This window comes from Eriocheir sinensis, chromosome 11, assembly GCF_024679095.1.
Source record: "Eriocheir sinensis breed Jianghai 21 chromosome 11, ASM2467909v1, whole genome shotgun sequence".
Taxonomy (NCBI): Eukaryota; Metazoa; Arthropoda; class Malacostraca; order Decapoda; family Varunidae; genus Eriocheir; species Eriocheir sinensis.
In genome coordinates, this window is record NC_066519.1 from 24,103,857 (window position 1) to 24,175,163 (window position 71,307).

Below are 71,307 nucleotides of genomic sequence, written 5' to 3' on the forward strand. Positions count from 1 at the left end.
TTCTTCATTGATCGTCAGCGCCTATCTTTATTTATTCTCAACTTGCACACCTAGTCTACCTTATTCTTTACCTTTACTTTCCCTTTTAGTTCATTATTCTTCTGAGTCTTCATTGACCGTCATTGCTTACCTGCATTTTATCATCATCTCCTACCTCTCATTAACATTCCATGGTGTACCTTCCGACCTTTACCTTGTTTTCCCCTGATTACCTTTATTTTTTCCTTATTCTGTACTTTAATTTCATCCCCAGCTTGTACCTTTATTTTCCCTTTTTATGACCTTTACTTCAGCTCATTATTTTTCTCATTCTTCTTTGATCCTCAGCGTGTACCTTCCCACTTTCACTCTTCCTTCCGTGATTTCCTTTATTTTATCCCTACCTGTACCGTCATTTCATCCCCATCCTGTACTTTTTTTATTCCCTAACCTGTATGTACATTTATGTCATCATTCTCTCCTACCTCTCATTGACCCCCATCGCTTACCTTTCCTCCTTTACCTTCCCTTCAACTCATCACCTTTATTTTATCCCCTTCCTGCACCTTCATTTCATCCCCAGCCTGTACCTTTTTTTTTTTATCCTCGGTCTGTACCTTCATATTATCATCCCCTCATACCTCATTGATCCCCATCGTGTACCTTCCCACCTTTACCTTCCCCTCCACTGATTGCCTTTCCTGTCACGTCCCTTCGAGAATGTCCTTTGATCCTCTGCGTCACGTCGGTGCAGTGTCCTCGTCCATCAGGGCCGCGGCACCCACAGGACTCGTACGTAAGAAACCCTCCTCGGAAGACTAAGATAAGACGCCTTGAAGTAGAGCCCCTAAAGGTGACGGTTGCGTGTGGGTCTCGAGTAATGGGTGATAAGTAATGCAGTAAGTAATCGTGTTTTTTGGTAAGGGGGATGAAGCACCGTCGTTCGTCTTTTGATAATAACCGTTACTTGTTGGTCCATCTTCTGTGATTTTTTTGTTCCCGTGTTTTTACTTTCTACTGAGGAGCGGAAAGTGGAGGTCGTGATGGGTGTAAGGTTTTTGTATTGAGGCGAAAAAAACATCGTCATTCCTTTTTTGTTATTAACCATTGCTTGTTAGTCCACCTTCACTGATTTTTTTACCTGTATTTTTATTTTTTACCATTTACTGAGGAGCGGAAAGTGGAGGTCGTGATGGGTGTCAGGAGGTTTTTGTATCGAGGAGAAAAAAAAACCCATCGTCATTCCTCTTTTGATATTAACCGTTGCTTGTTAGTCCACCTTCACTGATTTTTTTTACCTGTATTTATATTTTTTACCTTTTATTGTACCTGTGTTTTTACCTCTTACTGAGGAGCGGAAAGTGGAGGTCGATATGTGTGTAAGGAGGTTTTTGTATTGAGGCGAAAAAAAAAAAAACATCATACCTCCTCTGATATTAACCATTGCTTGTTAGTCCACCTGCACAGATTTTTTTTACATGTTTTTTTTTTATTTCTTTATCTTTTATGGAGGAGCCGAAAGTGCATGCCGTGATGGTTGAATGAAGACTGATCTGCCTTTATTCCCTTTTTTATCAATGACGTAACCATTTTTGTGTACCTCTCTGGATGCTTTCAATTATTTTTCAACTGGGCTCAATCATCTTTTACGAAGGCTGGACGTAGAGGTCGTGATGACTGTAGTGAGACTGACCTGCATTTATTTCCCTCTTGATCAGCGACCTTACCATTTTCTTTTACCCGTTCGGATGCCTTCAATTATTTTTCAGCTGGGCTATTATTATGTTGTACGAAGGAGCGAAACAGAGAAAATTATAGAGTACTGAAAAGAGGGGAGAACGGAGTCGTGGGGGTCGAAAAAGTAGCTGGAAAAGTGAAGTGAGGAGAGTCATGGAGGTCGAAAGGGTAGGGGAGAGTGAAGTGAAGAGAGTTATGGTCGAAAGAGTAGAGGAGAGTGAAGTGAGTACAGTCATTATGGTCGAAAAAGTAAGTAAAGTGAAGTGAAGGGAGACATCATGGTCGAAAAAATAGCAGAGTGAAGTCATCATGGTCGAAAGAGAAGTGGAAAGTGAAGAGAGACATCATGGTCGAAAAAGTAGAAGAGTGAAGTGAGTAGTCATTATGGTCGAACGAGAAAGGAAAGTGAAGTGAAGAGACATCATGGTCGAAAAAGTAGGAGAGTGAAGTGAGTAGTCATTATGGTCGAAAGAGAAAGGAAACTGAAGTGAAGGGAGACATCATGGTCGAAAAAGTAGCAGAGTGAAGTGAAGTCATTATGGTCGAAAGAGTAAGGAAAGTGAAGTGAAGAGAGACATCATGGTCGAAAAAGTAGCAGAGTGAAGTGAAGTCATTATGGTCGAAAGAGTAAGGAAAGTGAAGTGAAGAGAGACATCATGGTCGAAAAAGTAGCAGAGTGAAGTGAAGTCATTATGGTCGAAAGAGTAAGGAAAGTGAAGTGAAGAGAGACATCATGGTCGAAAAAGTAGCAGAGTGAAGTGAGTAGAGTCATTATGGTCGAAAGAGTAGAGAAAGTGAAGTGAAGAGAGACATCATGGTCGAAAAAGTAGCAGAGTAAAGTGAAGTCATCATGGTCGAAAGAGTAAGGAAAGTGAAGTGAAGAGAGACATCATGGTCGAAAAAGTAGCAGAGTAAAGTGAAGTCATCATGGTCGAAAGAGTAAGGAAAGTGAAGTGAAGAGAGACATCATGGTCGAAAAGAAGTGAAGAGAGACATCATGGTCGAAAAAGTAGCAGAGTAAAGTGAAGTCATCATGGTCGAAAGAGTAAGGAAAGTGAAGTGAAGAGAGACATCATGGTCGAAAAAGTAGCAGAGTGAAGTCATCATGGTCGAAAGAGTAGAGAAAGTGAAGTGAAGAGAGACATCATGGTCGAAAAAGTAGCTGAGTGAAGTCATCATGTGGAAAGAGTAGTTGAAAAAGTGGAGCAGTCATGATCGAGGAAAGTAAAGTAAGTAGATTCATGGTCGCAAGAGTAGTTGGAAAAGTGTAGCAGACTCATGGTCGAGGGAGTAGCAGAAAGTGTAGCGAACGGAGACGGTGCGGTACTCAGATGATGAATAATACTAACACTCAGCAGCTGGAAGTAGAAGGAACGAGAGTGACATTAGTCGTAAGGAGGATAAATGTTGCCAGTAAAGTCAGATTCAACCTTCCTTCTTCTCTCTTTCCTCTCTCTCTCTCCCGGCACATAATACTCTCTCAGGAGGGGAGGGGAGGATCAAATCACCTCGGGAACTCAACTCCATCATTGTCTATTTTGGTATCTTCCTCTGCGTTCTTTCTCTTTTATGAAGCTGCGTGTTCCCGGTCCTTTGTTATCGTGTTTTTTCTTTCTACCGTAAAGAAAATGATCACCGGGGTAGCGCAAGAGAGAAGCAGAAGAGAGCAATTGTGAGTGTTAAGCTTTGAATAGTAGAAACAAAATAAGGAAAGGCTTTAAGCGGAGAAATATTAGTTCATATTAGAATGCATAATAGAAAACTGGATTAAGGAAAGTCGTGGGAGTCATTCAGGAGGAAAAATGATAAAAAAGATTGAATGAAGGGAGCAGAGGTGACCTTAAAGGGGATATATAATAGAAAATTGGATAAGGAGGGTAACGAATGCTTTTTTAGGAGAATAACTAATGGAAAACGGGAATGAGCAGACTCGTGGTGGCTTTCAAGAGAATTAACTAAAGAAAAGAAAAATGAGGATAGTCGAGGTTGAGGATACATAATAGAAAATGGAATAAGGAGAACTACGAATATTTTTTTCTTTAGAGGAGTAACTAATGGAAAACGGGAATGAGCAGACTCGCGGTGGCTTTTAAGAGGATGAACTAAAGAAAACAAAAATAGAGAAGAGACGAGACGGTCTTAAAGATGATACATAACTGAAAACAGAGTATAGTTGGGAATTCATTTTGTAGGGAGGAATAACTAGTGGAAAACGGGAATGAGCAGACTCGTGGTGGCCTTCAAGAGGAGGAACTAAAGAAAACAAAGACGGGGGGAGTCGCGGCGGCTTTCAGGAAGATAAACAACGGAAAATGGAATGAGGAGCGTCGCGAGGGTGCTTCAGGAGGATAAATAACACTCAGAGTAGCGAAAAGTGGAATGAACGTTGTTATTGGAGGTGGAGGAGGAACAGGGGGCGCCGGTGGAGGTACAGAGGAGGGGGTCGAGGGCAGTTTCCTGGAGAGAGAGGGGGGGGGCGGCGCTCTCTTGGGGGAGGTAGAGAACTTGCAGGGGGACTCCACTCTCCGCCCCCTGCACCGACGGGTGGATCTGGGAGGCCAAGCGGGAGAGCGTTCCACCTCCTCCACCTGCGCATCCACCTCGGGGCAGCGTGGTGGCGGCGGTGGTATAATGGTGGTGGTGGTGTGGGGGGAGGGTGGTGGTGTAGAGCTCAGTGGAGGTGGGTGTGGGTGTGGCATTCTGCGGGAAGTGCTAGCGAGTGGTGATGACGTGTGGAAGGGACGTGGAGGTGGTGGCAATGGTGTTGTGTCGTGGTGGTGGTGGTGGCGGTGTAGTGGTGATGGCGCAAGGCCCTCCTGGGTGCTGGGGGATGCCTGCTGGGGTGTACGTGCCGTGGGGGATGGTGATGGTGTACTGGGGCGTCGTGCGGAGGAGCAGTGTGGAGGTGTGAAGCTGGGGGTAGAGGTGAGGGGGGACTGCGGGGGGGGCTCAACCACGGGGATCGGGGCCATATGGGGGAGGGCGGCGGGGTACATTACCTGGGGGAGCGAGACTGTGTGTATCTGCGGGTGGAGGGGCTGTGGCGGGGGGTGGTGGAGGGGGTGCGAGGTGGGGTGCGGGGAGAGGTGATGCTGGGAGACCTGGGGGGAGAGAGCCAGCTGCTGGGGTAATGGTGCAGGGGAGACATGCCCAGGGGGAGGTGTCAGGTGGACGTAGGGAGCTGTGAGGGGAGGGAGGACAGCCTGGGGTTCTGGGGGCAGTGCTACATCAGGCTGGGGCTCGAGGACTGGCTGCGGGGGCTGGAGAGTATCAAAACCTATCTGCTCCTCGGTCAGCCCCATCACACTCTGCTCCATCTGCACCTCACTCTGAGGCTGAGGCTGCACGTTGGAGGGGGTTAACGCTCCCTGGGTCCCTTCCACCTCCTGGGAATGCGGTAGGCTCAGCACGGACTGGGATTCCCGGTTCATGATAGGCTGGGATTCCCTTCGGCGTAGGTTCCGTAAGCTGAGCCTGGAGAGCCTTGACGGGGAGTGAATCTCGACCCGCGGTGTTGTGATGTCATCCGCCTCCACCTCAAGGACATGAACAGGACCACCGCGACATGAGGCAGCTCGGGGGCGCGTCCTCCTTGGGGAACTCCCGCCGGGTGCGCTGCGTGTGGAGGACTTGCGCATGAGGGGTGAGGAGCGGCGGGAGGAGCGGGCGGAGGTCACCTGGGTCACCACCACGGGGCCGGGCGAGAAGGTGGTCAGGAGCTCTGTGGGCGGGAGGAGACGTGAGAGAGAGGGAGAGGGAGAGGGAGTGAGGGAGAGGAAGGAGAGAGAGAGGAAGGAGAGAGAGAGAGAGAGAGAGAGAGAGAGAGAGAGAGAGAGAGAGAGAGAGAGAGAGAGAGAGAGAGAGAGAGAGAGAGAGAGAGAGAGAGAGAAGGTGGTAAAGAGACCTGTGTATGGAGAAATGGAGGGATAGAGGGAGGAGGGTGGAGGAGAGATGAAGAGAGAAAGGGAGAGAGAAAGGAGGACGGTGGCAAAGAGACGTGAGGAAGGGAGAAGCAGAGAAGCAAGGCTTAGAATTAGGACACACACACACACACACACACACACACACACACACACACACACACACACACACACACACACACACATTATCCCACCTTCTGCTCTGTCACCCTTCCCTTCTTCCTCTCGGTTTACCACTTCTCTCTTCCCTCTCTCTCCCTCCTCCCCTCTTCCCTTTCCTCTCGTAAATTAACACCACCCACAGCGTAATAACCTTCTCGGTCTATCTGTCTTTGTCTGTGTGTCTCTCCCTTCTAGGCCTTTATTCTCATTCGCTTTCGGCCTCCACAACAACTATTTCCAAAGGCTACAAAGGACATTAGTGGAGTTCTCAGGAGTCTTCTTTTTCTTGTTGATGGTGTAGAAGCCTTGACATACTATCACTAGGCTCATAAAAGTAGCCATTGAAAAACCCATAACCTCTACGAAAGCCTTATCTATTGTGTGCGTGTAAGCTCTAAAATGTTTGAGTGTGTGGGCCATATACTAACCGAATGATGAATTTTACCACCATATGTAAGACCCTTCTCAGTCTGTCTTTATTTGTCTGTTCTCTCTCTCTCTCTCTCTCTCTCTCTCACATAGATTCATTATTTGCTCTTATTTTCACATTCATGGTGCAAAAGTCTTCTCAAACCATCACTAAGCTCAAAATTACCAATGGAACAACCCACAACCTCTACGAAAGCCTAATCATATGTGTGTGTGTGTGTGTGTGTGTGTGTGTGAATATGGTCAGTCGTATATGTAGACTGTATTTCTTTTTTCACTGCAACAATTTCTACTGCTGATGTTACTACTACTACTACCACTACTATTGATACTACTACTACTACTACTACTACTACTACTACTACTATTACGACAACGACGACTACCACTATTCCAACACCTACCACCAAGCTCCGAAATGCTCGAAAAGAATGGCCTCATACTCACCACACGAGGGATGGCTGCCCCCACTATAGGTCGGGAACATCACCCCCTGACTCGGCATCTCCAGCAACGATTCACCCGAGACGTTATGATGGTGGTGGTGAGCCTTCCCCGGGGAGCTGCCGTGGCCTCTGCGGGCGCGGCAGGTTACCACGCCCGCCACCACCACCGCCACGCCAACCACCACGCCCACGACCGCCCCAGACACCACCACACTTAGCGGGGTGCCTCCAGGGTCCCGCGGGGTGTCTGTGGGTGTGGGTGCGTCCTCCCCTGGGTTCTTGACTGTTAGGAAGGGATTGGGAGTGACATTATGGAAGGAAGGAGGATTTAGTGGCATAATAATGTAGGATTTAAGGATGGAGGAAGTAGATGAGGAAGGAGTGTGCAGTGGAGGGATGAATGGATGTTGAATGGTTTGGCAATATGAATCGATGTAGAATAAGGAAGAATAAGGGTTTGGAAATTTCTTGATGATTTATTATTAAAGTTTTGCGTGTATGAATAGGTGGGATGTGGAAATAGTTGTCTAATCGTGTATGAATACGTGTTTAATGTTTGAAAATATGAAAAGATACTGAAGAATAAGATTTTTGAAGTTCCAGGTGTTATACTGTTCATGTTTTGTGTGTCTGGATGGTAAAAAAGGGTAAGATGTGGAAATATATGTGTCTAGTTGTATAAGAATTGATACTGAACTGTTTGATAATATGTATAGATGTTGAATAATATGGTTTTTGAAGTCCAAGGTTGATACATTTAAAGCATTGCGTGTAGGGATGGACAAAAGGGTGAGATGTGAAATGATTTGTGTTTGATACTGAAATAATGGAAAACCGAGCGATGGAATAGAAAAATGTCGAAGGATAGAGTGTAGCGAGTAAGGGTGAAAGGATAAGTGGGCGCAGAAGAATTGATGGTGATCAAATGAAAAATATAGAAGAAGGATAGAGAGTGTAGGTGAAAGAAAAGATAGAGTGGGCGCAGAAGAATTGATGTAAATTGAGTGATGGAATAGAAAAATGTCGAAGGATAGAGTGTAGCGAGTAAGGGTGAAAGGATAAGTGGGCGCAGAAGAATTGATGTAAATTGAGTGATGGAATAGAAAAATGTCGAAGGATAGAGTGTAGCGAGTAAGGGTGAAAAGATAAGTGGGCGCAGAAGAATTGATGTAAATCGAGTGATGGAATAGAAAAATGTCGAAGGATAGAGTGTAGAGAGTAAGGAAAGACGAGGGGGTGAAGGATAAGTGGGCGCAGAAGAATTGATGTATCTGAAACGTGATGACGGTAGCGGTTCATTGGCGAGTAAGGAAATCAAAGGGATGCAGGTGTCAAAGAGAGAATGGTAAAGGCGAGATGAAGGTCAGGGAAGGGAGGCGTGAAACATGATTATTGCTGAAGGGAAAGTGAGTGCGTTGGGCGAGGGTGAGAGTGGGAAGGGGAAAGTGAGAGTGCTTGAAAAGAATGTGTAAAATTTGTCTGTATTTCCTCCTGCCTGCGACTTGGAACCTTTCAAGAGGAGAGAATCAAGGCAACTCTCCACCCCAAAAATGACGTCTCTTCTGGCCTATTGTTTTATTATCTTTTGTTTGGAGTAGCGTCTAGCGTTTTTTTTGTTTTGTTTTTTGCTGTTTTTTTATTTTTATTTTACCCCTGAGCTGTCTCCCTTGCTGCGGAAAATAAGAGTGTGAACGGGATTTTCTGAGGGTAACGTAAACGAAAAAAAGAAAAGAAAAAAGAAAACGTGATGTAGAGGAGGTATAACCATGACAAACTATGCCCGTAGAATTCGCGAAGAGTAACGAAAAGGACAAGAAAAGAAGGGGAAATATATGTGTTTGGCGGTAAATAAATAATAATAACTATAAAATTAATCAAAATGGACGCCAACAGCCGCTCATAAAACTGCCGAAAGTAGCCCAAAAGAATCACTGACTCAGCAACAGAGAGAGAGAGAGAGAGAGAGAGAGAGAGAGAGAGAGAGAGAGAGAGAGAGAGAGAGAGAGAGAGAGAGAGAGAGAGAGAGAGAGAGAGAGAGAGAGAGAGAGAGAGAGAGAGACAGATAGATAAACAGACAAAAGAACAGAAGAACAAACAGAAAGATCGATACACAGAAAAAATTGATACAATAATGGACAAAATTCATGAGACAGCCCCCCCCCCCAAAAAAAAAGTCAGAACACCCTAAAACAAACAAACAAACAAACAAACAACATACAAACACTAAAGCGGCAATAAAATAAGGAAAACTAAACGAAAAATAACACTAATAACAAGCACCCAAACGACCCACTTAATCAACCCAATCAACGCAATCAATCCATCACTCCAACAGTCAATAACCCCATCACTTCAACAGTCAATAACCCCATCACCTCAACAATCAATAACCTCGTCACTTCAACAATCAATCAACCCAGCACGCAAGCACACTCCCCAATCCCCAATCCACAGGTGTCTGACTCACGTTCCACAGGTACTCTCTCCGGCGCCACCTGTTCGGCCTTAGGGGTGAGGGTGCGCAGCGTGAGGTAGGTGGGCGGGCTGCTCCCCTTGGCGTGGGCGGCGTGTAGCACCAGTGTGTAGTCGCGTCCGGGAGCCAGCGACGTCAGGTTGAAGCGAGGCAAAGAGTTGTTGTAGGTCGCTGCCACGTGGTTACCCTCCCTGACCTGTGGGTGGGTGGGAAGAGTGAGAGGGAAGAGTAGGGAAGGGAAGGAAAAAAGAGAAAGGGTAGGTGAGGAAAAGAAAGAAATGGTAGGGAAGGTAAGGAAAGCAAAGAAAGAGGGGGGACGGGAAGGAAAGAAAGGGTAGGGAGGAGAAGGAAAGAAAGAGTAGGAAAGGAATTGGAAGAGATGAGAGAGTAGGGAAGGGAAGGAAAGGAAAGGGTAGAGTAGGGAAGGGAAGGAGTAAATAGGGAAGGGTAGAAAAGAGTACGGAAGGGAAGAGAAGAAAAGAAAAAGAAGGGAAGGGAAGGAAATAAACGGTAGGTAAAGGAAGAAAAGAAAGAGTATGAAAGGGTAAGGAAAAGAAGAGAAGACAGAATAGGCAAGGGAATAGGAAGAAAGGATAGGTAATTGAAGGAAAGAAGCAGTAGGTAAGGGAAGAAAAGAAAGCAGAGAAGGGAAGGAAAGAAAGAATAGGAAGGGAAGGGAAGGGAAGAATGGGTAGGGAAGAGAAGGGAAGGGAAGAGAAGAGAAGAAAAAGTAGAGAAGGGAAGAAATGAAATAATAAGAAGGGAAATGAAGGAAGAAAAGAATAGGGAAGGGAAGGGAAGTAATTGTAGGGAAGAGAAGGGTTGTCATTGAACGTTAGGAAAGGGAAGAAAAGAGAAGAAAAGAAATGGAAGGGAAGGATGGTTGGGAAGGGAAGGGAAGGGAAGGAAATAACGGTAGGTAAGGGAAGGGTAGAAAGAGTAGAGAAGAGAAGAGAAATAAATAAGCAGTAGGTAAGGGAAGGAAAGGAAATGCAGGGAAGGGAAGAGAATAGAAGAAAGGGTTAGGAAGGGAAGGGAAGAAAGGGCAGGGAATGAGAGATGTAAATAAACCAAGAATAGGGAAGGGTAGTTAAGAAAAAGGGTAGGGAAGGGAAGGGCAGAAAGGGTAGGGAATTAAATAGATGTAAATAAACGGTAAGTAGGGGAGGAAAGAAAGAACAGGGAAGGAAAGGGCGGAAAAGGGCAGGGGAGGGAAGGAAAGAAAGTTGGTGGAATTATAATGTATGGAAGCGAGTGGAATTTCATGTTTGGGAGATGGAAAGAAAAGAGATAAAACGAAGTGAGAAGAGAGAATTTGTGTGTAGAGGATTTAAAGCGAAGAAAAATGATGGGAAAGGAGGGGAGAGGAGAGGAAAATAAAGTAAAAGAAAGGTTAAGAAAGAAAACGCAATTAGAGAGGAAAGAAGAAGTAAAAATAGTGGGAGAGGAGAGGAAAGGAGGAAAAAAAGAGGATGGGAAGGAAAATGAAAGAGTGAAGAGAGAGAGAGAGAGAGAGAGAGAGAGAGAGAGAGAGAGAGAGAGAGAGAGAGAGAGAGAGAGAGAGAGAGAGAGAGAGAGAGAGAGAGAGAGAGAGAGAGAGAGAGAGAGAGAGAGAGAGAGAGAGAGAGAGAGAGAGAAAGAAGAAAAAGATAGAATATTACTCAATTTTCACGGTAATGTCTTTTCTTCTAAAGGTCTCATTGTGTACTCGACCTAATTTTTTTTTTATCACTTTTTAGTCTATTTTGTCTCCGCCTCAACCCTTTCCTCCACCGTGGTCAGAGTGAGGAGGAAAGAGGCTGGAGGAGGAAAGAGGGGGGGGGGGGGGGGGAGGACAGTTTAGGTACTCTGAATTTCCTTAAGTTTATCCCTTATTAAACTTTTTTCTAGTAAGGTTTCTATCCAGTCCTTCCCACGTCTCTCCCTGCGTACCCTACCCTCACCCCCTGGAGAGAGAGAGAGAGAGAGGGAGGGAGAGGGAGGGAGAAGGTGGGGGGGAGGGGGAAAAGTTTGTTATCCCCTCATGGAAGTTTTCTTTTCGCTTGAAGTTTCCCTTTACCCTAATATTCCCTTCCCTCCCGACGCTCCCAAGACTCCTCCAGGTATTAAAGTTTCTGCCGAGTTTTTCTCCTTCAAGTGCCGGTCAATATTTCCTCTTCCTTTTCCCGGCTTGTTTATCCCCTTCGAGTGCCGCTCAGTATTTCCGCCCTTCCTCGGCCTGTCATATTTTTCTCCTTCACTCGCTGGTCAGTGTTTTCTTGTCTTCCTTTGCCTTGCCTTACTTTCCTTGCTAGTATGGATTCCTCTTATTTCTTTTTTCTCTACCTCTTCCTGCTACTCCTTCTCCTCTCTCTACTCATCCTCCTCGTCCTCATCGTTGGTCAGTGTTTTCTTGTCTTCCTTTGCCTTGCCTTGCCTTACTTTCCTTGCTAGTATGAACTCTTCTTATTTCTGTTCTTCTCTACCTCTTCCTTCTACTCCTCCTCTCTCTTGTCATCCTCCTCGTCCTCATCCTACTCTCCTTCTCCTCGTCCTTCTGCTACTTGTCTACGGCCCAGTTCTCGTCTTCGTCTTCCTCCTCCTCCTCCTCCTCTCTAACTAATCCCTCCGTCATCTGTTTCGTGAAGAGCATTATCTCACCACATAACTCACCTTTACTTCATTGCCAAGTGTGTGAGTGGGTGTGTGCGGGCAGGAAATGACGTCATGGTGCAGGTGTGTGTGGGCAGGTGTGTGTGACGGTGCGCTACTCACCTCCAAGTGGTAAGTGTGCGCCAGGTGCCCCGGAGAAACCACGTCCTCACAGGTGACGCTCGCCGAGTCCGTGGTGATGTCGTGTTGGTGGCAGCCGGTCAGTGGGCTCGGATCCCCTACAGGACAGATGTTGAGGGTTGGATTAGCTTCGTTTTGTATATTCTTTAGGCTTTATTGGGTTGGGAAGGAATAGAAGGGTTGATGAAATAAGAAAAAGGAAGCAGAAGTAGAATGGAAGGAAGGGAATAGAAGAGTCAGTGAAGAAAGGGAGGAATAGAATAGAAGGAAGGGAATAGAAGACTGGGGAGGCGGTAGCTGAGTCGACAGAGTGACGGCCCCGCGTTCAGGAGGACGCGAGTTCAATCCCCGCCCGGTGCCACCAAGCTGGGATTTTTCAGCCGCCGCCGAGTGGCTTAAAACTACCCACATGCTGTCCAGAAGGCCACCTCAACCCGGACTCTAGATTCTAAGATTAAAGATGAGCTCCGGGAGGGCAGCATGAGCCAATGCAAGATGGCGCCACTATACACACTCGCTTGCTCCAGAACGGGCTGGGCCGACCATCAGGCCCCACCGGGAAGAAGCCTACTGGCGCAATAGGCCGCGACGTAAAAAAAAAAAGAAGAAAAAAAAAGAATTAATGAAGAGGAAGAAACAGGAAGAAGAAAGGAAGGAAGGATTAAAATAGAAGGAAGGGAATAGAAGAGTTAATGAAGGGGGAGAAATAATAATAAGAAAGGAAGGAAGGATTAAAAGAGAAGGAACGAAATAGAAGATTTAATTAAGGGGAAGAAAAAAGGGAAAGAAAGGAAGGAAGGAATAGAATGCGAGGAAGTTAATAAAAGGGTTAAGAGTAAACGAAGGGAAATAAATAAGATAAATAAAGGAAGAAAAAAATAGAAGAATGGAAGAAAGGGAATAGAAGAGTTAATGAAGTGGAAGACTTGAGGAAGAAAGGAAGGAAAGAAAGGAAGGAGAGATAAGAGTAGAGACGGAGAGGGCTGAAAGGGAGCGAAGGAGGGGAGTGAAAGCAAATAAGATGAAGGAGGGAAGGAAGGAAGGAGGGAAGAAATGCAGGGAACCCAGAGCCAGATAATACGAAGAAGGAAAGGAGGAAAGATAGAGAGGTAAGAGGAAGGAAGAAGGATAATTGAAGGAGGAAGGGTAGTTGATGTCAATCTAAGTTAGGATGTCTTTGGTTAGAAGTTATGTTAGACGAGTTTCGATCCTCCCAACCCACTCCCTTCCCTTTTCTTTTTTTACAACAAAGGAGACAGCTCAAGGGCACAAAAAAGGAACAATAATAAAAAAAAAGCCCGTTACTCGCTGATCCTAAAAAGAATCCAAAGAGTTGGCCGAAAGAGGGGTCAATTTCGGGAGGAGAGGTGTCTTGATACCCTCCTCTCTGCCTTTCCTTCGTATCTACCAACCACTTCTTCCTTACCCTCGCTCATACGTCAGGTTTTATTGGGTTAGATCAGGGTAAGTTGGTTTAAGTTTAAGGAAGTTAGGATTAAGTCAAGTTAGTTTAGATTTGAGTAGGTTATGCCAAACTCCTCCTTTTTCTTTATTTCCCTTGTTTCATTCCCACCATTTATCCTTTTCCCTTTCTTATACTTTAGTTTTTATCGGGTAAGATTTGGTTAAGTTGATCAAGGTGAGATTACGATGGACTGGAAGGTAAGGCAGACTATATTAGATCGTTCCAAACCCTTCCCTCACCTTCCCCTTTATTCTGGATACGACTTCTCCTTTCCCCATTCTTAACCTCCTCCTTGATTCCCTCTCTCTTCAGTCCCTTCCTTAGGTTATCCTTGATTAGAATTGAAGTTAGACTAGACTAGATCAGATCATTTCAAACCTTTCCCCTCTCTTCCCTTTTACCCTTCCACCGTCTTCTCTATTTCCTTCTTCCTTCTTTATTTCCCTTTTTTCCCTTCCTTAGGTTAGATTTGATTAGAAATTAAGTTAGACTAGATTAGAACATCCCAAACCTTTCCCTTCCCTTCTGTTTTAGGCTACCATTCCTACTACTTCTCCCTTCCCATCCCTTCATTCCTTTTGTCTTTCTTTTCCTTCCCTCGCTTCCTCACCCACAATACGGATGGCGAAGACACACGGATGGTCAGCCTTCCCCAGGTCATTCCTCGGCTGGCACTCGGCCCGCATGGCTCCCTGGGTACTGCTGAGGTTGCCCTGCGCCGTGGCCCAGCCGGTCGAGGTGAGGCCAGAGTCGTCGTGCTGCAGTGCCGACCTCAGCTGTAGGGGAAGACGGAGAGATTGGGGTGATTATAAGTGGGTCGATAGGGGTGTGAGGGGAAGGGTGTGGGTTTATATAAAGGAGTAAAGAAGGGTGTGTGTGTTTTGGGTGGAGCAAGGGTGTGTGTTTTATTTGTTTGGTGGGGGGAAGATGTATGTGTTATGTGTTTGAGTTAGGAAGTGTGTGTGTGTGTGTGTGTGTGTGTTTGTGTGTGTTTTGGGGAACAAGATGGGAGTGTGTGTGTGTGTGTGTGTGTGTGTGTGTGTGTGTGTGTGTGCATCGGAAGGCGAGACAGAAGGGTGTGCGTGTGTATGTGTTTGTGTTGGGGGGGGGGAGGAAGGGAGGGGCTGTGTGGATGTGTGTTTAGGGAGATAAGGATGCTGAGGAAGATTGTGTGAGGATGAATGGAGATGATATGGGAAGATGCTTAATGGATTTGGGAGATTCAAGCGATGGGTAAGAGGCGGAACATTAATATTCAGTGACTGTGGGATTTGCAGGGACAGATAAGGACCACAAAATACGTACCCAGCATAAAACTATCCATTCTCTTATTATCGGCAAACTCAAGCCAGGACCAACTCACCTGCGTCATGTTAGCGGTGAAAGTGACCCTCTCCCAGGTGAACATGACGTCAGGGGGAGAAGCGAGCACTTTACACTCCATCCTCACCTTCTCCCCAACCACCGCCAGCATCTCCTTCACCCCCTCCCATGCGCACACAGGGGGGACTGGGGGAGGAAACGAAGTGGATGAAAAAAATAAATGAAGCGATAATAGGAAACAAGAGAGAATAGAGAAGTTAAGGAAGAGGAGAAATTAGATAAAGACTAGGAAGAAAAGGGAACTAAGGGAGAAAAATGAGAGTGTGAGAACATAGAACAGTAATAAGAGACACAGAAGAGAATAGAGGAGTTAAGGAAGGGGAGAAATTAGAGAAAGAAAGGAAGAAAATGGGGGAAAATGGAGAAAAAGGAGCAAGAAAAAAAACATAGAGCAGTTATAGGAGAGACAAGAGAGAATAGAAAGGTTGATAAAAAAGGCAAAATAAAGAAAGAAAGGAAGCAAGGAATATATGAAGGAAGGAAGACAGGAAGGAGATATAAGAGTAGATAGAAAGAGAAGGTTGAAAGGGAGCGGAGGAGGAGGAGGGCAGTGAGAGCAAATAAGACGAAGGAAGAAAGGAGGGAGGAGGGAAGCGAGGAAGGGAACACAGCGCCGGCTAGTAAAGGGAAGCAAAGGAGGAGAGATAGAGAGGTAGGAGGAAGGAAGAAGGGCCATTGAAGGAGGAAGCGAGGGAAGAAGTGCCGTGCGAAGAGGGAAGAGGAGGAGGGGGAGATAAAGATGGAGATTAAGGAAAGAATTAGAAGGAGAAAAGGAGGAGGGAAGGAGCGCGGGGAGCTTGGACGAGATTGATGCAAGTGGAGAAAGAAGGAAGAGGAGGAGGGGGAAGAGGAAGAGGAGGAAGGAGGAAGAGGAGAAAGAAAAGAAGGAGGAGGAGGAGGAAGAGGATAATAGAGTGGTGCAGAGCTAATAATGAAATTGGAGAAGAACGAAAGGAGGAGAGGGAATGGTGTGATAAGAGAGAGAGAGAGAGAGAGAGAGAGAGAGAGAGAGAGAGAGAGAGAGAGAGAGAGAGAGAGAGAGAGAGAGAGAGAGAGAGAGAGAGAGAGAGAGAGAGAGAGAGAGAGAGAGAGAGACTTAATTTAGAGTGGCAGAGGGAAAGAAAGAGAGAGGAGGAAGAGAAAAAAGCAGGCAGTAAAAATAGAAGGTTAAATAAAACGGCAGAAAAAAAAACAAGAACACAATGACTTAGGAGAGAGAAACGAGATCACACACACACTACCACTACTACTACTACTACTACTACTACTACTACTACTACTACTACTACTACTACTACTACTACTTCTACTACTACTTACAGTCTATATGGAGGGGTACGGCGTTGCTCTGTCCATCTCCCTCAGAATTCGACGCAACACATGTATAGAGTCCCGCGTCCTTGTGTGTTACCTCAAGTAGTGTTAGAGACTGTCCACTCTCTACCACGTTGGCTCGATGCAGCGGCCGCCCCTAGAGAGAGAGAGAGAGAGAGAGAGAGAGAGAGAGAGAGAGAGGGAGAGGGAGAGGGAGAGAGAGGATATATGTTCAGAAAGGGCGGTGGAGTGTGTGATGGAGATTGATGAATTGGGTTAAAATTGGTTGACCTGGCGATGGAATAGAGGATGATACGCTTGCTGTGTGTGTGTGTGTGTGTGTGTGCGTGTGTGTGTGTGTGTGTGTGTGTGTGTGTTTGCTCCTGCCTGTCCCTGATCAGATTATAAACACACACACACACACACACACACACACACACACACACACACACACACACACACACACACACACACACACACACACACACACACACACACACACACACACACACACACAGTTCCAATCCTCCACTCTTTTTTTTCTCTCCATTCCTCTCCCTCACCTTCGAAATGTCAACTGAGGAGATATGTATTTTTACCTCCTGTTCTCTCCCCTCCCCTCCTCTTCTTTCCTCCACTCTTCTCTTCCCTCTCCCCTCATTCTTTCCTCTCCACTACACTTCTCTGTCAATGGTGTAGAGTAAAAAAAAAAAAAGGTAAATATCTAGCCAATAACGTAACCTTACACCTGGATAGAGAACCTCGGGCATACCTGGGTTGTGATCGATAAGGGAGGAGGGAGCGAGGGAGGGAAGCAGGGAGGGGAAGGGTGGATGCAGGGGGAAGTGAAGGGATTGATCGGGGAAGGAGTAAGCAAGGGAGGAGCATCGGGGTGGTGTGTGGGAGGGAAAGGGAGGAATGAGTAATGGGATGGTGGGTTTGTGAGTGGGTGTCCGGGAGGGAGGGAGAGAGGGAGAGGTGGAGGAAGGCAAGTGAGAGCAGGAAGGGATGGAAAGGAAGGAAGCTAAGTGGATAGGTGTGTGAGTGAGTGGATGGAAGGGAAAGGAGAAGGGCGACGAGGGAAGGGAAGGAAGCTTGGGCATGTGTGTTTATGTAATTGTTTTTGTTTCGTTTTTTGGTGTATTTCTTTGCAAAGTTTAAGTGGAGGAAGGAAGAGAGAGAAGGAAAGGAAAGAAGGAATGGAGAAGGGAGAGAGGGAAAGGAAGAAAAAGAGGGAGAAAAGGAAGAAGTGGAATAAAGTAGTTTGTTGATAAGAAGGGAGAGATAAGAAGGAGAAGAAAAGGAAGGAAACGAGGGAAGGGAATAAGGTAAATTGTTGATAAGAAGGACGGTCAAGGAAGGGGGGGTGAAGAGAGAGAAGGAAAAGAAGGAAGAGAGGGATAAAAGGGAGAAGAAAATGAAGGAAGGGAATAAGTTGGTTTGTTGATAAGGAGAATCGAAAGAAGGGAGAAGGGTGGAAGGGTAAAAGGAGGGAGGGAAGGAAGTAAAGTTTGAAGGAAGACAGGAAGGGATAGAAGGAAAGAAAAAAAAGGAAGGAAGAAGGAAAGGAAGGTAGGGAAGGAGGTAGTTTGTTGATATGAAAGAAGGTCGAAAGAAGGGGAGAAAGTAGAAAGGGAAGAAGGGTGGAGGGAGAGAAGGAAGGAAAAGGAAGTAGTATGTGGGTGAATGAAAGGCATGGGAGGGGGATGAGGGGAGGTGAAGGGAGGGAGGGAGGGAGTTAAAAAAAAAACAAGGAAAGGTTGAGAAAGATTTATACACCCAGACAAATAGATTCTCTCTCTCTCTCTCTCTCCTATAATCAACCGACGCTGACTCATCTTCCTAAATATCACTCAAGGTCCTTAACATTACAATAGTCCCCCCTCATCAGCCAATCCCACGCCAATGACTCCTAATGACTGACTCAGCGTGACTTTAAATGACTCACGAAGGTATAAGATGACGCTTAGGATGAATGACTCCTCCTTAAGCGTGACGTGAGTGTGTGTGTGTGTGTGTGGGGGGGGGGGGGGGAGGTTATGTGTGCGTGCCTCGTGCGTGAAGGAGATAAAAGGTTAAGGCAATGAGTCAACAAGGAGAGACGATCTTTTATTGTTTCGTGGAATAAGATGACGAAATCGTGACCTATATTTGAGCTATTGACTAACTGTATAAGAGAATGAACGGTAGTCAGTGAGTCAAGAAGGCGAGACACAGATTTTTTAGTGAAAGGATTGGCAAAATTATGGCGTATTTTAGGGGTATTGATTAACCGACGGCTGGATGAGAGAATGAACGGTGGAGGCATCGAGTCAACAAGGAGAGACTTTTTGTAGTGAATGAGATACCGAAAGTGTGACGTATTTTTAGGCGATGGAGTGTCTGATGACTGACTGAAAGAGTGAATGATGAAGCCAATACGTCAATGATTAGACATACAACATTACAGTGCATGGCTTTTGGATTCTGCTCATGAGAGAATAACTATTTTTTTCATCATGGCGTATAGTGATTGAGTGACTGATGACTGAATGAGGGAATGATGAAACCAATACGTAATGATTAGACATACAACATTACAGTGCATGGCTTTTGGATTCTGCTCAGAGAGAATAACTATTTTTTTCATCATGGCGTGTAGTGATTGAGTGACTGATGACTGAATGAGGGAATGATGAAACCAATACGTAATGATTAGACATACAACATTACAGTGCATGGCTTTTGGATTCTGCTCAGAGAGAATAACTATTTTTTTCATCATGGCGTATAGTGATTGAGTGACTGATGACTGAATGAGGGAATGATGAAGCCAATACGACAATGACTAGACACACAACAGTAACCCAAAATAACCCAGCACGACACAACCCAACCCAACTCAACATAACCCAACCCAACCCAACATAAGCCAATCCCACCCAACCTAGCCCAACATAACCCAACCCAATCCAACATAACCCAACCCAATATAACCCAACATAACCCAACATAACCCAACCCAATACAACACACCACAACACAACATAACCCAACGCAACCCAACTCAACACAATATAACCCAACCCAACCCAAACCAACAGAACAAAAACACGACAAAACGCAACACACGGCAACTCAAGGCAACACTCACGTTCAGCAGGAAGGTAAAGTTGTAGGCGGGCGGGTTGGCGCGCGCTGCACAGGTGAGAATGGCCGACTCCCCTGCCTCCAGCCCCCCCTCGCCCCCCTCGATGCTGATGCTAGCCTGGGGCACGTCTGGGGGGGAGGGATAAGGGGGAGATTAAAGTGAGGGAGTGAGGTAGGTGGTAGTGTGTGTTAGTGTGTATGTGAGAGGTGGGAGGGAGATGTTAGTATGTGAGCGTTAGTCTTTATATGAGTGTTAGTGTTGTTGGGATGCGTCTATAGGGGGGGAGAAGAGGAGGGGGTTAACGTGGGGGTGGATTGAGGTTGGAAGGGAGGTGTTAGTGTGTTAGTGTCAGTCTTTATGTTAGTGTTTGTGTTAGTCTGCATTGTTTTTGTTATTGTTGTTAGGGACATGTCTGAGGATGGAGGGGAAGAGGAGGGGTTAAAGGAAGGGTGTTATGGAGGGAGGGAGGGAGGAAAGTAGTATGTGCTAGTGTTAGTGTGTCAGTGTTAGTGTGTCTTGTTAGTGTTGATATTGTTTGGGCACGTCTGAGGGAGGGGGGTTAAAGGAGTGAGTGAGAGAGGGCGTAGTGTTAGTGTCTATGTGTGTACTATTATTGTTACGTTTATTGTTATTATTATTGCCATTGCTGTCTGTTTCGTTCTGTCTTTGCCTGTCTAATCACCTTTCTCTCTCTCTCTCTCTCTCTCTCTCTCTCTCTCTCTCTCTCCATCGTTGTATAACATTCACTTCAATTCTCCGGCACAATTTTCTTTCAGCACCTTTTTCCTCTTGTCCTTTCCTCCGTCCCTCCCATTCTTCCCCTCTCTCAACGCACTCTTTCCTCCCCAATATTCTCAGCCTTTTCCTCCTTTCCTCCCTCCATTTCCTCCTTTCCTCCGCGTCCCCCAGCGCCGGAGGGAGGGTGGAGGGAACTATACCTTAGGATTTAGGAATATACCGATAATTTGGTTGCCTCGAGCCCAGAATATCCACGGTGAAGGAAGGAAGGAAAGGAGGAAGGAAGGGAGAGTGGGAGGGAGGAAGTGAGGAAGGGAGGGAGGGGGGTAAGGGGGTGGGTGAATTCACAGTGAGGGAGGGAGAAGGAAAGGAGAGGAAGAAAAACGTGAACGAAGAAAGGATGGAGAGAAGGGAGGAATAAAGCAAGGAAGGAAGCAAGGAAGGAGGGAGAAGGAGAGGAAGGGAGAAGGAAATAAAGAAGGAAAGTAAGAAGTGGGACGTGGTACAAAAGGAAGGAAGAGAGAGAGGGAGGGAGAAAGAAAGAAAGAAAGAAAGAAAGAAAGAAAGAAAGAAAGAAAGAAAAAGAAAGAAAGACAAAGAAAGAAAGAAAGAAAGAAAGAAAGAAAAAGAAAGAAAGAAAGAAAAAAGAAAGAAGACAAAGAAAGAAATTGAAAGAAAGAAAGAAAGAAAGAAAGGAAGGAAGGAAGGAAGGAAGGAAGAAAGCAAGAAAGAAAGAAAGACAGAAAGAAAGAAAGAAAGAGAAAGAAAGAAAAAGAAAGGAAGGAAGGAAGAAAGCAAGCAAGCAAGCAAGAAAGAAAGAAAGAAAGAAAAAAGAAAGGAAGGAAAAAAGCAAGCAAGAAAGAAAGAAAGAAAGAAAGAAAGAAAAGAAGAAAATAAATAAAGAAAGAAAGAAAAAAAGAAAGAAAGAAAAAAAGAGAATGTGGATAGAAGGAGGGAGGGAGGGAGGGAGTAGGAAAGGAAGAAAAGTGGACACGAGGTAAGTAGGGAAGCAAGAGAAAATGGAAGGAAGAAAGAGGGGAGGGGAGAGAAATATGGAAACAAATGAAAATGGCAACGAGGTATATAAGGAGGGAAGGAAGGGAGAGAGAAAAGAGGGAGGGAGGCAGGGAGAAGTAAAGGGATAAAGGTGAGAACGAAGTAAAGGAGGGAAGGAAGGGAGAGAGAAAGGGGAAAGGAGGGAGGAAGGCATGGAGAAGGAAAGGAAGAATAAGGATAACGAGGTATGAATGGAGGCAAGGGATAAAAATAGGAAGAAAGGAAAGAAAGAAGGAAGGGAGGAAGGACGGAAATCAAGAAGGAAGGAGGGAAGGAAGGAAGGAAGGAAGGAAGAAGAGACGGAGGCAGGAGAAGAAAATTAAAGGAAAGTGGGAATGAAGAAAGTGATGGAAGAAAGGGAGGAAAAGAAAGATGCAGGGAGATGGAGAGATGAGAAAGTGGGAAAGAGGTGAGGAAGAAAGGTTGAATGAATGAATGAAGGAAGGAAGGAAGGGGGGAAAGAAAATATATTGTGTGGAAAAAAAAGAAAAATAAATAGAAAAAGACAGAACGAAAGAGAGGGCGCGAACGAGAGAAAGTAAATGAAAAAAAAATAAAGAAAAATCGATAAAGGAGATAGAGGTAGAGATTAATAGAAGAAGAAACAAAAAATGAGAAAGAGAAAAATAGACAGTGAGAAAGAAAAGTAAAACGAGGAGATGGAAAAAATGTAAAAGGAAAAAAAGACTAAGAAAATGAGCAAAGGAATAAAAATAAAAAAAAAGGACGGAAGAAAGTTGAGGGAAAAGAGTTGCAGAGAAAAAAGGTAAAGGAAGAAGAATTGGTTGGAAAACTCGGCTTGAGAGGAGGAGGAGGAAGAGGAAGTGGTAGAGGAAGAGGAAGAAGAAGAAGAAGAAGAAGAAGAAGAAGAAGAAGAAGAAGAAAGAAGAGGAGAAGGAGGTGAAGGAGGAGGAGGAGGAGGACGACGACGAAGAGGAAGAGGAAGAAGAAAAGAAAGAGGAGGAGGAGAGATGTATTGACAAGAAATGAGAAGGTTGCGGAGAAAACGGAAGGAAGATAAAGAGACGGATCAAGGAGGAAAAATCACCAGAGAGAGAGAGAGAGAGAGAGAGAGAGAGAGAGAGAGAGAGAGAGAGACCGAGACCGATTAGCCCCGATCACCCGTTTCATCAGCTCCAGGCGAAAGTTCCCACTCCTCCCCGATGAGGGAGGGATCGATCCTGCGCCGCGAACCATAACATTATTTCACCTGTCCGTCTTAGATGAGAGGTGCTTAATTGGTGAAGCCAGGTGGTTTCTCTCTCTCTCTCTCTCTCTCTCTCTCTCTCTCTCTCTCTCTCGCTCTTCTCTGCAAACGTTATACCGTGAAACGGTTTATTTTATTTTATCACATTTTTATTTCCTTTCCTCCTGCTCTTCCTCCTCCTCCTCTTCCTCCTTCGTCATCTCCTCTTTCCTCCTCCTCCTCCTCCTCCTCTTTCATCTCCTTTGTATCTCTGTTCCCTCCCCTCCTCCTTCTCTTCCTATCTCCATATTTTTCTTTCTGTTCTGCTATTTTTCTTAACCCTCATGAATTATCGCCCTCTCTCTCTCTCCCACACACACACAAACACACACTATATATATTTTAGTCATATCTCATTTTTATCTGCGTCCTCCCTTCATCCCTTTCATGCAATTTATTTTCTCTCACATATATTATTATTCTCCTTTTCTGTTTTCTTTCCCTCCTTCTTTTCTCCCTCCTCCCCGCTTTGTAAATTCACACCTTATCTTTCTTCCTTCTTCCTCTCTCTCTCTCTCTCTCTCTCTCTCTCTCTCTCTCTCTCTCACTCCTTGGTTTCCTCCAGTCTACTAACTCTCTAAGTGTTTGCTCCATACACTCTTTCCTCCATCTCACTCTCTCCTTCCTTTTACCCCTCCACCTCCTCTCTCTCTTCCTTCTTTTTTTTTCTTTTTATCTTATTTATTTTCTTCATTCGGGTCTCCAAGTCTCCTTCTGCGGTCTTGTTGTCTGTGTTTGTATGCTTGTGTCTGTTACTGTCTCTCTCTCTCTCTCTCTATCTCTCTTTCTATCTGTCGATCTATCTATCTATGTCTCCCTCCAGTGAATCGTTACGTTTAGAGTAATGTTTCCTCTACTCCCCTTTCTCTCCCTCTCCCTTTCTCTTCCCTCACTCCCTCCTCCCCTCCTCTCCCTTTTCCCTCTCTGTCTCCCTTGCGATTCAATGGGGAGAGTCTGGTTTCCCTCTCCTTCCCTTCGTTCTCTCCCTCCTTCTCTCCCATCCCTTTTCTTCAGTCTGCTCCCTCCCTCCCTCCCTCTTCCTCTCTCCCTCCCTCTCATTAAGGAATTTCTGCTCATCATCTCCTGTTTCTCCCTCTCCCTCTCTGCCTTCCTCCCTCACTCATAATCTCTCCTTTCCTCCCTCCTCTGTCCATTTTTATCTCCCTTCCTCCCTTCTTCCCCTCTTATCTCTATTGGGACTGACATTGCATGGTGTCTTGTTACTTCCTCTCTCTCTCTCTCTCTCTCTCTCTCTCCCTTCTTCCCTCTTGTTTTACTTCGTTCCCAAAATCCTTACCTCTTTTCCTTGGTTTTTTGTTTTTCTCTTCTCTCTATCTCCTTTCTTTCCTCCATCCACCTTTATCTTTCTGAGTATCATTGTTTTCTGCCCCTCTCTTTATCCTCACTCAGGCCTGCTCTATTCTTGTCGTCCTCTTTCGTTTATTCTGTTCTCTTTCGTTTATTCTTCTTCCCTTTCTCTTCCTTAGCTTTCCTGATCCAGCTTCTTAATCTTTTATCTTAACATCACTTTCCTTTTTCTTTTCTAAATCATCGCTCACTCTTCCTCCAGTCTGTCTCTCTATTCTCCTTTCCTCTCTTCCCTAGTTTTCTCCTACAGCATCTTTACTATCTAAGCTTTTTTTTTACCCTATGTCATGCTATATATGTTTTTTTTCCTCTCTGCCTCTCACATTTTTCTTTCTCATCCTTAGATTCCTTCATACTGATTTTTCTTATTCCTATCTTAGCATCACAGTTTTCTATTTCGTTCTGTATCATCGCTCACTCTTGGTCCTCTGTTTCTTTCTCAACTCCTTTTTCTTCCTAATCTTTCTCTATCTGGCTTTTTCATCTCTTTGTTTAACCATCCCTATCATTTGTTCCTCTCTACCATTACTCACTTTTTCACGTCTATCTCTTTCGTCTACTTTTCTCTTGTTTCTTCCATCCGACACCTTCTTTATCAGTCATAGTAAACCTAACTTCTACTCTTTCTACTTTTCTTTCCTTCATCCAACATATTCTACATTAACATTAAGCCTAACATCTACTCTCTTCCTTAGTTTCATCCATCCAGCACCCTCTTCATCATTCATTCTAAACATAACTTCTATTCTTGCTACTCTTCTTTCCTCCATCCAGCATCTTCCACATTCACTTTAAGAATAATGTCAAGTCTTTAGTTTCCTCCCTCCAGCGTCTTCATCACTCATTCAAAGCACAACTCCACCCTGTTCCCTTCCCTCCGGTCACGACTCACAGTGCACGGTGAGCCTGGCGGAGTCCGTGGCGGTTAGGTGAGGCAGCGTCGGGGAGGTGGCCTGACACTCGAGCAGGCCGCCGTCATCCCCCACGCTCGCCCGCAGCTCGAACACCCCCTCCGTCAGGTCTCCGCCGGGGTGCCTCTGTGCGGGGGAAAAGGATGTGGCGTTAGGCGAAGAATGGATAGAGGAGGAGGTTACAGAGCACGTTAGTTGAGGAGGGAGAGAAGTGATTTTTAAAAAAAAATTTACAATAGGCAGCTCAAGGGTACAAAAAAGGAAACAATAATAAAAAAGCCCGCTACTCGCTGCTCCTAAACATATTACAGACATATTACAGTTAGATTAGAAGTTAGATAAGAAGAGTTAGATGAGAATTTAAATGAAGAGTAGGTGGATGAGGAGGTTAGTGAAGATGTGGGTTAAGAAGGAAGGAGAGAAATGGAGAAGGATAAGAGGAAAGCTAGATGGAGAAAAGGTCGAGAAGGAGGTTAGATAAGACGTTAGAGAGTGAGATAGATAAGAGGGAGAGAAGAAAGATGAAGAATAGGTAGAGAAAGAGGTTAGTAAATACGCTTGGTAAGGAAAGAGAAAAGTGGAGACAGATGAGAGAGGGAGAAAGAAAGAAGTTAAATAAAGAATAAGCAGAGGAGTGGGTTAGAGAAGACTTAAGTTAAGGAAGGAGAATAGGGGAGACATAAGTGAGAGAGAAGAAAATGAAGAATAGAGAGAAGAGGTTAGGGAAGACGTCTAATGAGGAGGGAGAGAAGTGGATCCGTCGAAAGGGTGAGAAGGGGATGTGTGTGTGTGGGAGAGAGAGAGAGAGAGAGAGAGAGAGAGAGAGAGAGAGAGAGAGAGGTCGATACATATCAGAGAAGGAGAAAAGGGAGTCAGGTGGAGAACAGGAAGACGCTTTCAAGACCCCAAGAAACCAGGACGGAATTAGGTCCCATAGAAGTCAGAGAGAGGAAAATTATAAGCCTTTGGAAGGGAGGAAAGTGTAATTAAATATATAAGGAGGCCGTGATTATTTTTCGCCCTCGCGTTTGTGATTGAAAGAAAATTTGGGAACGGCGAGACAAATAGTTGTTTTTTGGGGGGGGCGTGAGTAGAAGTGTCGAAAAAGATAAATTTGGAACGAAAACGGAGGTAGAAAAAACATAAAAATAAAAACATAGATAGATTGTTGATGTGTGTGTGTGTGTGTGTGTGTGTGTGTGTGTGTGTGTGTGTGTGTTTGTTTGTTTGTTTGTTTGTTCGTTTGTTCGTTTGTTTGTTTGTTTGTTTGTTTGTTTGTTTGTTTGTTTAATTGTTTGTTTGTTTGTTTGTTTGAGAGAGAGAGAGAGAGAGAGAGAGAGAGAGAGAGAGAGAGAGAGAGAGAGAGAGAGAGAGAGAGAGAGAGAGAGAGAGAGAGAAACCAGCAGCAGAACAAAGTGACAGAAGTGACCAAAATCCAATGTGGGATGAATGGTGAAAAGTCTATATTGAAACCGGTTGGGAGAGAGAGAGAGAGACAGAGCGAGAGCGAGAGAGAGTGAGAGAGAGAAGAGAGAGAGAGAGAGGAGGTGCTAACTAGGGCTGTGATGTTGACTCATTAGATCGGTCCCCTGAAAAAACCCGCGTGAAACAGATGGCCATTAACCTGTTCCATTTTTTCTTTACTCGGGGTAATAAAAAGAGAAAAAATTGAAAGTCAGGTACCAGCTAAAAAAATAATATAGTCCCTAACCAGCCTAAAATAGATATCAGGGGAAGGCGGTAATGAAGTAAATGGAATGGAAAAGATAGAGATAAATAGCCGTATAGGTAAGATATTAAAGAAAAGAGAGGAAGAAGTGGAATTATAGAAAGGGACATTGAGTCGAAACGGAGAGAGCAATAGATTGATAGAGAGAAATGTAAATATAAATAATGATAGTAAGTAGATTTATAGGAGATAAATTAAGGAAAAGGGAGAGAAAGATGTGGAATTATAATAAGGGACATTGAGTGGAAACGGAGAGAGCAATAGATTGATAGAGAAAATGTAAAGATAAATGATAATAGTAAGTAGATATATAGGGTATAAATTAAGGAAAAGGGGAGAGAAAGATGTGGAAATATGAAAAAAAAGAGAATGAAGAGTAGAGTGAAGACAGAGTGAGAATTAGAAATAGAAAATAGATTGATAAATACATAAAAAAAGCCAAATGAATAACGGATGACATAGACAAACGGTAAGGCAAAAAAATAAAGGAAAATGGAGAGAAAAACTGAGTGAAGACAAAGAGAGAAATAGATAGATCGAGAAAATTAGAAATAGAAAGTAATATATACGCAGATAAGCAAGTGAATAAGGGATGACATAGAGAAGCAGTAGTGCAAAAAATATAAAAGAAAAGGGGTAGAAGAATTGAGTGAAGACAGAGAGAAAGAAATAGATGGAGAGAAATATAAATATAAATAGAAAATAGATGAATGAATACGTAAATAAATAGGTGAATAACGGATGATGACATAGACAAACAGCAAGGTAAAAAATAACATAAAGAAGAGGGGGAACTGAACTGAATGAAATACAGAGAAACATATAAATATAGAAGCATAAATAGAAATAAAAATAAAAATAGATAAATACGTAAAATATATATATGAATAGTCGAGTCCTTAGATAAGCAATAAACAAACAAAAAAATATATAAACGTAAAAACTGAAATACATATAAAAACACTTACGTAAGAGGAAAGTAAATAAAACCTGTTACGATTCTATTAATATCAAAGGAAGAAAAGCGAGGTCAAACGCTTTATTTTTTCTCGAGGAGGGGGGAGGGAGAGGGAACAGAAATAGTGTAAGTTTTTATTGTAGAAGTGTTTTTATATATAGTTTTTTCGTGTTTTTCTTTTGTATTTTCTATGTCTGTTTTTACTTGCAACTCTCACCTTTTCATTGATGACGTGTGTTTGAAGGGGGTCGTGTTTGTGTGTGTGTTTGTTTGTTTCCTCGTTTGTTTGTAGTCGTGTGTGTGATTTTTCTTACTGATTGCTTGTTCAGTTTTTTTTTTTAATTTGCTTTATTTATTATTTATCAATCTACCGGTTTTCGTCTGTGTTTGTTTTCGCTTTTTGCTTCATTTTTTATTTCGTTTCACTTGTCTATCTGTTTTTATTTTTTATGTTCTTATCGTTTTCTTATTTATTTGTCCTCCTCCGCCTCCTCCTTCTCTCTCTCTCTCTCTCTCTCTCTCTCTCTCTCTCTCTCTCTCTCTCTCTCTCTCTCGTCTGATAAAAGGCCTGGGAAAGCGTACCCAGGTATCAATAAACAGTTGAAAAGAACAATACCTCCGGCACTCACTCCCCTCCTTTCCCTCCCCTGAACACACAAAGGCCGCCACTCGCCCCTTCCTCTCTTGCTGCTCCTCTACATCTCTTCACTGCTGAGTCCTTTGTTTTCATCATTCCTCTCCACCACCTCCCCTCTACTCTTCCTATCATATTTTTGTTATTATATTTATTTACCTTATATCATTGGCAGAAACTTTATTTTTATCTCCTCATTCCCTTGTTTTTATTCTCTCTCTCTCTCTCTCTCTCTCTCTCTCTCTCTCTCTCTCTCTCTCTCTCTCTCTCTCTTATTTTAACACATTTTTTACACTGGTGCACGGCAATATTATTTTTCCTCGTAGTTAAAGTTCCCCCGTCCGTTGGGGAACTATTTGAAAGCGTCTGCCGAGATGATATGTGTTGTTTAAGTACAATCACAATTATACACACTATATACATTTATGTCCTTATGGTGGGTTGTAGGTCTAGCCACCTGTGGGAAGCAACCTTCATCTGCAGAGTGGACAGTTGTGTCACGTCCACATCAGCAGTGAGAATGTTCCACCACACCACCGTTGCGATGGAGAAGGCACGTTGGTGGGTGCTGGAGCGGGCCCTTGGCACTTCCAGGAGGGAGGCGTTGCTCACCACCGTTCTCGTGCTGCGCTCAGGCCTCCTCCAGGTAGCCCTCAGGTCTGTCAGTTGGGGCACTTGGCCCACTTGTGCCTTGTGTAGCACCGTCAGGGCAGCGACTCTACGGCGGTGCTCCAGGCTGTTCAGCTGGTTCGTGGCTGCTTCTGTCCGTCGTTCGTGTGGTTGTTGTGGTTGTTGATATTGTTGTCGTCGTTGTCGTCGCTGCCTCTCCCACTGGCTCGGTCGGTGGTGCTGGGTGCCGCTGATGAGGCGTTCCGCCGTCCTCTGCACCTTGTCCAGCAGGTTGAGGTTGCAGCGAGAATTGGCCATCCAGGTGAGCGGCGCATTTTCCATCAGTGGTCGGACTTGTGCCTTGTAGAGGGTGTTCAGGCCTTCAGCGTCAAGGAGATTTTCCATGCGGCGCAGGAGGATCACCTTATGGGAGGCTTTATGGGCCACCCTTTCAAGGTGACGGTCGAAGCGCAGCTCACACACACACACACACACACTCTCTCTCTCTCTCTCTCTCTCTCTCTTTCTCGACTGCCTATTGCTGTTCATTTTTCTCCTTTTTTCCAGTTGTTAGCGTCCCTACCTACGCTGTGGGCCTGAGTTCGAATCCCGGTCTGGGCAGTCGGCGTGTTGCCTACCCAGCTGTTCATCCATAATTTCGGAATGGTCAATGAATGGGTACCTGGGGAAGCCTGGGGAAGGTTAACTGTGGTAACCCGGAATTTACACTGGCCTTGTGTCGGGTTAATGGGTCCTTGCCACCACAGGCTCTGAGGGCCAACTGGACGGAGATGAGCACCGCCGCCACGCGCAGTATGACGCATGCTCCTAACTTGACTTTTATCTTGTCTCTATTCCTAAATATATTTTTAACGTTTTATTTTCCTGCTTACATCATTCTCTCCCGATTGCTCATCACTTCCCCTCTTTCTTCTTTTATCATCCTTCCTAAAATTCTTCTTTTTTTCCTATTTTCCTTATCATCTTAACGCCATTCTTAACATATCATAACATTGCATAACATTCCCTAACCTATTCTATCCCTTTGAATGACTCTCCTTTTTCCCTCTTCATTAACCGTCTTTTCCTCTTTTTCCCATTTCTGTTTGACCTCAGTTGTTTCCTCGCTTTATGCTGAGGTTGGACTTTGAGTGTTTACCGTACCAGTGAAACCAGAGGAGCCTCGCCGTGTCATTAATTTCCAGCTCTGAAGGGAGGTTTTCTTCCCCGTCTCCTCTTTCCTCCCTGGGGTCTGTTTACAAAGCCTATCTGGGTTTGTTTTGGAGAGGAAGGCAGGGAGACTGGAAGAGGGAGGGAGGAGGAGGGAGGGGGATAAGGATGGTGGAAGAAAGAGGAAAAGGCAGGAAGGGAGGGAATGAGTGCGGGAGACAGGACGGGAGGGAGAAAGAACACAAAGGAACACACAGGAAGAACAAACAACAGCAGACCTGATGGTCCTTACGAGGCTGTTTGTGACAAGCTACACTAACTATCTAATTAAAGGTGGAAGATGAAGGACAGTAAAGGCGAAGGCTCCTCCCCACCCCCCATCCCTCCAGCCAAAGCTGGCAGGAAAGGAAAAAGAACCATGCAGCATGGAAAAACTGCGTGGAATTTATGTAGGAAAGAGGAAAGAACTACCATTACTGCTACCACTAACCGGGCGATATAAACGGAAAAGGACTCCAGTATTCGAAAGAACTTAACGTTATTATGACTATGAGTAATATCTTAGTTGCTGGTTGGATTCAAAATACTTGTCTAATCTATTCTTGAAGGCCGTAACTGTTGTACTATCAACGACATCACAGGGTAGAGAGTTCCAAACATTAACAACTCGATTGAAGAAGAAGGTTTTAGCTTCGTGCGACGAGAATCTTTTACCACTTATCTTCAAATTGTGATTTGTTTTTGTTATATTTGATCGATCAATTGTAAAGTAATCTTCCGCATTAATATCACTGAATCCTTTAAACATTTTAAACACTTCTATTAGATCGCCTTGTATTCTTCGTTTTGATAGGCTGAATAATTTTACTTCTTTAAGCCTTTGTTCATATGACAAATTTCTCAACCTAGGAATCATCTTTGTTACTCTTCGTTGAACCCGTTCCAACTTTTCTATGTCTTTTCTGTAGTAGGGAGACCAAAACTGTACACAGTACTCTAGACGGGGTCGAACCAATGAATTATACAGTTTTAATATTACTTTTTCCGATTTATTATTAAAGACTCGTCCGATGAAGCCAACCAATTTGTTTTCAGTTTTAACTACCTCTGAACAATGCTGACCGGGCTTTAAATCGCTTGATATAGTGATTCCAAGATCCCTTTCTTTACTTACTGCAGAAAGTTGTTGGCCATTCATTACGTACCGAACGCGATTGTTATTTTTTCCGATGTGCAACACTTTACATTTGTCAACGTTAAATTTCATTTGCCATTGATTGGCCCAACGTGCAAGTCGATCTAGATCTGATTGTAAAGCTTCTTCGTCGAGTGTCGTAGTTACTTTACTAGCAATTTTTTGTGTCATCAGCAAATTTTGATACTTTGCAAGTGAGCCCATCATCGAGGGCAAAGAAGGAGACACGAAGGGAGATTGCGGAAGGGAAGAGAAAGAGGTGGTGGAAGAAAAGGTGAAAGACAGGAAGGGAGGAAAGGAGTGTAGGAAACAGAAAAAGGGGAAGACGAGGGCAAGAAAGGAAAAAACGAAGGGACGATAGAGGGAAGTGGAGAGAATGTTAGCGGAAGGGATGGAAAGAGGAAAAGAGGGACAGATAGACAGAAAGATAGACAAACAAGTAACAAAAAAAAGATAGTGAAACAAAAGAATGTAAAGATAGCAGGCATCATGAAGCAGCTAAGGGAAAGTAAGGAAACAGGAGTGAGTGAAAATACAGCAAGCAAGATGGCTCAACTATAAACACTTGCCTGCGCCATAACGGGCGGCACTGACCACTAGGCCCCACCAAGAAAGCTTACTGCAGCCAAAGGCGAAACGTACAAAATAGATAAATACATAAATAAAAGGAGAAAGTGATGGTCACATAAAGAGCTGAAGATCGATGGAGAAAGGTGAGAAAGAGAAATGAAAGGAGAATAGACGAAAACTTACAAACACTAACAACAAAAGAGATGAAGAGAGTGAATTGAGAAAGCTGAAGAAGAGAAAGGAAAAGAGGGTAAACATAAGGAAAGTAACAACAAAAGAGATGAAGCTGAATGGAGAAAGATAAGGAGGAGAAACGAAAAGAGAATAGACTAAAGACAAACAAACATATAAAGAAAAAGAGATGAAGAAGCTGGATGGAGAAAGATAAGGAGGAGAAAGGAAAGGAGAGTAGAAGAAAGACAAACAAACATATAAACAAGAAGAGATGAAGAAGCTGAATGAAGAAAGATAAGGAAGAGAAACGAAAGGAGAATAAACGAAAGACAAACAAACATATAAACAAGAAGAGATGAAGAAGCTGGATGGAGAGAGCTAAGGAGGAGAAAGGAAAGGAGAGTAGACGGAAGACAAACAAACCAAGGAACACCAACAAACTTACCAGATGAACATTGCGGGTGATCTTCTTGCCTCGGAGTCGCCAGGTGAGGGTGGGGGGCGGCCACACACCTGAGGCCACGCAGGTGAGGTTGTACGTGCGCCCCCCGGACAGGTGCTGCGGTAACGTCCTCAGCTCAACCGCCACGGACTCCTCGCCTGGGGAAAAGAATGTTACCTTATTGGGATTTGAATTTCTTCATAATGGCATCTCCGCTGACTTGCTGTTATGAATTATACCTCCCCCTTTTGAGATATATTAACCTCGGTATGGATTTTTCTCTTTCTATTTGCCCTCCACTGTTCCGCTTTTGTTAGTCATTTTCTTCCTTTCTTCCTTCAATGCCTCGCTGTCTTGCTCTCGTTAGTTATCCTCTCGTTTATGCGATGTCTAAACTTTGATATTTACTGTGATATTTTTATACTATTATTTACTATTTACTATTTCCTTTGATATTTTACTTTTGATATTTTTCTCCCCTTTCTTTGCCTTCCACTGTTCTGCTCTTGTTAGGTATTTTCTCTCTTCTGTGTTATCAAATCTTCCTTATTTCATTTTTTTTTTTCTCTTCGGTGTTATCAAATCTTTCTTATTTCAATTTCTTCCTATTTTCCTTTCGCTGACTTACTCTTCTTAGTTAGTATTCTCTCTCTTTTTTGTAATATTTAAAACTTGGTAATACTCTTTTCCCTATTTGACTTTTATTATCTGTCTCTTTAAGTCATTTTCTTCTTTCAATATATCTTAACATTTGGTATTTCAATTTCCCCCTTTTAGACCTTCCGCTGTTTTGCCCTTGTAAGTTATACCTGTCTCGTAAAATACAAACCTTGGTATTGCTTTTCTACTGTTTACCTTCCATTACCTTGCTGTGTATAGTTATTCTCTTTTTTCAATATAACCTAACTCTTGGGATTTACGTTTTTTTCTTTTGGCCAACCGCTGTTCTGCACCTGTAAGTTATACCTATCTCGTAAAATATAAACCTTGGTATTGCTTTTCTACTGTTTACCTTCCATTACCTTGCTGTGTATAGTTATTCTCTTTTTTCAATATAACCTAACTCTTGGGATTTACGTTTTTTTCTTTTGGCCTATCGCTGTTTTGCACCTGTAAGTTATACCTATCTCGTAAAATATAAACCTTGGTATTGCTTTTCTACTGTTTACCTTCCACTACCTTGCTGTGTATAGTTATTCTCTTTTTTTAATATAACCTAACTCTTGAGATTTACGTTTTTTTCTTTTGGCCTATCGCTGTTTTGCACCTGCAAGTTATCCTCTCGTTTTGTGATATCGAAACCTTCCCTCTGTAAATGTGCCCTTCTTTGCCTTCCACTGTTTTCCTGTTATTCTATCCCTTTTGTGTTATCAGTTATCAGTTTCTCCCTATTTCCCCTCGACGGTCTTCCCCTTGTTAGTTGATTTTTCTTTTTCTGCGATATCTAAACACCAAGGTATATATATTTTTTTTCTTATTTGTGTTCCATTATCTTGCTCTTGTTAGTTATTCTTTCCTTTTAATATTACTTACTCCTTGGTATTTCAGTTTCTCCCTATTTGCCTTCCGCTGTTTGCCTTGCTCCTGTTACCTTTTATCTTTCATTTTTCTTCAATTACGTCTTATTGTTGATTGTAATCTCTTTCACCCCCATCATCAAGACTTTCTCACCACAATGTTACCTTCCTGTCGTCTCTTTAATTACTCTTACTTTCATTATTGCTTATCTCCTCTGTTTTTGTTTTCGTTAATTTTATGAGTTTCATTATTTCTCGTTCACGTATTAGTGGCTTATGTTTGTTTTTGTTAACTACTGCTACTACCACTATTACTACTACTACTACTACTACTACTATTACTACGACCATCAACTCCACTATGTCTTTACCTTTCTCGAGGAGGGAGAGCGATTTACTGAGAGGCGTGAGAACCGGTGTGTTGGCGGCCGTACAGGTGAGATTCTGGCCCAGGAGAGCGGCGGTGACGGCTTCCAAGTGGAGGATATTAGTGATCTGGGCATCCTGGGGCGTCACTTGATTGAAGGAGGTGTCGGAGGAGGAGGAGAACGAGGAGGTGACGTCCGTGGAGTAGGAGGACGGGGGGAAGGAGTCGTCTAGGGAGTAGGTGGAGGTAGTGGTGGTGCTGAATGGAACCTCCGCTCGCTCCTCCACTTCCGAGTCAATTAGTTCGTCTCCTGACCACCAGGTGACGTTGGGTTGCGGGTCCCCTGTTCATAATGACCGTGGAGGGAAAAAATGGATTAATGGAGGCATTTACCTGAGAGGCAATTTAGAGTTTTTTGTACCCACATGAAGACGAACAAGAGCTGGTGAGGAGGAGGAGGAGGAGGAGGAGGAAACATGAAAACATGGAAACATGGAAACATGGACTGGCAGGCAGCAGAAAGCCTGTTGGCTCATTACTAGGCTGCCTGCGTTCAATGATTTAATCAATCCGTTTGCCATAGGAGTGGCTTGCAGGGAAGGATTAAAGCACTTGTGTATCTACTCTTGGGAACGTTCAGCTCACTCCCGATGCAGCAAAGTGACTATCAATGCGTTTCTTGAAGGAGCTGATGGTCTCTGCGCTAACCACTTCTGCAGGAAGGCTGTTCCAGTGGCGAACAACTCTATTCGAGAAATAACTCCTGCCGATGTCGGTATTGCATCGCTTTGCTTGAATTGTTTTTCCGTTTTTTCTTGTTCTTAGGTTGGAGGAGGAGGAGGAGGAGGAGGAGGAGGAGGAGGAGGAGGAGGAGGAGGAGGAGGAGAAGGAGGAGGAAAATTTGTTATGGAAGAGGAAGTAATTGTCAAGGAGAAAATGGAGAAGGAAGAGAAAAGGGGGAGGAGGAGGAGGGGGCAGAAGAGGAAGTAGAGGTGGAGGCGCAGGACGAGAAGGAGGAAGAAGAGAAGGAGCATTGCCATGGAAATTATTTATAGAAACGAGAAAAGAAAGGGGAGAGAGAGAGAGACACCATCACACCTCTCCTCATCCGCCCATCCCCGCCACGCCTAAAGAGAACAGGCTAGGTACACACAACATTCAGCCAGGTAAGCACGGCCATTTAAAGAGCCGGACACGCCACACCTGTACGCACCTCCCCACGCCCGGCAGGTGAGGGTGAGCGGCCGCCCTTCCTGCACAGATACCACACCCTCCGCCGCCACGCCGCCCTCACTAAAGACCTCCAGACGCCTAGGCAACTCTGTAAAGGCGGGTAAAATGGGTTAGTGAGGGAAGGGTACTGAAGGGAAGGGAAAAGTACTGGAGGGAAGGGAATTGAAGGGAAGGTAACGGAAGAGCAGAGGAGGGAGGGAAAGGAAAGGAAGGGGTATGTAGGAAAGGGAAGGGAAGTGTATTGAAGGGAAGGGAAAAGTACTGAAGGGAAAGGAATTGAAGGGAAGGTAAAGGAAGGGCAGGGGAGGGAGGGAAAGGAAATGAAGGTATATGTAGGAAAGGAAAGGGAAGAGTATTTAAGGGAAGGTAAGGGAAGGGGCGGAAACGGAAAGGAAAGGGAAGGGCAAGGAATGGAAGGGAAGGTAGGGGAAGGGAAATGAAGGGAAGGGAAGGGAAGACAAGGGAAGTGAATTGAGGGGAACGGAGGAGAAAGGAAAGGAAAGGAAAAAAAAAGGAAAGGGAAGGGAATTGAAGGGAATGGATGGAAAGGAAAGGACGGGAAGGGAAGGAACGAACAGAAAAGAAAGGGAAAGGAAAGAAAAATGGAAGGAAGGAATACATGAGGCGATGAATGAATGAATGGATGAATAAATGAAGGAAGGCAGTAAATATGGATTGGCAGAGCAAGGAAGATTAAAATAAAGAAAGAAAAGGAAATGTAAAATGGAAGAGAAGAGAGAGAAAAGGTTTTAGAAGAAGGAAAGGAAAGAGAGAGAGAAGGTGGGATGGAAGGGAAGGGAGAGAAGAAATGTTGAAAGAAAGGAAAGATGGGAAGGAAAGAAGGGAAGGGAGAGAGAGAGAGAGAGAGAGAGAGTTTAGAGTTAGACAAAGGGAGACAGTCAGGGAGGGATTGAGGTAACGACGAAGTGTATGTGTGTGTGAGAGAGAGAGAGAGAGAGAGATTGCGGAGTTAGTGCAAGTTAGCAAATGATTAAGGGAGGAAGGGTGGAAGGAAGAGAGGTGAGAGAGAAGGGAGAGAAAGAGGGTGGAGGAGAAGGTTCGTGAGGTTGAGATTGAAAGGAAGGAAGAAACGAACGAACGAAGAAACAAAGGAATGAAGGTAGAAAAGAAAAAAAGGAAAAAAGGAAGGAATTAAGGAAGATAGGTAAGCAGGAAGGAAGGATGAGAAAGATATGGAAGAAAGAACGAAAGAAACGAGAGGGATAAATGTGATAATTGTGAGCAAGATAGGGAGGGTGAAAAGAGAAAGAGATGAAAGTGTGAAAAAAAAAGATATATGTAGTGTAGACATGAGGGAGGAGAAAATAATGAAAAAAATAAAGGGAAGAAAAAGTGGCAGAGAAGAGGAGAGAGGAATAACGTTCGTTCGTTAGACAAAGGAAGATAACAAGCATGAGGAAGGATGTGGCGAGGGAAGGAAGGAAGGGAGAAGGAAAATATTTATAATGCATATATACCAATTACTGTAGGAGGGGGGAAGGATAAAGAGGGAACTAGAAATAATGAGACAATATTTACATTTTTTCATCATTTGGTGTTATGAGAAGCTAACCTAACCAACAGTAATGAATAAAAACGTAACACAAAACATAACCCCCCCCCCCCCACACACACACACACATACACACACACGAGCCTAACAAACACACAAACACTTCAAAACAAAGCCAGCAACACCCACTCACCCACAACATACAGCAACAGTCTCTCATTTTGCGCTGGCGACAACTTGAAATCGAGTCTGCCTCTGTTCTCTCCTCGGTCACACCACGCAACACAACCCGAAACACACACACACACACACACCAACACCTCGAAATTAATCCTGCAACACCTACTCACCCACAACATACAGCAACACTCTGGCGTTATGTGTTGGCGTGGACTGGAAATCGAGTCTGCATCGGTACTCTCCCTGGTCGCTAAACTCCACCTCCTTCACCACCAGAGCCCAGTCCCACCGCCCCTGCACGCCCTCCTGGAAGCTGGCGCGCCCCTGGAATAAGTCTGAGGCCCTCGTGCTCCCCGCCTCGCGCCCGTCAGCTTCCCCAAGCCTCCGGGAGTCGACGCTGTAGGAGTTAAAGGAAATAGGTTAGTGGAGTCGGAGTGTTGTTGAAGCTCTCCTTTCTGCTCCCCAATTCCGTGTTTCTGTTTCTATTTTTTTTTTTTTGTATGTCTGCATTTCTCTGTTTTTTCTGTTATTATCTGTTTGTGTTTGTTTATCTATGTCTGTGTGAGTCTTTGTCTGTCCCTCTGTTTGTCTGTGCTTTTTTAATGTATATGTGGATCTGTGGATATGTTTATATGTTTGCCTGTGTTTGCCTGTCTATATGTATGCGTGGGTCTTCCTTAATGCCTTTCTCTGTTTTTGTGTGTCTGTTGTCTGTGTGGGTCTTTCTGTCTGTATCTGTTTGTCTGTTTTGGTTGTCTATGTGGGTCTGTTTGTCTGTGTCTGTCTGTATCTATTTACGTTGGCCTTTCTGTTTATCTGTTTGTATTTGTGTCTATCTATGTTTGTGTTGGACTTTCTGTCTGTCTGTCTGTTTTGTCTGTAGCTATATATTTATGTTTGTGTCTTTCTCTGTCTGTTTGTTTATCTGTGTTTGTCTGTATCCGTGTCTGTCTGTGTCTGTGTCTGTCTGTCAGTTAATGTTCCCCTTGTCAGTGTTTCCCGCCGTAATATCTCCTAAATCAATCAGGGTGTCCAAGGTGAGCCAGGTTAATTAGAAAGAAGTGTCACCTGCGCATCTCACCTGACGGGCTTCCTCCAATTGGCCGCGTCATTTATCAACATTTACGCGTTTTTTTTCGTCCTCGTTTATCATCGTCAACGTCAGTCGTCATTTCAGTCACCCGGTACCTCCCTCCCTCCCCACTCCCCTCTACCCCCCCCCCCTCTTTTTGGACGTTTAAAAAAAGCGAAAAGTGTCCAATTCTGAGTAATATATGATGTTTAAAGTGCGTCTCATTAAGTGGGGTTTGCTTTTGTTATTATTATTATTGTTATTATTATTATTATTATTATTATTATTATTATTATTATTATTATTATTATTATTATTATTATTATTATGCGTTGGCTCCGTTATCCTCCTCGCCAGCGCATTGGTTCGATTCCGGTGCTGGGTAACATTCAACTTGTCTCGTTCTTGGATTATTATTGTCATGAGAGAGAGAGAGAGAGAGAGAGAGAGAGAGAGAGAGAGAGAGAACACTGGGTACTGAAAACTCACAAACTAGATAGAGAGAAAAGAGAAAAACAGCTTAAAATGATGGAAAAAAGAAAAGATGGATAAGCCAGAGAGAGAGAGAGAGAGAGAGAGAGAGAGAGAGAGAGAGCACTGGAAGCCAAAAAACTCACAAGCTAGATAGAGATGAAAGAGATAAAGAGACAGCATAAGAGGATTAGAGACGAGGAAAAGACACAGTAAAGAGAGAGAGAGAGAGAGAGAGCCCTGGAAGCCGAAGAACAAACAAACTAGAGGGGGAGGACAGAGCGACAGAGACCGCCTAGGAGGATTGGAGACTCGGCCAAGACACACTAAACAGAGAGAGAGAAAAAGTAGGAAATAAAACCGTTAATGTAAGAGGTCACCTACTAAGTGCCGCAATGAAAAACAAAAAAGATAAGCGAAAAGTGTGAAAGAGAGAGAGAGAGAGAGCGGCAGAGAGCAAAACCAATTGGAACACTTATCCCCGACTCGTGTTAACTTCCGGCATCGCCGAAACTTTTCATACGTCGTTTTATTGTTTTTGAAAAGTTTTTTTATTATTTTCGCCGACTCGCAGACAGCAGACAGCAGACAGGGGGAAGGTCGCATGGCACGGGGATTCGAAGTATAGCATACGAAATATACACTTGAAAAAATACACAAACATACACATTAATAAACAAACCAAACACAGATGGTGGTGGAAAATGAGAGAGAGAGAGAGAGAGAGAGAGCGCAAGACGAGTTGAAAGGGAGAGAAAGATAGAGCCTTGCAGGGATGGAGAGAAAGAGAGGGATAGACAGGCATGCAGGCAAGGCTGACGAGAAAGGAGGAAAGTGATACCAATTGAATATGTAATATAATATATATATATATATATATATATATATATATATATATATATATATATATATATATATATATATATATATATATATATATATATTTGGGTAAAAGGCCATTGAAGATACTTGCTTTATTAAAGTCAACAACAGATTTGGCGTTATCTTTGTAAGCTGGGTTTTTTATCCTATTTCACGCACAAGGGCGCGGCCGTTATGGTTGAGATATCTAAGGTCCGTTCTCAAGACGTCTTCCGGCCTAGGTGACCATCTTCAGGAGATATTCTATGCTTGGTTGCTGGAGAAGGAATGACTGTCCTTCGTGTGGGTGGCGGTGGTATGCCAGGCTTTCGGCCGATCAGCATGCAGCTTTGTGCTCGCTGTGTTCTGCTCGGAAGTGACGTGTCGGCTTGCTGCTGTATGTTGATTTCAGGCTTCTGGTGTGTTGATGAGCACTGCCTCCCTCATCTTGAGTCTTTTATTGGTGATTTCTCTTATCAGTATTGTATTTTTTTCCATGTGCTGTCTCTTGATGATGAGTCCATGTTCAGTGAACACACACACACACACACACACACACACACACACACACACACACACACAGAGAGAGAGAGAGAGAGAGAGAGAGAGAGAGAGAGAGAGAGAGAGAGAGAGAGAGAGAGAGAGAGAGAGAGAGAGAGAGAGAGAGAGAGAGAGAGAGAGAGAGAGAGAGAGAGAGAGAGAGAGAAACGAAACAATCAGCTGAACAGAGAGGGAGCACGGGAGAAATGGATGAATAGAGAGACAGACAAACAGGGGGCGTTGGAAGACAGACAGACAGAGAGACGGACAGACAAGCGGACAGACAGGCAGGCAGGGAGGGAGGCAGGCAGTTAGCAAGTTGAGCCGTGCCTCTTAATGGCGCTAGAAGGCAAGTTATGCAGCACTACGCGGGAGAGATTCCAAGATTGAAGCCAGGCGGGGCGGGCGAGACTTATTGGCGGCACACACTCTACCAGACGACCGGGACTTCGGAGGGGCGCTGGATTTCACGTCTGTAGTGCCTCCTTCCTCTTACTCCTCTTTCTCTGGCCACAATAACTAGATTTGACTCACCCTTTCTATTTCTGTTTTGTTTGGACTTTAGACTTGAGCTGTATTACACTTTTATTGCATCTCTGTGTCCTTATTTTTCTTGTCTTTCTCAGGCCACAACGCCATTTCACGCACAAGAACTCGATTTGACTCTCCTCCTCTTCTTGGTTTGGGAATTGGTCCGTTTTGTTTTGACTTTAGAATCGAGCTGTATTTCACCTCAATAGTGTGGCCTCCTCCTTACTCCTCTTCGCTCAACCACTGCGCCATAGCCGTCACAAGAACTGGATTTGACTCTCCTCCTCTTTTCGTCTGGGGAGTGGTCCGTCTTGTTTTGGCTTTAGAATTGAGCTGTATTTCACCTCTATAGTGTGTCTTCCTCCCTCTTACTCCTCTTCTCCCGACCATTGCGCCAGCAGGTCTGCTGTTGTTTGTTCTTCCTTTGTGTTTCTTTGTGTTCCTTTGTGTTCCTCTATTCGTCCAACCACATTTCAATATCATTCACAATAACCGGATTTGACTCGCCCTCTCTTCTTCTTTTTGGGACGTCTGTATTGTTTGAACTTTATTTAGCCTTGAACTGTTTTTCATGTCTGTTGCATGTTCTCGTCCTTGTCTTCTTTTCTTCCTTTTCCTCCAGCGGCCACACCATCTCTCTCTCACAAGAACATGAAATGAATCTTCTCTTCTTATTGGGACTTGTGTGTATTGTTTGGACTTTGGAGGAGCTTCTTTTTCACGTCTGTTGCATCTCCTTCTCCTTCTCCTTCTCCTCTTCCTGCGCCCACAACTCCATATCACTCATTATAACTGGATTTGACTCTCCCACTCTTCTTCGTTTTGGGATTCGTCTTTATTGTTTGGACTTTGGAGGAGCAGTATTTCACGTCAATTGCATCCTCTTCCTTATCCTCTCTTCCTCCCACAACGCCATATCATTCACGAAAACTAAATTTGACTTTCTTTCTCTCCTTCGTTTTGTGATTCGTCTGTATTGTTTGGACTTTGGGCTTGAGCTATACTCCACGTGGGCTGCATTTTCTCACCCTGATCTCCTCCTCCTCCTCCTCCTCCTCCTCGGCCGGCCACCACGCCACATAACTCACACGAACTGGATTTGACTCTCCGTCGTCTTTTTCTCCCGGGAATCGCGTGTATTGTTTGTTGCTGCTCTGTTTTCATGGCGTTGTTTCCTCGCTGAGTCGATCCCAGAGTAGCTGAGGGATAGTGCCTTGGGTCTTATCCTTTATGATCCTCTTGATTCGCAATACGTGTTTACCTTTTCTCTCTAGAGGCATTGAGCTTTTACAGAGAGAGAGGGAGGGAGGTAGATAGTTAGATAGATAAAGATAGCGATAGTTGGAGAGATATAAATTGATAGATAGAGAGATAGATAGAAAGAGAGCGAATAAAAACGAAGTCACAGTGAGGCGCTGCAGGGCAAATATAGAACAGTAAAAAAGAATGGAAAGAAAACTTGTGTCCGGGAGAAAAATGGAGAAACAAATATGATTTTTTCCCCATGGCATTGATGGACAGTGGCTGCTTCGCCCTCAGATAAGAGAAAGGTCAGGAGAAGCAGGAAAAAAGGGTCAGGAACTACGTAACAATTCAACGGGTTTTCTGGAGTCCTTGTCTTGGGCATCATTTATCAGGAGACTCGAGGCGGACGAGACGCGGAGAGTTCGATGAAGAAAGATGAATAGGGTGATGGATGACAGCGTGGGAAGGAGATGGACAGCCGAGTTGATGAAAGAAGAAAGGAGAAGAGATGATAGAGGTGATCTTTTGGGGGCGTGACCTGTGTTAATAATGAAAAGAAAGGAAATATGAAGGGAATGATTGGTGAAAGCCTGAAAAGGGATGGATAACCAAGTTGATGAAAGAAAGAAAGAAGAAAGAAGTTGATGAAAGAGGAAAGGAAGCGAGATGATAGAGGTGATCTTCTTTGGGCGTGACCAATTCTAATATATGAAAATGAAGGAAAATGAAGTGTACGATTGGTGAAAGCATGAAAAAGTGAGGGACAGGGAAGTTGATAAAGGGAAGAAAGGAAGCGAGATGATAAGGTGATCTTCTTTGGGCGTGACCAGTTCTAATATATGAAAATGAAGGAAAATGAAGTGTACGATTGGTGAAAGCATGAAAAAGTGAGGGACAGGGAAGTTGATAAAGGGAAGAAAGGAAGCGAGATGAGAGAATGATCTTTAGGCAACGCGACCAGTGCAAATAATGAAAAGAAAACATGAAAGGAATAATTGGTGATAGCCTGAAAAGGGATGGACAGCCAAGTTGATGAAAGAAGAAAGGAAAAGAGATGCAAGAGGTGATCTTTTTGGGACGCGGCCAGTGGTAATAAATGAGAAGAGAGGAAACATGAAGAGAATGACTGGTGAAAGCGTGGAAGAGAAAAGGACAGGGAGGTTGATGAAATAAGAAAGTAAGTGAGATAGTGCAGTTGATCTTTCTGGGTGATGGCCGGTGCTATCAAGGGAGTTATAAAAGAAAAGAAAGGAAACACGGAAAGAATGATGAAGCGAGAAGTGAGAAAGAGATAGACAGTGAAGGTGATGAAATAAGAAAGGAAACGATGGTAGAAGTGATAATTTTTGGGTGCAACCTGTGCTGTCAAATCGAGCTATCAAAGAAAAGAAAGGAAACATGCAAAGAATGTTGGAGGGAAAATTGAGAAAAGATAGACAGTGAAGTTGATGGAATAGAAAGGGAACGACGGTGGAAGTGATGTTTTGAGGGTACGACCTGTGCTATCGAAAGGAATTATGAAAAAAACGAAGGAAGACATGGAAATAATGATGGAGGGAGGCGTAAGAAAGAGATAAACAGTGAAGATGAAATATGAGTGGAAACGATGATAGAAATGATCTTTTAGGGGTACAACCTGTGCTATCAAAGCGAGTTATGAAAGAAACGAATGAAAACATGGAAAGAATGATGGAGGAAGGCGTGGAAAGAAAGGACAGGTAAGTTGCTGAGATAAGAGAGGAGGATGGGAGATGACAGAAGTGATCTTTAAGGGTACGCCTCGTGCTATCAAAGGGAGTTATGAAAGAAAATAAAGGAAAAATCGAAAGAATCATGGCAGGAGACTTGAGAAAGAGATAGATAGTGAAGTTGAGGGAATAAGAAAGGGAGTGACGGCAGAAGCAATATTTTTGGGGTGCGTGGGATGCTATCTAGGAAGTTCCGAGTATTACAGAAAAGAAAGGAAACATGAAAAGAAAGAATGACCGGTGTAAGGGAAGAAGATAGAGTTTGACAGCGAAGTAAGGGAACTGATAAAATACGAAAGGGAAAAATTTGATAAAAGTGATTTTCTGCGTACATCCGCTGCTATGAAAACGACAACAAAGTAATATGAAAACATGAAATAGAGGGAAAGTGATGAGACGAAGTAGAGAGTAAAATATTAGGAGTCATCTTTCTGTGTTCTTCTGTAACAAGGAAATATGAAAGGAATGACTGATAGAAGACAAGACGATTGACAGGACAGACAGAAGGTTTGATGAATTGAAAAGGAAAGAGATGGAGTTGTTAGAAATTGCCTTTATGGATATTTCTCTTATTATTATTTTTAAAAGACTTTGAGGAAATATAAAAAAAAGGGATAATTGATGAAAGGTTGGTTAGAAAGATAGATATTTAGTTGGGTTGGCGAAACAAGAAATACTTAATGATATATAAATAGATAGATAGATAGAGAGAGAGAGAGAATTTACATAGATTTACATAGAAAATCAGACCACACAGACCCCATGGTCCAGACTAGGTGGTCTGTCCTTAAACCTAAGTGATTTTACATTAATCAGAAGGCTCCAAAACGTTGCATTTCTACTCTAGTTGATATTAAGTTGAAGGAGAGAGAGAGAGAGAGAGAGAGAGAGAGAGAGAGAGCGCATCAAGAGCAGCAATGAATAATTAAAGACGAACGGATACATAATGAAATCGCAAAGTGTATAACCCATGAAAGACGATTACAGGATAAGTGGACTCTCTCTCGCACTGTTCTCCGCCTCTTAACCCTGGAACGAAAATCAACGAAGAATGCAAACGAGGGCGGCCGGAATAGGTTTGGATCTCTTAGTAAACCCACCAAACTGCCCCTTATGAAACCCCTTAATGGGAAAAGTTATCAAGTTATATGCGTCTAAACTCAGGACTTGGGCAGTAAATATTACCTGGGTCACTTTTCATCACTTGCTACACCTTTCTCTCGCCATTGTTGTTGTTTGCTTCTGTTTACCGTTGTCTCCCCTTGGCGTGGATGCATCAGGATATTAAAGTCATCAAGTTGTATCATCTAAACTTCCACTCACTCACGACTTTGGCCTGTCAATATTTTCTAGGGCGCCTTCAGCCTTTTGTTAACTTTTTTATTATTTTTTTTCGTTGTTTGCCTTCGCCTCCCCTTGCCGTCGCTGCATGAAGATATTGTAGCAAAGTTTTCCAGCACCGCGTCCTCCTTTTTTGCGTTTGTCCTTCACCTCTCGACTTTCCTCATCCTTCATCTCCGCCGCCGCCTTGATCCTGCTCTCCTTCCTAACCTATGTCTCCGTACTCCTTTAATCTCTTCTTTTGCTTTATTACCTTCAACTGATCTTTTCCTTTTCCTTAACCTTTTCTATGTACTCTTTCCTAGTCCTTCATTCTATTATTTTGCTTTACTAACCTCAACTACTCTTTCCATTTTCCTTACTTTTGTCTTCATACTTTTCCTGCTCCTTCATTCTATTCTTTTGCTTTACTACCTTCAACTGCTCTTTCCCTTTTCCTTACCTTAATCCTCATATTTTTCCTACTATTTCAAACTATTCTTTTGCTTTACCTCCTTCATCTCCTCTCCTTCCTTGCTTTTCCTTTTCCTTATTTTTGTTTCCATACTTTCCCTACTCTTTAATTTTATCCTTATGGCTTACTTTCTTCATCTGATCTCTTCCTCTGCCTTATCTTTGTTTTCTTACTCTTTCATGTTATCGTTTCGCTTTACCACCCTCACCTGCTCTCTTCCTCTCCCTTACTTTCGTTTTCATACTCTTTTCATACTACTTCATGCTATCGTTATGCTTTACCAACTTCACGCCCGACCAAGAGTGAATAATGAAAATATTAGTCAGAGTACGTGTTGGTATTTGAATATGATTCCATTGTTTCGGTCATCCCTCCCTTAAACCTGGACTTTCGTAACTTTGCCTCTCGTACTTTTTCACGGTCTTTCATATCAGGTGCGAGTTCAGTTCACCTTTATATTTTGTTACCTTCACACCTGTCAGGAAATATTGAAACGAGGGGATCAAATTTTTTCTCTATTTGATTTATGTTCCCTTCGTCTAGTTTCCCGGTTCAGTCCATCGCTATATTTTGAGAGCCAGGGTACGTACGTTACACACACACACACACACACACACACACACACACACACACAGAGAGAGAGAGAGAGAGAGAGAGAGAGAGAGAGAGAGAGAGAGAGAGAGAGAGAGAGAGAGAGAGAGAGAGAGAGAGAGATAGAGATAGACAGACAGACACACACACACACACACACACACACACACACACACACACACGCACCTATAATCATCATCATCAGCAGCATTACGTCAGGCACGAGTCCCGGCTAACTCGTCCCCATCACGTCATGCACTCAACATAGATTTGCATGACGAATAAAACTCATATTACTTTTTTTCGGATATTTATGTTGGCGGCAGAATTTCCTACCTTTACCAACTTTTTTTTTTTTACTTGTCCCTTACTTCTTTTTTTTTTTCAGTGTGTACAGAACTTATTTTTATTTTTAGTGATTATAACTTTGAGCCTCGAGATTTAACTTGTATGTTGTGTTATTATTTATTTATTTCCTTCATTGGTCGTCATTCAATATTTATTTCGACTTTAACAAACACATTTTTTCCATCACCACCAAACTAATTTTCAGTGTTCCGAAAGAGAGAGAGAGAGAGACCAGCACGATTGAGGGGCTTCCATTTGTCCCGTGTCGTCCCATCATGCGCTCGCCTCCCATCAATCCTTCCTTCCCTTCCTCATTTTGGAAACTCGGACTTTCTATTTGGTATTTTTTTTGGTTTGTCATTTTCCAACCAGTCTTTCCGTTTTCATCTGTTTTCTTATTATTTTTTTTTTGTTTCACTTTTTCTTTTATTTAATTTTTCTCTTCTTTCAATCTTTCAGTTCGCGTGTTTTTGTTTCGTTGTTGTTTTTGTTTTTCGTTTTATTTTATTTTTTTATTTCGTTTCACTTCTTTATCTTTTTTTTTTTTATGTTTTGACCGCTCCCTTCTCTTCCGGTCTCTTTTCTCCTCTGGCCTTTCTCTCTCTCTCTCTCTCTCTCTCTCTTCGTGTATTTATTTTCCTTTTTGTTTTATCATATTCAGTTTTGTTTCTTCTTTATTTCTTTATTTTATTTACATTTTTCACGATTTTGCCATTTCATTTTTCTATTTTCTCTTATTTTTCTCCTTTTTACTTATCTAGTTTCGTCTTTGGTAACAATTATGATAGCAACAACAACAGCAACAAACACAATGAAAATAATAAAAAGATGAAGAAGAAGAAGAAGAAGAAGAAGAAGAAGAAGAAGAAGAAGAAGAAGAAGAAGAAAAGGAGGAGGAAAAAAGAAAAGGAAGAAGAAATAGAAGAAGAAGAAGAAGAAGATGGTAAAGATGATAACAGAAATATTAATGCTAACAAAAACGAGTCCAGCCTCAAACCATTAATCACATGTTTGTTTATCTGTACTGATGAAGGAGAAAATGTGCCAAAGAAAACGAGGAAGAGGAAGAAGAGGCGGGAGCAAAAGGAAAACGGGATGACGAAGATTAATGAAAAGGCGGATGATAATAATGATGTCACAATGATTAATGAAGCGAAACACTCAGGTAATTCCTTTGTCTTACCTGAGAGAGAGAGAGAGAGAGAGAGAGAGAGAGAGAGAGAGAGAGAGAGAGAGAGAGAGAAGAGAAGATAAGATAACCAGTACCACTTCTACTACTACTACTACTACTACTGCTACTACTACTACTGCTGCTACTACTACTACTACTACTACTACTACTATTACTATTACTACTACTACAAAGACTACTACTATTATCACCACTACCCTTACATGAAAAGCATCAATAAAGTAAAAAAAAAACATGATCGAGAAAGTTAAACACGAGATGCAAATTCTGAAAAAAAAGAAAAAATGAAAAAAAGTAAAAGACAAAAAACAGAGAAAGGAAGGAGAGAAGGAAGAGTATGGTTAAAAGAGGGAGATGAAAAATAAATGAATGGCTTTGAAGGTAGTGTAGACAGGTGTGGTGAGAGAGAGAGAGAGAGAGAGAGAGAGAGAGAGAGAGATGGGCTGGTGGACTATGGAATGACAGGCCTGATTTATTGAGAGAGAGGAAGAAGAGAAGCTGCTGGAGAGGAGAGGGAGGAGGAGGAAGAGCGAGAGGGAGGAATATCGTGGATAAATTTAGGAAGGAGGGCGGGATTGAAAACGTAAATAAATTAAGTTAGCGAGGCTGACGGAGACTGAAAATGTAAAAGGAAGAGAAGGAGGAGAAAAAGGAGGAGACAAGATGAAAATATAGTAGAGAAAGTAAAAAAAATAGTAAAAGAAGACTATTAAATGAAAAAGTGAAAATGTATAAGGAAGAGAGAGAAGAAGAGTAGAAGGAGAAGGGGAAAAAGAAGAGGAAAATGTTGAAAAATTACAAAAAAACTAGAAGAATATTATTAAAAGAAAACGACTATTGAAAACATGAATTTGAAGAAAGAAAAAAGAAAAATGAACGAAGAAGGAACAATGTCAAGAATAAAATATGGAAATACCAGAATAAAATAAAGATAAAACAGAAAGAAAGATGGCATTGAATATATGAGAAAGAAAGAAAGAAAGAGACAGTAAGAATTATCGGTCAAAAGAAAGAAATATGAACGCAAAAAAAAAAAAATACTGGAAAAGCAAATGTCGAGAGAGAGAGAGAGAGAGAGAGAGAGAGAGAGAGAGAGATGGACGACTCCTATAAAGTAAAAAAAAAAAAAAATGTCAGAAACGAGTGACTTTAAATATTATATGACATCGTAACGTGGGAAGGAAGCGGCAGAGGCGGAGGCGGAGGAGGACAAGGCCGGGAAGGTGAAGGCGAGGGCGGTGTGATGGCGGTGATGGTGTTCCTTTTAATCCATCTCCATCCATCTTATCAGGGCCAATATTTACCTCGCCGGGGCTGGATCTTATCGGGCGTTATCTCGACAGCCCTCCTGCACAACGCCTGATCCTGTCTTCCCCGCCCTCCGCTGATATAATGTCCACTTCGTATAATTATTTTCGTCTCCCTGTCATCCAATATTTTTTCCTCGCGAGTTACTCCTTCTATACTGCTCCTTATGCCTTCCTTCACTCTTCTTATTTGCTTCCCTTCTCTTTCTCCTTGCTTTTATCTTTCTTCCTCTTTTGTCTCTTCTTTGCCTCATCTCTCTCTTCATCAATTTTTTCCTTCTTCTTCCTTCAAGTACCTTTTCTTCGCCTTTTTTCTTCTTCCTTCCTCCCCTTTTTCCGTCCCTGTTTTCTCATTTCTTTGCTTTCTATAAATACCTTCCCTTTTCTGCCTTCTTCCTTCCCTCCTTTCTTATCCTTTCCCCCGTACTTCCGTCCCTCCACTCCCGCCCGCTTTCCTCTCCTCCCACTCCCTTTCTCCATCCGTTCCTCTCCTTTTCCTTTCCTCTCCTTTCTTCTCTATCTTCTTCCTTCCCTCTTCTCTCATTCTTCCCTTTGTACTTCCTTCCTTCCCTCCACTCCCACGCGCTTTCCTCCTCTTCCTATTCCTCTCTCCGTCCCTTCCTCTCCTTCTCCCTTCTCCTCCCTTCTCATCCTTCCCTTTATACTTCCTCCTTCCCTTCACTGCCGCCCGCTTTCCTCTCCCCTTCCCCCTTCCTCTCTCCGTCCCTTCCTCTACTTCCCCCTTCTCCTCCTTCCCTCATCAGTCTTAAGCAGTCTTCCCCATCGAAGTATCCTGCAGAGTCAAGCAATATCCTTAAAGCCTCGCTCTTGTGTCGGCTATCAAGTAAAAGTCATCGCTGCATCGGGTCTGCGCATGCGTTTACGTGTGGAAGGGGGTGAGGAAGAGGGGCCTGAGGTGTGTGGGTTAGAGTGCTCCTGTTTATCTTTTGTTGGGGTGATGTAGTGTGTGTGTGGGGGGGCGGAGGAGGAAGGGGGTCTGTGATATGATGTGGTGGTGATGGTGGTGGTGGTGAGGGTGGTGGTGGTGGTGGTGGTGTTCATCATAGTTATTATCGTCATCATCATCATCATTATCGCCCTCTTTCTCTTCTTGTTCTTGTTCTTAGTTCTCTTGTTCTTGTTATGCGTGTTATTCTTCTGCTTCTATTTCATTCCCTTGTTCTTGTTGCTGCTCTTCCTTACTGTTATCCTGTTTCCTTTTCTTTTTCATATTCATATTTTTAGCTATCTTCTTTTTCTTGTTGTTCTTCTTGTTCTTGTTTTTTTTCTATTGCACTTTTTTTCTTGTTCCCGTTCGTGTTTTCCTTTTTCCTTTTATTTTCATTTTTCTTCTTCTTTGTATTATTATGGGAAACATTTTTTCTTTTGGTGCAATGTTTCCTTTCTTTCACCATTTTTTTTTTTTTTTTGTCCAGTTGGTCATAATTTTACTTTACACGTTTTTCAGCACATTTCCATCCAATAATTTCTTTCGTCACATTCCAACGCTTTAAAGAGCCTGACGAACTCTCAAACATGCATATATTAACACTTTTTTCAGGCACTTGGAAGATATTCGAACACCTTTTTTTATGGTGGTGTGTTATGCGAATTCTGTCAGTGAATAAAATACATAATCAGCAAAAGTAGTATTAGTAGACCATCTTGAAAGCGACGAATTGAAGGCAAAATCACGTTCTGCAAATTCCAGTCCGCGTCGCCTTATCTCCCGTGTCTGTCCGTGTGTTCGTGCGTCCGTGCGTCCGTGTTTGTGCATTAGTTCGTGTGTTATTGAAGTGATCAAGAAGGATTAGGGGACTAGTGTGTGTTTTTTCTCTCCAATACTGACCGTTGTTTTCGATTCAGTGTGTGTGTGTGTGTGTGTGTGTGAGTGTGTGTGTGTGTGTGTTTCTCAATCTATCTACCTATCTGTATCTTTTTATCTATCTACCAAAATTTATCTATCTCTCTATCTATCTATCTATGTATCTATTTTCTTGTCCTCCTTCCTTCCTCACCTCTTCTCCCATATTTCTTGCTCCTCCTCCTTCATCACCACCAACACAACCTCTTTCTCCTCCCCCTCCTTATTCTCTTCCTCTTCCTCTTCCTCCTCCTAGCCATCAAATTTCAATCACCCATAGACCACTCCGTCATCCCTGTCTCTTCCTCCCTCTCTTCCTTCCTTCCTTCCTTCTTTCCTTCCTTATATCCTTCCTTTCTCTTTTCCCTGAACACTCGATAACCATAGTGTAATTTTCCTCCCCTTTATCTACCCTCTTCTCTATCCACACAACCTTCATCTTCTCCAAACTTGTTATCTTGGCTCCTCTCTTCCCTCATCTTAACAGGCACCCTCTTCTTCTTCCGACCCTTCCTTTCCTCCTTTCTCTTCTCTCCCCTTTTCGTACCTGTCTTTTCATTACCTTTTCATTTTCGTCTAAATTTGCTATCTCGTCCTTTCATGCCCTCATTACTAGACGAACCCTACTTTCCTTTTTTGGGGGGATATATTTCGTCTCTTTTTTGTACGTATCTATTCAATTATTTTTATCTTTTTCTCGTAACTTCCAATCTCAGTCATTCATTCTCTTATCCTCGGGAGTGCTCGCCTTTCTTTTTCTTTTCCATCTTCCCCTTCCTTCCTCTGCCTTTTCTTCCAACCTTTCTGTTTTCCACGTACATTCTCTCAGCCCTCAGAAAAATAACATATGCTTCGTCCTTTTTTCTAAGCCTCTTTATCTGTTTTCACCTTCTTCCTACCTCATCCTCTTCCTCCGTTTTCCTTCCTGTCGACATTTTTGTATATATTTTCTTCTTTCTTACTATCTCCTGTTTTTTCTACTCATGTTTTCAGGTTTTCATCTTCTTAAGCTATCTTATTTCTCTTAATTTATCATCTTCTACACTTCTGACACACTTTTTTTTATACGTTATCTCCTTACTATCGTATTTTATTTTTCTGATCATTTCTGCAGGTTTTCTTCTTTTTATTTTTTTCCTTCTCTAAGTCTGTCTTCTTCTATACCTCTCATACATATTCCTTCCTTCCTTCCATCCTTCCTTCCTTTCTTCCTTCCTTCCTCTTTCCCTCCTCATTTGGTTCCGTACCCTTATTTCCTTATCCTTTTCTTACCTCCTTCTCTACCTGCTTATCTTCCCTTCTTCCATAATAACATCATCTTTGCCTCCATTCCTCCTCTCCGGCCTTCCTCTGCTCTCACTCCCTCCTTTGGTCTCAGTAACATCATAATTATCTCTCTTCCTCCTCCACTTGTTATCTCTCGCCCTCAATCTGCCTGGTATTTTTCTCTCCTGTCTCCGTTGTTTCTATTTATCACTCCATCTTCTCTCTCTTTTTCTTTTTTATCTTTCCCTCTTACCCTCTTTCCTTTGTTTCCTTTCCCCAACCATTTATGAATACGTTTTTAACCTCTTCTTCCTTTTCTCATTCCATCAATTCTCTCCTTTCTCTTACTTCTTCATCTCGCTTTTATGTTTCCCTCTTCCCTTTTCCTGTGTTTCCTTTCCCAAAATTATTTATATTCCTTTTTAACCCCTTCTTCCTTTTCCCGTTCCATCCCTTCTCACCTTTGTTTAATTTTCTTTCCCCTTTCCTTCATTTTCCTTCCAGTCAATGTATTAACTTACCTTTCCCTTTCTTTCTTGTCTCTCCTCTTCCTCTTATCATCTCGTCCCTTCTCTACTTTTTTTTCTGTTTTCTTTACCTTTCTTCCTTCCATTCCCTCCCTTTTCCTTCCCTTTCCTTCCACTCAACACCTCAGTATTCCCTTCCTTTCTCCCTTGTCTCCTTCCCAACCTCCATCCATTGTCCCCTTTCTTCTTTATCTTTCCTTCTTTCTTAATTTTGTTTCCCTTTTCCGTCCCTTTCCTTCCACTCCACACCTCAGCATTCCCTTCCCTTTCTCCCCTGTCTCCTCCCCAAGCTTCCCTCTACTTGGCTCACTGCACCCTCTACTTGGCTCACCTGAACACTGGCGTCTTTGTGTCGTTTCTGTACCACAAGACGAGAATTACGGTGTCCTCAGGGGGTGGACGCGTCAGGTTACATGGGAGGTGCGCCGTTTGTCCCCTCACGGCGTACACGGCCACCAGGGGCGCTGTGGGAGAGACAGAGAGAACGTTGTTAGGTGGGCAGAGAGAATGTGGTAGTAGAGGAGGCAGGAGTGGATAGTGTGTTAGAGAGAGGATGGAATTACGTTGGCAGTGTGTTTGTGTGTGTGTGTGTGTGTGTGTGTGTGTGTGTGTGTGTGTGTGCTGGTGACTGCTGGAGGGAAGTAGGATGAGAGTGATAATTAAACGATGATGTACGGGGAAGTGAGGAAGGAGAGAACGATGCATCAAGACCTAAGATATATATTAGGAAGGAAAAGGTTATTGATAAAGGAGGGCAGGGCGAGTGTTGGCAAAGGAAGGAGGGAGATTGGATAAGTAGGACGTAAAATACCGGTTAGAGATTTAAGGAAGGAATTACTCATCAAGACCTAAAAGATGCTATGCTAGGAAGGAAAAGGTTGATGATGATGGTATTATGTAACCAAGTGAGTGTTGGTAAGAGACTGAAGGAGGTAGAATGAGAATGAGATGAAATGAAGATGGGCAGGTTGAAGAGTAAAGAAGGAACGACGTCTCAAGACCTAAAAGATGCTATGAAAAGGTTGATGATGATGGTATTATGTAAGCAAGTGAGTGTTGGTAAGAGACTGAAGGAGGTAGGATGAGAATGAGATGAAATGAAGATGGGCAGGTTGAAGAGTAAAGAAGGAACGGCGTATCAAGACCTAAGAGACGATATATTAGGAAGAAAAGTCATTGATCGTGGATGAACTGATGATTTTCGCGTTAGAGAGTAAAGAAGGAAGGATGTGTCAAGACCTAAGAGATGATATGTTAGAAAAAAGAGGTCACTGTGATAAATATAAAATAAAAAAACAGTGATGAGCACCTACAAACTACTAGTGGAAAGGCAAAAATCGACACGGCTTAAAGATAACAGCAAGGATGAGTTAGTCACAGAGGAGGAGGAGGAGGAGGAGGATGCAGAGGAGGATGGTTCATGAAGATAAGGATGCTGCAAGAACAGAGTCGGCAGCGTTAGGAAGCCCGGAAGCATGTGTGAGAAGCAGAGAGAGAGGTGGGATGTGAAGGGCCGCGTGGAGAGTTTGGGAAGTTTGGAGAGCTGGTTTGGTGGGTTGGAGGAATGCTAGTGGTGGTGGTGGAGGGTGCTAGGGGAGGAGGGGGAGGTAGTGTGGTAGTGGTGGTGGCAGTTGTGTTGGAGGAGAATGTTATGGGCGTATTATTGTTGTGGAGTTATATTGATGCTCTTACGTGTTGTTATCGTTCTGTGTGGTGTTATGGGGGTGTTACAGTTTAATTGTGTGCTGTTGTGGTGTCTATTCTGCGTTGTTTGCTGTATTGTGTGCTTGGTTTGTGAGTGTTGCTTCTTCCTTTTCCCATTCAATCCCTTCTCTCCTTTGTTTAATTTTCTTTACCTTTCTTTACTTTCCTTCCAGTCATTATATTAACTTACCTTTCCCTTTCGTTCTTGTCTCCCTTCTTCCTCTTATAATTCCGTCCCTTCTCTCCTTTTTTTCTGTTTTCTTTAGCTTTCTTCCTTCCATTCCTTCCCTTTTCCTTTCCTTTTCTTCCAGTTAACACCTCAGCATACCATTCCCTTTCTCCCTTGTCTCCTTCCCAACCTCCATCCATTCTTCCCTTTCTTGTGTTGTGTTGCTGTGTGTTGTTTCTTGTATTGTGTCCTTGGCTTGTGATAGTGTCGTGTATGTTACATGAGCTTACTCTGTCTGTTTATTAAGAAAACGTGTGAAGTGTTGTGTTGTGTTGTGTTTCGGTGTATTGGTTGGTTTGTTTTGAGAGTTGGCTTTGTGATAGCGTTATGTGTGTGTTACATGGGCATACTCTTTGTCTGTTAATAAAGAAAACCTCGTGATGTGTTGTGTTGTGTTGCTGCTTGTTATTTGTTGTATTATGAGTTTGGTTCGTGAGTGGTACGTGTGTGTGTTACATAGCCTTGCTCTTTTTCTGTATATAATGAAGAGAGAGATGTGTTGTGTTGTGTTGCTTTGTGTTGTTAGTTGTATTGTGAGTTGGGTTTGTGATAGTGTTGTGTGTGTAGTGTTGTGAGTTGGGTTTGTGATAGGAGTTGGGTTTGTGATAGTGTTGTTTGTGTTGTGTTGTGTTCCTCTGTGTTGTTAGTTGTATTGTGAGTTGGGTTTGTGATAGTGTTGTGTGTGTTGTGTTGTGTTCCTGTGTTCTGGGCCATGGAATCAGGCTTTCAGTTCGTGCATCGCGTGTAAACATATGACCTCCCTGCTCCTCCCCGAACCCCTTACCCCGGCGAGGCACGAGGGTTGGTATTAATGAAGAAATAATGCCGCCACGACTATGCATGATACCCGTGAAATGTTTGCTGCTACTTCACGAATGCCAGCGTGAATAATAGATGAATTAAATAAAGAGGCGAGGGTGGGAGCGCTGATAGCTAGCTTGTACTAAAGAATGGGGTGAGAGAGAGAGAGAGAGAGAGAGAGAGAGAGAGAGAGAGAGAGAGAGAGAGAGAGAGAGAGAGAGAGAGAGAGAGAGAGAGAGAGAGAGAGAGAGAGAGAGAGAGAGAGAGAGAGAGAGCGCTGGGGGTGGAATTTTACAGTACTACAGAGTAATCACATCATTCATTCCATACCTGATCGCCGTCCAGCCGCTCGTCCCCACACTGAACATAATCCCCTTGTATCCAACTCTGGCAAATCAGGTTATCGCTTTTTTTTCACCTGTTAACTATTAGGCCGAGTGAAGCTGAGCCAAATTCGTCCTAATTCGAGTATTGATGGTGCGGGGGCGTGTCACTGTGCAGAAATATACGGCTGTTGTACCATCTCTTTTAATATCTGATGATGCATTTTCATGTTAATGTGACACATATCCATTTAGGTCAAATAATATTAATCCGTAAGTTTATTTGTATATAGAAAACTGCTGCACTCTGATGACAAATAAGAACAAAAAATGGACTAGGACAGGTCATGTGTAGAACTGCTAATACGTGGACAGTGAAAGTGTGTAGAGCATCCAAGTAATTATTTAAGTCCGGATAGACAGAAGACCAGGTGTAGAGATGACATTTGAGCAGTTTCTGGATGGAATACGGTATCGTCAGACACAGAAATATTTGGGAACATTAAGAAATTCCTTTATCCTCTATTAGACCAGTAAGGGATGAAGATTAGATAAGATGAAGAGAACATGAAGACAAATTTACCTTGCCATCTATATTTGGGGTTTCGTTTTGATGGCAACACTGATGGCGTTAAATTGGGTATATAGGTTCCTGGTTCTACAGTTATTGGAGAAAATCGCTTTACGTCTCCACTTATATTTCGACGCGATAGGTATATTTATTTACTTTTATTCCTGAAAAATGGGATCAGGGAATTCCGAGGTTTTCTGTCCTATCCGGCACGAGTTCTGGCTTTATCTTTTTTATTCCTATTTTACGCGGGTTGGTATTTTCTGTTTGTATTCCTCCAACTCTCAGGATCCGTGAATCCAGGCGTATTTTCTGCCCAATCCGGGGCGAGTGAGTTCTGTTAACTATTCCCCCTCGCATGAAGGTTTGTAAAAAGTCCAGCATCTGCAAACATGCCTCGTAGCCCGCCGCTTCTTTATAGAAAAATATAAATTTCTCCGTCAAGTTCTTGCCGCGCTTGTTACCCCAACTTTGCAGCATACTCGAGGTGCAGTCAGGGGAGACTTTTGTATAATCTTATCAGCGTGTTCCTTGGCCTCTACGTGAATATTTTGTTTGATAAATGATGAATAGCTTTATGTTTCTATCTCTCTAATCTTTGTTGTTTATTTATTTATTTACGTGAAGGTTGTGCTCAATTAAATCACCGCATATTAAAAGTCACCTGTTGAATCATTATTTATGTATAAAGGTAAAGTTGGGGGCATACGCTGTAGCAGCGCGTGGCCTCGGTGCTCATCTCCGTGACATTGGCCCTTGAGCCTGTGGTGGGAGGGAGCCCATTACCCCGGGACACAGGGCCAGTGTGACATCCGGGTTACCACAGTTTACCTTCCCCAGGTTTCCCCAGGTACCCATTTATCGACCAGCCCGAAAGGGAGGATGAACAGCTGGGTGAGCTACACGCCGACTGCCCGGGCCGGGATTCGAACCCGGGCCCGCGGAGTAGAAGCCAGGCACGCTGACCACTAGACCACGGAGGCGTATTTACGTATAGCTGCCTATATATACCTCATTATTTATAAATTTTCTTACGTGAAGATTTTACTCAGCAGGTTAACTCATATTTCTATCTGTATTTGATTAATGTTATCTATTTGTCCACTTATTTCCACACTCAGTCATATATTCAGCAGATAAAATCCGTGCAAAGAATGGTAAAAACAGAAACAAGGAAGTAAAATGTCTATTGAATTTGTAAAAGGCGACTAATTTATTTAGGAGTTCTGGAAAGTGAAATCAATGAGGTTCTCGGGAGAGGAAAAGAACAAGGAAGGGAGGTGTTGCGTGTTCCTGCCCCCGGCGTTGTGGAAGGGGGTGTTGTTTACTGCTGCCTTTTATACTGGTGTGTTGTGAAAGTGGGGTGTTCTGTACTCCTGCCCTTGATATTGGCTTTGGTATGAAAATTATGAATGTTCTTCCTCGTCGTGATAATAATTAAAAGTGATGACGTTGATGGTGTTGTGAAAGTGATGAATTGAGTGATTTTTCTCGTCGTAATAATATTGTCCCACATTGATGGCGTTGATAGTGTTATGAAAGTAAGATTTTAAGTGTTCGTTTTCATAGTCTTACAAAGTGAAGCTATTGACGGCCTCTTTCCATGGTGTTTTGTATCACCTGATTATTTGCGCATGTTTTCTTGTATTATTGTGATAGGTTTTAGAGGAGGACAGCCGCGTTAAGAGAATTAGATTTATGTTTTTCAACAGGAAACTAAAACGTGATTCTCCAGGCGAGCAAAGTTGAGGATCAGAGAGCGCCATCGAGCAGCAATACATCATCACCGTGGATTAACGAAAGAGAGATTTATAGGGAGGAAAATTTCATAGATCAAGGAGGGTCGTCAATACACAGGCGGGCTAATGGAGTGCCCCCATCACGCTGAGCTTCGGATTATTGGTAACGACCCACATCTAACGATACAGACGATTATATGATTACGCCGGCAACTTTGGACGCACGCCCATTACTACAGCCACTACACGCCACTACAGCTGAGAGTTGGGACGCTAATTCCAGCACACACCAATGCACGAAGGGATGTGCACACTGGTATTAAAGGCCAACTTACACCACCACAATAGCACGAGAAAATTTCAGTCTTCACCATCTCTTATCACTTTGACATCTAAAACACGTGAATTTCAGGATATTGCAATGCACGAATGGCTATATATACACTGTTATTTAGAGGCTAACGCACACTATTACAATACCATAAGCAAACTTTTATCTTCATCATTTAATCCATCCATATCCTTGCAACTTACAGCCTAGGGTTAGCATAGAGCATATTGCTTTTAGGTGTTTATGGTCAGTTTACTAATCTCTACCCGGTGTTCAAACTGACTGATGAGAATGCAACACTGGGTAAATAAAACGTGAAGGGGCGTTACCGTAGAGTTTATCGACATACCTAACGAAGCGAGGGGTAAACGAGAGAGAGAGAGAGAGAGAGAGAGAGAGAGAGAGAGAGAGAGAGAGAGAGAGAGAGAGAGAGAGAGAGAGAGAAAAAAAAAGAGAAGAGAAGAGAGGAGAAGGAATGGAAATGAAAAGAAGGAAATGGATGGGTCTGTGAGAGAGTGAATGAATGAATGAATGAGGAAATGAAGTATATATATGGAAAGCAAAAGAAAGAAAAGGAAAGGATAAGATAAAATGAAGGAAAGTGGAATGGAAGGAACGGGAGAGAAAAGGGTTGAAAGGAAGGAAAGGAAGAGAGAGAGAGAGAGAGAGAGAGAGAGAGAGAGAGAGAGAGAGAGAGAGAGAGAGAGAGAGAGAGAGAGAGAGAGAGAGAGAGAATCCATTACTAGCTGTCTATGTGGAATACTGGTCCTTCAAGCATCTTCCGGGAACACTGCCGGAAGACCAAACACGCATACACGATGGGTTCAGGGAGGAAAAGGTTACCGAGAGGAGAGGCAAAGGGTGAGTCACGAGGGAGAAGGGTGAAAGGGTTGAGGGGGGGAGGAGGAGGAAGGAGGTGAACGTAAAGAGCAAGAATGTGAAGAAAAAAATATATCTCCCTCACCATCACTCCGCCTCAGTCTTCATGCTTTTAATATCTTCTTTATCATCATCATCATCATCATCGTCTCGTCAAGGTGTCACGCGTGTAAGATCAGACTGGTGTTTAGGTTCAGTTAACTTATTTATCGTGTGCGTGTATGTGTGTGTGTGTGTGTGTGTGTGGGTGTGTGTGTGTGTGTGTGGCTTTGTCGTATCTTGCTGCTTCTGCTAGTCTTTGTCATTGCTTTGTTGTACGTGTTAGTATGTGCATAGTGTATTCTCTCTCTCTCTCTCTCTCTCTCTCTGCCTCACTCTAAATGTTTTACTGTATATATTTGCTACCGAACCTCTATTTATGCGTCTGTCTGTCGGTCTTTTTATAAGTTTGCAAGTTTGCTCTTTTCAGTCAGCATTCCTCACTAAATGCCTCGCATCCTGTCAAACCCTGAGAGACAGACAGACAGACAGACAGACAGGCAGACAGATAGATAGACAGACAGACAGACAGACAGACAGACAGATAGATAGACGGACAGACAGACGGACAGGACGGGAACACGGCTGCATGGCTGCCTAAAATGATTGATGTATAAAATGAAATGCGTCGCCGCGATTCAAATCCACTTTTTTTACACATTCGTCCATCGGCAAGAACGAATGTAAAAAAATATATAAATAAATCGTACTTGCTTTTACTTTTTTACTTATTTGTTTTAATATATGTGATTTATTGCTTATATATACAGAGATAGTCGTTTTCCCATTGAATTCTGCTCTGTGCTTAAAAAAAATTAAGTATGAACTGTGGCTGAGAGAATGAAGGAAAAATAATGATGATGATGATGATGATGATGATGATGATGATGATGATGATGAGGAGGAGGAGGAGGAGGAGGAGGAGGAGGAGGAGGAGGAGGAAACAAAGACAGGCAACAGGAAGCTTATTGACTCATGACGAGGTTGCCTGTTCTAGAGCCATGATCTGCCAGACAGTCACTTGGTGCCCGCAGAGCAGATCAAAGCAGTTCGGTGCGTATGTTGAGTTTACTCCGTCACGAAGTAACGGTCGATGCACTGTTTGAAGAAGGAGGAGGAAGAGGAGGAATGAAGAAGAAGAAGAAGAAGAAGAAGAAGAAGAAGAAGAAGAGAAGAGGAAGAAAAGAAAAAAAGAAAAAGAAAAATATTAAGAAGATTAGAAAGCAGAAGAAATATAATAATAATAAGAATAAGAATAAGAATAAGAATAAGAAGAAGAAGAAGAAGAAGAAGAAGAAGAAGAAAAACGAAAAAGAAAAGAAAAAGAAGAAGAAGAAGAAGAAGAAGAAAAAGAAGAAGAAGAAAAAGAGAAGAAGGAAAAGAAGAAGAACATAAGAACGCAGGATCAAGGGGAGCGGGCAACAGAAATCTGGTTGGCTTATGGTAAGAAGATCCTCTTTAGTTTGTCTCTCAGCAGGAGGAGGAGGAGGAGGAGGAAGAAGATTCATGGTGTTTTCCTGAAATTTAGTCCCTCAATCCCTTTCTCTATTCTTATCCCTCCCTCCCTCCCTCCCTCCATTCCTCCTTCCCTCCCTCCATTCCTCCCTCCCTCACTCCTTCTCTCACTCCCTCCTTTCTTCTCCCCTCCTCCCTCCCTCCCTCCTCTCTCTCACACAAAGCTTTAGGTCGTGTATCAGAAGGAACAGGCGGAGAGAGAGAGAGAGAGAGAGAGAGAGAGAGAGAGAGAGAGAGAGAGAGAGAGAGAGAGAGAGAGAGAGAGAGAGAGAGAGAGAGACACACACACACACACACACACACACACACACACACACACACACACACACACACACACACACACACACACACACACACACACACACACACACACACACACACACGTACACCACACTCACACACATCACACAAAAACAAACAAACACACCCACAGTTCTTTTCTCTCCCTATCGTTTGCCACTTCCAGAAAAAAAAAATATAGGAAGGAAAAACATGAGCCTCTGAGGTATACAAACACAGGCTTTATAAATACGCCGTGAGCTTTGAACCTAAAAAGAAAAGCAGCAAGGCGTAAAAAGTGGCGATTATGTGAACTAAAACCTAATTACTATATTAAAACGAGAGAGAGAGAGAGAGAGAGAGAGAGAGAGAGAGAGAGAGAGAGAGAGAGAGAGAGAGAGAGAGAAGTCCCCTAGTCTGTATCTTATCCCTTCCTCTCTTGTTTTTATCCAGCTATACATGAAAGCGGAGTGGTTAAGTGACCTTCTTGAGGGGAAACGAAGAGGACGAGGAGGAGGAGGAGGAGGAGGAGGAGGAGGAAAAGCACTGAGAAAGGGTGAAATAAATGAGACGTGACATGGGGAGATAAAGCAAGAGAGAAAAAAAAGGAGGAAAAGAAGATAAAATACATAGGGAAATGAAGTAAAGAAGATGAGACAGCAAAAGGAGGAGAAGAAGAAGTAGGGGAGGAAGGGTAAGGGGAAGAGGAACAGGAAATGAAGGAGAGGAAGAGGATTAGACAAAATATATAGGTGGTTGAAAGAAGGTACGGTGAGATGGAAGTGGGAGAGGAATGAATGAAAGTAGATAGGAGAAAGATGATAAGGGAAAAGGCAAATAAATGTAAACGGTAAAAAGGGACAATGACGTAAGGGAAGGGAAAGAAAGAGGAAAGAGATGAGAGTTATTAATGAGATGTCAGATGATAAGAGGAGAAAGACGGAGCACACAAAAAAGGAGAATCAGGGAATGGAAAAACTGTACGATAAAAGAAGGGAGGAAAAAGTGAAGGGAAAGGAAATGATGTAAACGGTAAAAAGGGACGATGACGAAAGGGAAGGGAAAAAAAAGAGGAAAGAGATGAGAGTTATTAATGAGAGGGAATATGATAGGAGGAGAAAGACAGCACGCAAAACAAGGAGAAACAGGGAATGGAAAAAATGTACGATAAGGGAAGGGAGGAAAAAGTGAAGAGAAGGGAAGTGATGTGAAGGTGAGAGATCACGACACGGAGAGGAAATTAAGAAGCTGAAGAGGGAAGGAGAGAGAGAGAGAGAGAGAGAGAGAGAGAGAGAGAGAGAGAGAGAGAGAGAGAGAGAGAGAGAGAGAGAGAGAGAGAGAGAGAGAGAGAGAGAGAGGAGGAGGAGGAGGAGGAGGAGAAGGGGTAAGTGAGTATAAGGAGATCAGGCCCTCACCTTTAACTCTTCCTCCTCCTCCTCCTCCTCCACTTTCTCCTCCACCTTCTCCACTTTCACCTCCTTTCTCCTTCTCCCTCTACTTCTATTTCTCCATCAACTCCTTTTTCCTGTTCCTCCTCCTTTTCCTCCTCTTCCGCTACTTCTTCTTATTCCTCCTCCTCCTCCTTTTCCTCCTCCTCCTCCTCCTCCTCCTCGTCCTCGTCCTCCACGTCTCAAGGTACCCACTAATGTAATTCAGTCCACCTTTAGTTTTCCCATGATAACAAGAGGCAAAGTTGGCTCAGGTGTGTATCAGAGGCGGGGCGCGGCCAGGTGAGTCCAGCCAGCCAGGTAAAGGCGAGCGAGGCGAGGCGTAGAGGCGGAGGCGGAGGCGGAGGCGGAAGAGGAGGAGGAGGAGGAGGAGGAGGAGGAGACGGAAGCAGAGGAGTACGGGGATGAGAAGGAGCAGGAGGAACAGGAGGAGGAGGAGGAGGACCGTACGAATGAGTGGAATTTGATATTAAGTGTGTGCGTGAAAAAAGGCAGAGGAAGTGTGTTGTTGATGATATTATTGTTATATTTATTATTGTCTTTCTTATCGTTGTTGTTGATGTTGATTGCTGTTGCTGCTTCGTTTGGGGTTGTTTATGTTGTCATCATTCTCAGCGTTATTTTCATTATTGTTATTTTAGTATTATGTTTTTGATTAAGCTTGAAAACTATGTAATGAAAATAAAACGTGTATAATAAAAGTTCATGAGCTACAAAGTGAAAAAAAAGGCAGTTTTAAGAGTGGTCACATTTTTTGTCACTTTAATCACCTGAAGTACTTTAATAAAATGTTGCAGGTGTGAGTGGTAATTAGAAACGCAAAGAAAAAAAACGAAGCGTAAACCCTGAAATAATATGAGATTGGTAACCATGTTCTGTTAATTGGCCTTTGTAGGTGAGGAGGACAAAGGTGGCGGCGGGTGAGGGAGGTTAGGAGGGTGAAGACGTGTTTTAGTGGGAAGGGAAAACTCGGAGATATAACCCGTGTTGTGTTAATTGCTTTCTGGAGATGAGTCAGGCAAAGGTAAGCGTAGGCGAAGGTTAGGTAAAGAAGGTAAGGTTAGTTAAGCCTGCTGAGAGGATTAAGACGAGGTTAAGCAAGGTATAATCAAGTGTTAGTAAGGATCTTAAGATGGTGAACACTACCCATTTTCTATCATCATGGCTTTGAAGGGGTGACAGGAGAACGGTAAAACAGAGGACAAAGGTAATGACAGGTAAAACGGAGGAGGAATTTGATGCTGGACGTTAGCTGCTGTGCGTGGCCTCTATGTTCATATCCGCCGCATTGGCCCTGGAGCCTGTGCTGGGTAAGAGCACATTACCTTTGGACACAGGGCCAGTTTGACAATCAGGTTACCACTGTTTACCCTCTCAGCCTTCCCCAGTAACCCGTTTCTACCATTTCGAAAAGGAGAACGAACAGCTGGTTGAGCTGCACGACTGCCCAGGCGGAGATTCGATCCTGGACCCGCGGATTCGTTAGTGAAAAAGCGAAATTGAGAAACAGTTTCCATTTTCTGTTATTTCGGCTTTGCAGGTGAGACGATCGTAGGTATGACAAAGGAAGATCATGCTAACTGACAGGGACGATGAATATTATGTTAGACGTTAGTGAAGGAAATAAAAATAGAGGAGCAATACCGTGTTTCTGTTAATTCTGAAATTTACAGACGAGACGAGCGAGGGCAAAACGGACGAGGAATTTAATGCTAGACGTTCGTAAGGAAATAAAAATTGAGGAACAGAAGCCGTTTTCTGATAATTAACTTGAAGGTGGGACACGTGGACGGGGTAGGCGAGGAAGGTAATGCCAGGTGTAAGTGGGGAACTAAAAATGACATTGGAGGCAAGTGGGCCGTAATGGAGGCTGTGGGGCTGTAATCGTGTGGCGTGCGTGCCGCGGCGGGAGTGGGGTCCGAGCCGCTATTCCCGCACATCAAGGGTTTCAGGTGAGTCAGGTATACGTGTCGGCCGCTCAGGGGCATGAGCCTCGCGTGGGTTATGTTATGTGCCGTGGCCGCGGGGATGTGTCGGCGGCGCTGCACTTGGGGTTCGTTTCCACTGACATACATACACACATGAGTTTACATTCACAGGCAGTCATAATTACACACACACTACTACTATTATTACAACGATTTCTACTACTACCACTACCACTATTACTACTACTACTACGACGACGACGACGGCGACGACGACGAAGACGACGACGACTATTTACTGTGGTCTCTAGCATCTATTAATGTAATCAAAACCTATTAAAGAATCAATGCAATTCCAAAACTAACACACACACACACACACACACACACACACACACACACACACACACACACACACACACACACACACACACACACACACACACACACACACACACACACACACACACACACACACACACACACACAAACACACACACACACACACACACACACACACACACACACAGAGGTGGGGTTCAGGCAACTAGCTGGCCCTAATATCAAGGCCATTGAGGCTGTTAGTGCGGTGTTCTGTGGCCGAGAGAAGCGGAATACATGTCAGTGAGTCTCGTTGGGTTACCTTTATAGACATAGACCGGATTTTCATGCTTGTTTTGTGCGCCACACCTTGCAGGGTAATTACCAGTGTGGCTATTTTTTCTTGGTTCTTTTCTTTGATAACGAAATTTAAAAGTGTTGAATAATGTTTGGTATGATTTGTTTATTCACCGTCACTTTATACACAATATGAGTCCGTACATAGTAAATCTGAAGTGTTTTTAATGGACAGGAAACATAGCGTTTACTGTTTAATAGGTTTTTGTATGCAAGGAAGGAATGCAAAAACCGAGTGTAATAAACAACAGCAAAAATAGAGAGAAACAGAGGAAATGGGTTGGAGGGGGAGGGGGCGAGAGGCACATTGAATACTGTTTACTAGGCATTTGTATATAAGGAAAGGATGCAAAGGCTGAGTGCAATAAACAGCAGCAAAAATAAAGACAAAAAAACAACAAAATGGGTGGGTGAGTGTGTATGTTGGGAGGGAGGGGAGAAGCACACTGCATTTTTTTTATCAGATTTGTGCATGTAAGGGAAATATGTAATAAACAGAAACACACACACACACAAAAAAAAACGGGGGAAAAACAAAGTTGAGGTGTTTTAAAGGTGGAGGTGGGGGGTTGGCTAGAAGCACACTGCATATTTTTTTACCGGTTTGAGCATGTAAGGGAAATATGTAATAAACAGCAGCACAAACAAAAACAAAAAGGGGAAAAAAAGAAAGTTGAGGTGTTTCTACGGTGGGGTAGGTGGGGGTGGGGGGTGGTGGGGGGAGAAACACACTACACATTGTTCACCGGGTTCGTGCATGTAAAGGAAGGACGTCATGAACAGCGGCACAAACAAAAACTAAAAGGGCCAAAAACACACAACATTGCCCCGTGCGCCATTATCCCCCGGGCTTGTTTTGCTCATGGCCGGGAAATTGTATATCAAGTGAATAACCTTCCATTAGCCGGGCGTTAGTTTTGCTCGGCTATGATTAATGAAAATGAAGAGGAATTTGTAATCGCCGAGTATATTTCGTCCGTGCGCGCCGAGAACACCCTGGAATTACTGCGTTTATGTGTGTGTGCGTGTGTGTGTGTGTGTGTGTGTGTGTGTGTGTGTGTGTGTGTGTGTGTGTGTGTGTGTGTGTTGATATTGTTTATAGTCAGAGAGAGGAGAGAGAGAGCCTTTTGAGAGAGAGAGAGAGAGAGAGAGAGAGAGAGAGAGAGAGAGAGAGAGAGAGAGAGAGAGAGAGAGAGAGAGAGAGAGAGAGAGAGAGAAAGTGTGTGTGTGTGCGTACGAATAATAGAAATAGAAAGAACCACGTTTTATTGTATATATATTTCAGGTGTTAGGGATTTCCGTGAATGATGCACAGCGCGTGAGTTTTCTCCTCGGCCGTGCAATACAGTAATATAGAGAACGACACAGTAGCTTTAATTTTGAAACAGGTTTTATGGAACGAGTCGACTGTGATCCAGTAAATATTAGTTCTGTTGTCTCGTTTATCATATTCAAAGGCTGCGAACATTTTAATAAGCGAAGTTATTATTATTCAAAGAACCGAATAAAATATGGCAGCTGCAGTATTAGCTGGCTGCTTTGTTCGGTTCTCATCATAGTAAAGAAAACAAACACTCGTCAGAAAACATCATCGTAAGTAGTATTTTTGTTTTGTCTGTATTTAGATGTAATAACATGATTTTATCTAATTTTATTATTTGTGTATTAAAACAACTAAGTAAAAAAAGCAACTTTTCGCCATAATTCGAAACAATACCAAATATTTTTCACCTTAATTTTTACTTTGTATTAAAAAAAAATGAAAATCCACATCATAACATTAATATAACTTCTGTTTTTCATAATTTCCCAGAATAAAAAAGAGAAAAGTGCAAAACTATACCGACCATTTTTCTATTTCGTTTCTATGTTCTCATATTAAAAAAAATGCACAGTAGATAGATAGATAGATGGGATAGGTAGATATATAGATGAATAAAACGATAGACTGATATATAGATAGACAGATATGTAGACTGATAGATACAGAGATAAATAGATGGATATATAGATGGACAGATAGACAGATAGATAGACAAATATTGACAGATGGTTAGATAGATAAGTAGACAGATAGCCTGATAGATATAATAGATTGATGATTATTATAATTCTCCTTTTTTTCCACTAGATAGATAAAAAGAATGATAGACTGGCAGAAAGATTGATAGATAGATAGAGACACATAGACCGACAATGATTTTACTTTTTTCTTTTTTCCTCTATCCCCTTATATATCCTTACGCCAGAAATTAAAAGAAAGGAAAGAAATCAAACTAGCTTAACTACCATACCTGACCGAGTTCAATTAAGTCATACCTCGTAACCTATAACGCGTACATCGTCAGCGAGGGCGCGCATGGTCCGCTCGGCTCCAAACATTCGCAGTTAACGTTTACAGCGCCTCGGAGTGTTATGCCGAAACGTTGGAATTGAGCATAGTGATTTTTTTTTCTTAAGGCGTGTGATATCGTGTTCTTTGTGTCTCGCCTCGTAGATTAATAGATAAGTAGGTGGACAGCTGGACAAGATAGATAAATGGATGGTTAAAAATAGACAGATTTATAGATAGGTACATAGAAAGACAGATAGATAGATAGATACATAGATACATAGATACATAGATTGATAGATAAAGTTAAATTGATTGATTAATTGTTTGAATGACTGACTGATAGATTTATTGATAGAAATAGAGATGAAAAGAGCGATAGATAAATAGAGTGAAAAATAAAGAGAGAGAGAGAGAGAGAGAGAGAGAGAGAGAGAGAGAGAGAGAGAGAGAGAGAGAGAGAGAGAGAGAGAGAGAGAGAGAGAGAGAGAGAGAGACTCATTGCGAGTGGATTATGCCGACACAGCTTAACAGAGTAATCCTTACGTATGACAATGGTACAGCTGGACGAGTAATTAGTGTCAAGAGACTGCCAATAAACTTACTATACACATGTTACATAGGCAGGCAGGCAGGGAGGGAGAGAGGGAGGGAGGGAGGTAAGTAAGTAGGTAGGGAGGGAGGTAAGTAAGTAGGTAGGGAGGGAGGGAAGGAGGGAGGTAAGCAGGGGGGGAGAGGGAGGGAGGGATCAACAGAAAGGCAAGATTCATATGGCCGGAAATATTTATGTTGGGGAGAGAGAGAGAGAGAGAGAGAGAGAGAGAGAGAGAGAGAGAGAGAGAGAGGTAAAAATAAGGTAGAAAGAGAGAAAAGAGGAATAAGTGTGAAGTGTAGAATTGCAGAGAGAAATAAATGAGGGAAATAAAGAGTAACGAGAAGGAGAGAGAGAAGAAAAGGAAGGTAGAAAGAAACATGGAATAAGTGAATAGTGAAGAGAAAGTAAATAAAGAATTGCAGAGAGAAATAAATGAGAGAAATAAAAAGCAATGAGAAGGAGAGAGAAGAAAAACACGGTAGAAAGAAAGAAAAAAAAAAGTGAATAGTGAAGAGAAAATAAAGAATTGCAGGGATAATTAAATAAGCAGTATACGATGCAACGAAAATGTAAAGGGGAGAAGAGGTTGGAGAGAGGAAAATATAAGCATCAGAAAAAAAAGAATTGCAGGAAGAGAAAAATAAATAAGAGGAAATGGGGTCAACGGAAATGGAAAACCGGGAAAGGGAGGGAGAGAGGAAGAAATAAGCATTAGATGAAGAACTGCATGGAGGAAAAAATAAATGGAGGAAGAAATAAGCATTAGATGAAGAACTGCATGGAGGAAAAAATAAATGGAATAGGGGGCAACGAAAATGGAAAACAAGGGTAGAGAGGGAGAGAGAGAGGAAGGGATGAAAAGTGAGGCAAGAGAGAGAGTATGGAGTATGGGTGAGTGGAAGAGGGGGGAGAGAGCGAGGGTATAGAGTGAGGCATGGGTGAGAAGGGGAGGGGGGGGGGGAGGATCAGTGAAATATAGAGAGGCAAGCGGGGACCCTGACTCTAAAACCGAACTAATGGATGACCTATTGATGGTAAATTGAGGTAAAACACCGTAGCCCACTGCGCGCACACACACACACACACACACACACACACACACACACACATATCAATCCAGTCAACTTTTTTCTTTCTAATTTCCTTTTTTTTCCACCTTTTTCACTCTTTACATTTCTTTTTGTCTGTAAGTTGTAATAATTCTTTCTTCATTATTTTTTCCTTTCCTTTAGTTTTTTTTTTTTCTCGCTTCTCTACTATCATCTTTTTTGCTTCCCTTTCTTATCAAAAATGTGTTAATGCCTTTATATATCCCTCCTCTCTTCTTGCTTTCTTTTTTTTATTTATTCTCTTCTTCTTTCTCTCTTACTTCTGTATTTCTTCTTTCCTTCTTTCTCGTTTTTACTTCTCTTTTCTTTTTCCTACATTTTTTCTTTTTTCTGGATTTCTTCTTTCTTTCGTTTTATTATTTGCTTCTTGATTTCTACTTTACTTCCTCATTTTATACTTCTTGATTTCTTCTTCCTTTTATTTTTTCTTAATTTCTTCTTTCCTTTCCTTCTTTCTTTTTTACTTCTTGGTTTCTTGTTTCCTTCTTTCTTTTTTACTTCTTGGTTTCTTGTTTCCTTCTTTCTTTTTTAGTTCTTGATTTCTTCTTTCCTTCTTTCTTTTTTACTTCTTGGTTTCTTGTTTCCTTCTTTCTTTTTTATTTCTTGATTTCTTATTTCCCTTCATTCTTTCTCTTTTGGTTTTAATTCCTTTCTTTTTTGTCTTCCTCTCTCTTCCTCATCGTTCACCTCTTCCTGTTTCGTGTTTCTTTCATGATCTTATGTAAGTAGAGAGATAATTTGACATTTAAGAGAGAGAGAGAGAGAGAGAGAGAGAGAGAGAGAGAGAGAGAGAGAGAGAGAGAGAGAGAGAGAGAGAGAGAGAGAGAGAGAGAGATGAACAAAGAGAACTCGATATTTAGCTAGTGGCATTACCCTTTGTTTCTGTTGTAAAAAAAAAAGTAAGGATATGTGAGTAGCTTCCTGCGTGTGTTTGTAATTGATCACTTTGTCGCTGCTTTTATTGTCGTTGAATTTTTTTTTCTTGTTTAATATAATAACACAAGTTTTCTTTTTGGCCACTCCTCTCTACTCTGTGCAGGAGCAGTAAGGAGCGGGCTTTTTTTTTTTCATTATCGTTTTCTTTTTTTACGCCCTTGAACTGTCTCCTCTGCTGTAAACAAAAAAAAAGTAATTATTCGACACAGCTAATAATTCTACTTCAGTCGCATATTTCTTTTCCATTCCTCTGTGATCATATATATATATTTTTTTATGTTCCGTTGAGTGTATTTTTATGTAATGTTTTCCCTCTTTCTCTTTTACTTCTTGCCTTTCTTCCTTTTTTTTTTTTTACTTTTTTGATTTCTTTTCTTTCTTTTTTTCTTTTTTGTTTCTTGATTTCTTCTTTTCTTCTTTCGTTTTTTCTTCTCGATTTCTCCTTTTTCTTCTTTTCTTTCTTGCCTTCCTTCCTCTTCCTCCCCGTTCTGTAGCATATGCTCCTGTTTCTCTCATCATTGTTAGACGCATTTGTTCCTGCATCATCTAGTTGTACATCCTTTGATTGCTTTCTATATAGCACTTTCCCTCTCCCATTCATAGCACTTTCCCTTTCCCGATTCATAGTATTTATATTTTTTCATCATTGTTAATCGCCTTTATTCTTGCATCATTTAGTTATACCTCTGCGTTTTTTATTTCTTGTTTTACCTTTTCCATAACATATTATTTACTTTTCTTTCATAATTGTTAAGCCTTTATTCTTGCATTATATAATTTTACCTTCGTTGAGCATTTTCTGTTTAGTATTTTTCCTTTTCTGTTCCTTATTATTTACTTCTCTTTCATTGTTGTTCAACGCATTTTATTCCTGCATCGTAATGAAACACATATACCTGTTCGGTTCCTATCATATTTCCTTTTCCCTTTGTCATGTATCTCTTTTTCATTATCGTATTGAAATATTTACACGTTATTGTTAAACATTTTCTTCTTCCCTGTCACGTTTTATTTTCACGTCGCTCCTTGCTCATTTTCAGGCTGCTGGCGCATCACTGGCTGAAGCGCCATTGCCGAGTAAGTACACACCTCATTTCCTCGTTTTTACTTATTAGGATAATCCACCAACAGCTCCTGCAAGACGACAATAATATTTTAAATCTGCCTTATGTAGCTTTTTTAAATTACATAACCCGCAAGAGCTGATATAAGTTTGTGTCGACTATTCAGAACCACTCTCATAATAATAGATAAAACACAGACATAACTTTTAAGGGAAGAGTACCGACACACCTCTCCACCCGAAATTGACCCCTCTTTTGACCACGCTTCTCTACTTCCTTTTATCGGAGGAGTGCTTAGCGGGCTTTTTTGTTTCCACTTGTTCTTGCCCTTGAGCCTCTTCCTTTACCGTAAAACAAAAACAAACATGTTTGGTGTTGTACGTATTTTTCTAAAAAGTAAAATCCAAACAGATAAATAGACTAACAGCATAACTTACATCGTGATAACAAAGCTCGATGCTGTACTTAGTCTTCTAAAAAAGTGAATCCAAACTAACCTTTTGCAATAGAAAAAAACACTAGCAACTAACTACATAATAACAACTAGTTCTTGTGCGTAGTCTTCTAAAAACGTGAAATCCAGAGTTGAAGACCAATACGAGATATAAATTCCTGAACTGGCCTGATAT

The 71,307-nt window shown here is 42.7% G+C and overlaps 1 protein-coding gene across 1 annotated transcript; it reads right to left on the reverse strand.

The window, feature by feature from the left end:
- Nucleotides 1–4,387: 4,387 nt before the first annotated feature.
- Nucleotides 4,388–54,059, reverse strand: LOC126997157 (nephrin-like). The gene is made up of 16 exons (XM_050858206.1): nucleotides 54,035–54,059; nucleotides 52,510–52,642; nucleotides 36,991–37,217; nucleotides 35,108–35,215; nucleotides 33,899–34,237; nucleotides 32,014–32,168; nucleotides 24,511–24,655; nucleotides 19,214–19,338; nucleotides 16,087–16,237; nucleotides 14,747–14,892; nucleotides 13,994–14,159; nucleotides 11,901–12,016; nucleotides 9,141–9,342; nucleotides 6,675–6,956; nucleotides 4,565–5,437; nucleotides 4,388–4,416 (listed from the first exon to the last, which is right to left on the reverse strand). The coding sequence occupies exons 1-16, from the start codon at nucleotides 54,057–54,059 to the stop codon at nucleotides 4,388–4,390; spliced, it is 3,222 nt and encodes a 1,073-aa protein (XP_050714163.1).
- Nucleotides 54,060–71,307: the final 17,248 nt, after the last annotated feature.

Bases quoted from the DNA above. Each gene is read 5' to 3' on its own strand.
- LOC126997157 (XM_050858206.1), bottom strand. From the start codon at position 54,059: ATGACTGGAAGGAAAGTAAAGAAAG. The intron at 52,643-54,034 runs GTAAAGAAAATT...TCTCTCCCACAG, and splicing joins TGGAAGGAAAGTAAAGAAAG to CGCCCCTGGTGGCCGTGTAC. The intron at 37,218-52,509 runs GTGAGCCAAGTA...TAACTCCTACAG, and splicing joins ACAAAGACGCCAGTGTTCAG to CGTCGACTCCCGGAGGCTTG.